Below are 62,745 nucleotides of genomic sequence, written 5' to 3'. Positions count from 1 at the left end.
CCCTCCCAGGACGCCCCTTCAGCCCCGGCGCCCTCATGGATAAAGCGGTGAGCAACGTGATCTCCTCCCTCACCTACGGGCGCCGCTTCGAGTACGACGACCCGCGGCTCCTCAGGTTGCTGGACCGGCTGCGCGCGGGCGTGGAGGAGGACCAGGGCGTCCTGCGCGAGGTGCGCGGCGAGGCGCCGGGGAGCCCCGCGGGGCGAGCGCCGGGGAGCAGGCCTCGCCCTAAACCGGGCCTCCGGGAGGAGGGCGTGGGGAGAGGGGGGTGCGGGAGAGAAGCTCTTCCAAGGCGGAAGGCCTGGAGGTGGGGAAGTCCCAGAGGAGGGAGGGCCTAGGGTCGACGGGGCCGGGAGAAGTCTATGGAATCTTAGCACCTCCGTCACTGGAAGCCACTAGAGCCCATGAGATCGAGATTTTAGATTTATCCTACTGGGCCCCGGGCCAGGAAAAAGGATCAAGGCCGAAGTTAGGAAGGAACCATGTCAGTGGTGGGGACAGTCCGGAGGCCGGAGGCGGAGCGGACACCCTGGAGGCGGTGTCCTGACTAATCAAGAGAACACCTGGGCACAGGAAGGTCCCCGATCTGTGGCCCGCACAGGTCCTGAACTCCTTCCCCGTGCTCCTGCACATCCCCGGGCTGGCTGGCAAGGTCTTCTCAGCACAGAAGGCCTTCATGACCCTGATAGATGAGCTAGTCCAGGAACACAGGACAACCCGGGACCAGACCCAGCCACCCCGAGACCTGACTGACGCCTTCCTGGATGAGGTGGAAAAGGTGAGGTGTCCAGGACGATGGTTGTGGGTTGAGGGCTCCGTGAATCAAGACCCAGGCAGGGGGGGCCCCTGTATCAGCCCGTGATCAGTCATTACTGCTGGCCGCGGGCTGGGAGGCCATTTGGGGGCTCCTTCCCTCTGCCCCAGAGCTCACCCTCTCGGCATGGCCCAGGCCAAGGGGAACCCCAAGAGCAGCTTCAATGACGAGAACCTGAGCATGGTGACATCTGACCTGTTTGCGGCTGGGATGGTGTCCACCTCAACAACGCTGACCTGGGCCCTGCTGCTCATGATCCTGCACCCGGACGTGCAGCGTGAGCCCACGCTGGGGGCCTGGTGGGATGGATGAGGGAGGAGAGGGACAGGCTGGGGCCTCTTGAACATGATTTGCAACCCCCCTGCCCCACCGAAGCCCCGAGCAGAGGCTGGGCTCTGGTCAGAGGTAGGAGATGCCTATTCGTGGGCACAGCCCTCCTCGGGAGTCAGGCAGAGGTTGGAGTCCAGACCCCGGGGTTCTGACCGCTGTGGGGGTGCCTCTCTGTCCAGGACGTGTCCAACAGGAGATAGATGAGGTGATAGGGCAGGCGCGGCAACCAGAGATGGGGGACCAGGCCCACATGCCCTTCACCATGGCCGTGATCCATGAGGTGCAGCGTTTTGGAGACATCGTGCCACTGGGCTTGCCCCACATGACGACCCGAGACATCGAAGTGCAGGGCTTCCTCATCCCCAAGGTAGGCGTGCGAGGCTCCCCAGCGGAAGCTCAGCACCACCTCCGGCCTGGCAGCCCCAGCACAGCTGACATCCCAGGGAGGGGGGCGTCTGGACCCCCCAGTCGGCATTTCCCCAGGCAGTGGGGGTGGGGGCGAGAGCCTCGGCAGGGCCGGCCCTGTCCCTACAGAGCCCCCAGTCCCGTGGGGGAAGACGAACTAAAATCTGCCACAGGGTGTTGGAGGAGCCTGGGGCAGGGACGGTACAGTGTGGGCGCCCGTGGGTCATGAGGCACTCAGCCCGGCCGTGGGCACAGAGAGGTGCCGAGAAGCTTCTCGGGCCACGGGGTTACTTGGAAGAGTCTGGGCGTGTGCCGGGCTGAGTGTGCGCCCATCCGTGTTTGGTGGCGGGGTCTGGGCTAGGGACGCCCGGATCCCACTCAGGCCGGGTTCTCCCGCCAGGGGACAAAGCTTATCACCAACCTGTCGTCGGTGCTGAAGGACAAGGAGGCCTGGAAGAAGCCCTTCCGGTTCGACCCCGAGCACTTCCTGGACGCCGAGGGCAGATTCGTCAAGCAGGAGGCCTTCATGCCCTTCTCCGCAGGTGCCCGGGCTGCCCGACTCGCCGACCCCTCCGGAGGGAGCCCGGGAGGGTGGGGCCCAAGCCCGCGGGCTCACGGCGCACCCCCGGACTCCCGCAGGCCGCCGCGTCTGCCTCGGGGAGCCCCTGGCCCGCATGGAGCTCTTCCTCTTCTTCACCCGCCTCCTGCAGCGCTTCGTCTTCTCGGTGCCCCCCGGGCAGCCCCGGCCCAGCGACCGCGGCACCTTCTCCTTCCTGGTGACCCCCGCCCCCTACCAGCTCTGCGCCGTGCCTCGCTAGAGGGAGGAAGCTCCCCCACTGGCTTCTCAGCAGGGCCCCGCTGTGCCAATAAACCGTTTGGGTGGCTCCATCCTGGCTTCCGAGTCCCCTCCAGGGACCCCTGACCGCCCCGCCCCTCCCCCAGCCGTGATGGGGCCTCAACAGCCTCCCCAGGGCCAGCCCCTGCCCCTGCCCCTGCCTGAGCCATCCTGACCTTGCACGTGATCCCGTTTGAGAGATGGGGATGCTGAGGGCCAGTAGATCACAGCTTACCCCTAGTTACCCACGGGGACCCAATCCTGGCGACTTGGGATAGGGACGATGTCTGTCCTTAGGTCTTGGCTCATGCCAGGCAGATCTAGAATGGGCTGCTGAGAGCCCTCAGCCAGGCCCTGGTGGGGGTGGACAGGGGCTGGGCCACCTACCACCCCACTCCATGGCCCAGCAGCTCTGCCAGCAGCACCAGCTTTTTTTTTTTTTTTTTTAAGATTTATTTATTTTTTGACAGAGATCACAAGTAGGCAGAGCAGGGGGGAAGCAGGTTCCCTGTTGAGCAGAGAGCCCGATGCAGGGCTTGATCCTAGGACCCTGAGATCATGGCCTGAGGTGAAGGCAAAGGCTTAACTCACTGAACCACCCAGGTGCCCCAGCACCAGCTCTTCTGTCCCCTTCATCTACGACGCCCTCAAAGGTGGGGAAACCCAGGGATGGCCATGAAGGGGGATGCCAGGTAAACACCCAGGGCTCAGTCCACTGGTGCCAGAACTTTCCCTGGGAACCCTTTGGCAGTCCAGGAGTGAGCCACCTCCCTAAGCCTTTCAGTCACCCCAAGCTAGGTGAGATGCCTTTCCCAGCTCCTCAGGGACGCCTGCGTCTAGGCACCTGCCAAAAAGTTACCATTCGTGGCCAGGCTGGAGCAGGAGGACGACACTCATCGGGGCTCCAACCTAGGGCACGGCCCTCTGAGTGGCTGAGTCAAGCTAGGCTCTCAGGAGACTTGGCCAGGGGTAGGCAGTGAGACCTGGGGACCCCAGGTACCCTAGGGACAGGGGTCAGCCTCGGACCCACGTGAGAGTGGAATGGCCAGAGGAGGCGGCGGTCACGTGGAGACTTTGGAGGAGGACACCCTGGATTTCAGTCTTGCTCTGCCGGGGTTCTCTGTGGCCCTGGGCGGGTTCCTGCCTGTCCTGGGCTTCTGTTTCCCCCTAACCCAACGGGATGATTGCACCAGATTAACTGCTGAGTCCGGTGGTCCTGCTCTGACTTCCAGGGCCGTGACCCTGTTAGCCTGGACCCTAGCCCCGGCCGAGAGCAGGACTGCTGTCCTCCCGCTGTGCTCACGCCCACAACTGGCCGGTTCTGAACTGAGCGCCTGGGAGGCACCCGCTTAGCCGGTCCTGGGCAGACCCCCTGGTGCCTTCAGGGAACTGTTTGCGGACCAGAGAGGTCAGGGTGTCTCTTTCGCCAGAGAACACCCCTCCGCCCCGTACCCAACAGCACCCCTGACGGGGGCCCCCCAGCACCTTCCGAGTGTGGTCACGCCATGGAGCTCCCCAGCTCTCCACCCTCGGGGAACTTGCTCTGTCCTTTGGCATGGGGCCGGGGGCCTCCCTGCAGGACCAGCAGTTGTGGGGGCAGCTCAGGGGCAGCTCGTCTGGGCAGGGAGTGTGGACCAGGCCTCACTGCGTTTAGACAAAGCCCCTGAAAGGAAGTGGTGGGCCGGCAGAAGCAGCAAATCTCCGGATTTATTGGACACTCGGTCACTCATGGTTCTGTGTCTTTGGGATGTCAGGGGCTGGGAACCAGTCCAGCCAGAGCTTCCACAGGAGCTGCGGGACCCAGCCCCCAGGCCTTTCCTCCTCGCTGTCCTCCTCAGACACTTCTACAAAGCACAAACGGGCATGCCCTGTGGGTCCCTTTGGGGCGGTGTGTCCCCAGGGCCGGGGCGCCCTCTGATGCTGGGGGAACAGGCCAGCGCTGACGGAAGGCCCAGGGCAAGAGGCCTCAGGTTCCTGCCGACCAGGTAGGAAGCAGGAGGCAGCGGAGACCTTCAGGCAGGACAGGGCATCTGGCTACCTGGGCCTCTTCCCTCCCCTCCTGGGTGCAGGGCTGGAGGCCTCAAAGAGGCCGGGCCCCCTGGGAGCTCTGCAGGGTCCCTGGGCAGCCCAGCGGGTCTGCCGTCTTACCCGGAGGGTATGCCACAGTCTCCTGTCCGACATCTCTGCTCACCTGGGAGGAAGGATGGGGCACAGTGGTGGGACGAGACAGGAGCCACATTACATAGACCGGGAGGCCAGGGGAGGCCAGGGGAGGCCAGGGGAGGCGGGTCGAGCCACTCCTGCTGCTGCTCTGCCCCCTACAGCTCCTTCCTCCCTGGGCTGGCAGTTTGGGCACCCATCTCCCTCCCCAACACGGTCCTCCCACCCCCCACCCGCATTCCCCTGCCCCAGCGCCTGGGGCTTCGCAGAAGGGCCCACGCTGGGATGTTCCTGTGGGGACACCAGGCTTCCTCACCTCCCAGCCTAGGGTCCCCACTGCCTCTTGCTCCTCGGCCACCTCCTTGGCCACGGGGCCCAGGCTGGCCGCTTCCTCCTCTGGGGGCCTCACCTCCCCCTCACGCTGAGACCAGAGCTCAGTCTCCTCCGTGGGGGCAGCACTGCTCAGTCCTCCCATTGCCTTGGGGGTCATGGCCTGCAGGGAGGAGGTAGGGGACACGGGCGGAAGGGCCCTCAGAGCGCCTCACCCTCCTGCCCCGTCCTCCGCACCTTCCCAGGGGAGCCCTTCCCTTCTCAGCAAGCTGCAAGTTTTTTTGGGGGGGGCTGCCACCATCCCTGGGACTCCCCCGCCACCAGCAGGGGTGTCTCTGCGTCCCATGGAGCTCTGACAGAAGGGAGCCTCGCCTACCTCAGAGGCTTGCTTCTTCCCGCTCTTGACTCTGCGTCTCTACAGGGGGAGACAGAAGTGACTCACGCCGGGAGAGGCTGGTCCTCCCACTGCACCTGCCCAGGAGGCCCACTCCAGGGGAAGTGGGGTTCGCCGGCCCTGACCTACCTGAGTGGTCACAGGGTAACACTTATCCATCGGCCCCCACACCGGCCTTAAGGTCTCCCCTTCAAGCTGTGTGACAAGGAGAGCAAGGAGGGAGGGAAGCCTGAGGTGACAGGCTAATTCACTGTCGATGCCCACACACACAGACACCAGACACCTAAAAACTACGTGTCCTTAGAAAGCTAAAACTTGGCATTCATGAAACAAGAATAGGCCCTAAAACAGAAACAGCCAAAAAGCCTCTAATTCTTGAAAACAAAAATATCAGAATAATGGGAATGAAAAATCCAATCCAAATGTAGGAGGTAAAGTGGAAAAAAAAATTTTTTTTTCCCAGAAAGAACAGAGAGAAGAGACCAGGAGCTCCCACAGCTAATTCATAGATCTTTCTTTTTATTTTTTTAAAATTATTTATTTATTTATTTGACAGACAGAGATCATAAGCAGGCAGAGGCAGGCAGAGGGGGCGGGGGGGGACCAGGGGGAAGCAGGCTCCCCACTGAGCAGAGCGCCTGATTTGGGGCTCCATCCCAGGACCCTGGTATCATGACCTGAGCCGAAGGCAGAGGCTTAACCCACTGAGCCACCCAGGCGCCCCTCATAGATCTTTCTGCGAGGGAACAGCCAGCAGGTCGAGGGGACGGGGAGATGCCAGGTAAATACATCCCCGTGTCATCAAAACAATTTCCCAAATGTGAGGGACACGGATTTGCAGAAGAGAAGGAGTCAGCAAGCATCCAGGACAATGGATGGCGGAGATGAGCCCCAGATTTTGTCATCAATAAATCTCAGAACACCGAGGACCAGGAACCAAAAAACTTCCAGAAATACAAAGAAAAAAGTCTGTTCTAGGAATTCAACTTTTCTCAGACCTTTCTTTGAAAGTCTTTGAAGCCAGAAGACAATGAGAATCTTCAGAATCTATGAGAAGAATATTTCCAGTCTAGAATCCTATACCTACCCGAACTCTCAGTCAAATACGGATTAAGAACGTTTCAGACACGTGATATCTCAAGACTACCCCCCAGGAAGCAGAGGTTCCCCTAGAGGTTGCGTTCCATCAAAATAAAGGGGTGACAGGGGCTCCCCAGAGCGATGAAAAGGGAGGTCCCAGGACAGCTGAGCAGCGAACCTCCAGGACATCCTGTCAGTGTGGGGACAGCAGGAGGGCGGGCTCCGGGAGATATGGCTCTGCAGAGACCATCAGATAAAGCACCTAATTTGTCTAAATGTACTGCAAGGAGATTGATAGTTTTGGCGGAGAGCCTGGGTAAATTAATTGTAGGTAGAGAGAAAACTGAGGGAAAAAGAGACAAGACCCAAATCATACACCAAGAAGAGTGACCAGGGCACACGAGGTGACTCAGCTTGGAACACCGTTCTCACGGGGGCAAAATGTAAGCCCTCCATGCTGGTCTAATAGAAATGATGACAGACAACCCCGAATGGCCAAAAACCCATGGCGAGTGCTGGGGCAGATGTGGAACCACTGGAAGCTCGCCCTCGGGGCTGGTGACAGAGCAGAATGGGCCGTGACCCCTCTGAAAGTGCTGGGGTCTTACCAAACCAACCGGACACCGACCCCATGACTCACCAGGCTCGCTGCCAGCACAAAGGGAAGGGAAAACCGATGTTGACACAAAACTTATAAATGAATATTGATAGTGGGGTTTTTATTTTTTTTAAGATTTTATTTATTTATTTGACAGAGATCACAAGTAGGCAGAGAGGCAGGCAGAGAGAGAGAGAGAGAGGAGGAAGCAGGCTCCCTGCAGAGCAGAGAGCCCGATGTGGGGCTCGATCCCAGGACCCTGGGATCATGACCTGAGCCGAAGGCAGAGGCTTTAGCCCACTGAGCCACCCAGGTGCCCCATTATAGTGGGGTTTTTAAAAAGATTTTATTTGGGACTCCTGGGTGGCTCAGTTGGTTGGATGACTGCCTTTGGCTCAGGTCATGATCCTGGAGTCCCGGGATCAAGTCCCGCATCAGGCTCCCAGCTCCATGGGGGATCTGCTTCTCCCTCTGACCTTCTCCTCGCTCATGCTCTCTCTCAAATAAATAAATAAAATCTTAAAAAAAAAAAAGATTTTATTTATTTTAGAGAAAGCACGAATGGGGGAGGGCCAAGGGGAGAGAGAATCTTGAAGCAGATTCCCTACTGGGCGCGGAGCCTGATGCAGGGGCTCGATCCCAGGACTCCAAGAGCATTACCTAAGCAGAAACCAAGAGCTGGACACTTAAACGGACTGAGCCACCCATCTATGACCCTTAGAGGCTTTATTTTTGATCATTCCCAACTAGAAACACCCAGATTTCTCTCAGGTGCTGTGCAGACAAACTGCAGCAGCCCTCCTCAGAAGGACACCTGCCCAGCGCAGAGGGGGAATGAACGAGCTGCTGCCTCCCACCTGCCGAGAGAGGCCTCACCTGCCCCAAAGTCAGTGAGAGACCAGACGACAGGCAGATGTCTCCACTTACAGGGCAATCTTGCAAAGGCCAAACTATCAGAACAGAAAACTGTTCGCCGGATGTCGAGGTGGGGGAAGGGCTGACTGCACCGTGAGTCCAGAGGAATTCTTGGAAGGGATGGAACTGCTCTGTTTTTCAGTTGTGGGGGGGTACCCAGGTGCCAATAATGAGCCCACTACAGTGGAGGGGGACTTAAAAGGCAAGATGATAGAAAAATCACCCAAATGGCAACCATGTTATTTAAAAGATTTTAACGACTGAAAATGTTAGAAATTTTATGATCCAAAAGCCCGGCTGTAGCCATACTGGAAGGCTGGAGGGAGGTGATGTGTGTGTTGGAGGGGCAGCACACGGGCAGCTGTTCCGAGAGCTCAGTCCTCCGCTCCCACTGTAGGAACTCACTGGCTGGGACGCCTGGGTGGCTCAGTGGGTTAAGCCTCTGCCTTTGGCTCAGGTCATGATCTCGGGGTTCTGGGATCGAGCCCCGCGTCAGGCTCTCTGCTCAGCGAGGAGCCTGCTTCCCTCTCTCTCTCTCTCTCTCTCTCTCTCTCTGCCTGTCTACTTGTTATCTCTGTCTGTCAAATAAATAAAATCTTTTAAAAAAAGAAAAAAAGGAATTCACTGGCTACTGTTTAAATCTGAAAATTCAAGATAAAGCAGGATGAGCTTTGCTATTTAGAAACAGGAAAAATCAGGGCGCCTGGGTGGCTCAGTTGGTTGGGCGACTGCCTTCAGCTCGGGTCATGATCCCAGAGTCCTGGGATCGAGTCCCACGTCGGGCTCCCTGCTCCTCGGGGAGTCTGCTTCTCCCTCTGACCTTCTCCTCTCTCATGCTCTCTCTCACTGTCTCTCAAATAAATAAATAAAAATCTTAAAAACAACAACAACAAAAAACAGGAAAAATCAAAGGCTCCGGCTGAAAAGGTTGGAGGCCGGGAAGATTCCCACCCTGGGGCGCGGGGATCGTGGGTGGGGCACAAGGCAACCATTTGTTGGTTTCAGGTCTTAAAACTTTGAAGAAGCAAACTGTGTACATGCCTACCTTTGATGACACTGAAACTAAGTGGAAACGTGACCAGTTACTTTAAACAACAACAACAAAGGAAACAAGTGAAGTTGGACTCCGTGGCCTCCAAGGCACCTGCCAACACAGGCCTTCTTAGGGGCTCCCCGCCTCTGAATCATCAGCCCCAAAAGGTGTAGCACATACTTCTCGGTGTTTCTGAGTCACTGACGCCCTTATCTCTATGGGAATCCCCTCTTCCCAACGGCACTGTGCAGAGAGCGGGAGGCCTCCAGAGATCAAGGATGTGGTTCTGGCCTGTCACCTCGGGCAGCCTGGCTCATCACTGTCCCCTGGGGGCCTGCTTCCCGTCTACATGAAGTGTGAGCTGCTGGGCTCCTGTGAGGGTTACAATGACTGAGCACACGGACACGGTATGTAGTCCGGCATGTGGCCCTTGGTGGGCGGCGCGCTGGACTACAAGCAGGGGCTTCTGCACTGGGTTCTTAGCTCTGGGACATGGAGGAGAGTATGAACCCCAAGCAGGCGTCCTGCTCCCCGCCACCCCATTCACATATGAGCACTGAGCCACATTCCAGAGCTACTCACATGAATGAGGGACCATCTCCTCCTTTTGGCTTGTGGATGCCATGGCCAATGCCACAGCCACGGCCAAGGCCATGGCCGCAGAGCCCCGAGGTGACTATACAGCCAGCCCGCGAGGGATGGAGCCTCAGTTTGACACTTTGCCAGAAACACAGCCAATTTCTGCAGAGCCCTCACGTTCACATGCACACACGCACACACGCATGCCTGCACACGCACACAGCTGGTTAACAGTTGAGGTCAAGGAGTGTGACCTCTACTCGGGCTACGGTGAGACCACCCTGGCCTCCACTGCGCTCACCTGTGAGGGCTCCTCAGCCATGTCATGGTCAGGGGCTGTCTTCCCCACAGGCCCCTGAAAATAGTAGTACACCACACCTGCAGTGGTGGAGAAAGACTGAATGAAACATTTAAGAGCAAGACAATCACATGATGATGCCAGGATTTACAATGTGCCAGAAATCGCATCCTTTTAAATTGAACTGGAAACGAAAGACATTAGGTATTGAAGTGTATGAGAGGATATGTGATTTCCCATTACTGGTGTGCAGGCCAGCGTTGAAGGTCACTGCTACAGGACATGAGGCTGTGCGGGTTCTGGTTCATGGGTTTTCTGGGGATGGGGGAGGATGGGTTTTCGAATCGAATGTGGGTTCAAATCCGTTTCACTAGGAAGGTACCGAGGAAGGAAGGGGACAGAGGGCAGCCCTGATTCTGAGCAGCACGGCAGGTCCCTGGGAGCCCGGGGGGTAGGCAGCTGGAGAGTGGGGCGACCTTGAGGTGAGAACCAGCACCCCCTATCCCCCCGCTTTCGCCATGACCTCAGTGCCCAGGCCCTTACCTGCAAGAATGAAGAGGTGTGCTATGTACAGGGGCTTGTAGAGCCTGGAAGGAAAGTGGAGTTGAGGGTAAAGCTGGGGCGCCTCTGCCCTCACTGCAGGGCCGGGTGGGGGGCACCGGGTTCCTCCCACTCCAAACCCCACAGCCAACGCCGCCTGTGCATGTCCTGACACTGCAGGTGAATAAATCCCTCAGCTGTAACCGGGATCCAGGGGGCTTCCCGCCTCCGGGGATGGTGTGGCGGGGACCAGGCTCTGTGCCTCCGCTGAGAGCCAGACTCAGAGCCTGGAGCACATCCCTTCTCCTTTCCTTCCGCATTTGTCCCCTGGGTCCACCTCGCCTTCCCAGCCAGAAAGCAAGAACCCAGCGGTGGCTGGGTACTCAGTGCCCCATCAGCTCTTCCCCACCCCGCCAGGTCCTCCAAGGCCCCCCTGCTCTGGACTGACAGATCCCACAATTCCGATCAGAAACTGTATCCCCATGACTCCCCCAACTCTTCTGGGCACATATGCACGTGCACACTTATACACGCATGTGCACGCACACGCACTGCACACATATACACACGCACACACGCACGGCCGTGCACACATATACACGCACGCACGTGCACACATATACGTGCGTGTGCATACACGCGCACGTGCACACATATACATGCATGCACACACACACGCATGCACATGAACAGGCAGGTCCCAGCTGCCAGGACCAAGCCTTCCACCCCAACCCTGAGTCACAGAGCTACTGGAACAGTCAAGGAAAGGGGAATAGAAAACCCTATTTTCCCTCCCTCTTAGATCCACGTGGGGGTCCCCCACCCTGGTCACTCAAGGCACTGTGGCAGGGCCCATGTAAACTTTACCTCTCTCTCTGGCAGCCCAGTCCAAACACCATTTTCAGTCTAAGAAGAAAAGATGGGTCCACAGTCAGTGCATCGCACAGGCCCGGGATCCCGTGTTCCTTTCCTGGGCAGCTTACAGGGAGTGTGATGGGCCAGACACGATCGGAGAAAGGCCAGGACCTCCACCCGCAGGGCTCAACCAGAGCCAAACTTAGGACAGACTGAGCTAGACCTGGGAGCTTGGGAATGCTCAGGAATTTCTCCCAAGACCTCGGAGTCCCAAACAAAAGCTAGTTTTCAATGCCCTCGGAGCTGGGAAGGTAGTTCTCAGAGATCTGGGTTGAGGAAAGGGACTTGGGTTAGGATGAAGGAAAAAGGTATCACTCTATTTAACATTTGGTGTAAAATGACCCCAGATGTAGGTAGCTACTTATTTCAGAAATGCTGTGTAACGGGAAATATTTGAAAGTGTTCGTTTTTAATCATTATTATTTACTCTTGTAATTTGGGGAGTCCTGGGGGAGACCCCTAGTCTCTCAAAAAGATCCTCTCCGTCTGAAATCCCATTGGCAGGGTCGAACTCCATACAAGTCAAGGGCACAGTAAAGTCAAGGTCTCCAACGTGAGCCAGATCCCAACGTAGCCTGGGAAGCCTCCGCTTCCCAAGGGAGCTCCCTAGTCTCCCCAGGGACAAGTTCAGAATCTCCCTTTAGCCCTGCACCCCCGCCTCCACCTGCTCCACTCTCAGCAGGAAACTCAGGCACCCCTAGACAGGAGTTCCTCCACCCTCTGCCACCAAACCCACCCATTCTCTGCTCCCGCCTCAGGGAGGCAGCTGCCCCTGCTCTCTGGGCCACCCCACTCCGTGCTCCGTGCTTGGTTCCGTCTGATCCTCTCCCTGCCTGGGTGTTTGGGGGCCCATATCTCCCACTGATGCATTCAGCCTTTCCTTCTCTTCAGGCTCCTAATCAGCATTTCACACACAGCTCATCTCTCCCATTAAAAAAAAATGCCTTCTCGGGCGCCTGGGTGGCTCAGTGGGTTAAAGCCTCTGCTTTCAGCTCAGGTCATGATCCCAGGGTCCTGGGATCGAGCCCCGCATTGGGCTCTCTGCTCAGCAGGGAGCCTGCTTCCTCCTCTCTCTCTGCCTGCCTCTCTGCCTGCTTGTGATCTCTGTCAAATAAATGAATAAAATCTTTTTTAAAATTTTTCTAAAAAAAAAAAATGCCTTCTCCCTTGAACCAGATCCCTTCCCCAGCGACCACTGTAATGGCCCCCACCGTCCACCCCAGCCCTCCAGCTGTCTGTCCCGGGTGTCTTCACTCCTCTCGGCCTCCCCTCACCCCACAGCTGCCTCCATCTCTTCCCGGCCCTGCAGACCTCTCCCACCAAGGTCGCCAGTCCGCTCTGCGCCACACCAAACCCTGGGGGCCTTTGCCAGGCTTGGCTCGCTTCCCCTCTCTGCAGGGCCCTGCGCACCTCCCTTCTCCCTACCACCTTCTAGGAGAAACCCGCTGGCAATGTATTCGCCAGGAAGCTTTTTAGTCACTTATAATTTAGTGTGAGCAAAGTTATCAGGCTTTTCCTGAGAGGTGGTCTGGAGGAGGAGAGGAGAGTCAATGGGTCCCATGGGAGAGAAGAAGGGAAGGGGAGTGCCGGGTAGGAAGGGATGTGGCAAAGGGAAGCTGAGAGCTGTAAAGACAATTTTCACCTGCTTGGGAGCCTTGCTGAGGACAGCCTTCGAGCCTGTTTGCCAAAGTTGCCAACCTCGATGATGTCAGCGGTCTGCAGAGCACCCAGTGACCATACCAGTGTCCAGGCAGTGTCCTCCTCGTCTCCCGTCTGGCTCCGGGACTGAGTCTGAGAAGGGCACGGGAGCCCAGCTAGGTCTGGGAGTCCGGGGCCCTGCCCCTCCCTTTTGCAAGGACAGTGGTGTCTGTGTGTGACATCATGTCTCAGGGGGCTTTGTGACAGGACAGCCCCTCCAACTGTGGCCAGAGCAGCTTGCCAGGTGCCTCGGGGCGGCCTGGAAGCCCCACCAGTTGGAGGCAGCCCCTCTGTAGCCATCTCTCTAGTCCCATTCCGGGCCACCTGCGCTGCCCAAGCACCTTCTGTGTGCCAAGCGACGTTCGAAGTCCTGTAGGGATACAAAGACGTAAAGGGGTGTGACTCCAACCCATCACATGGCACAGTGAGGATATTTTCTGAGTCAAAAACAAGAACACAGTCTAACCATTTCTGAGTGCACCCCAGCCCGTGTCTGCTCAGCTTCCATCTGGGGCCAGGAGAAAGGCTGGGGGGCGAGAAAGGCAAACAGGACACAGAGCCTGCCTCTGAGAGGCAGACATCATCTGATTCAAGACAATAACCGACACCCTCCCCAAATTACTATGAATGTAACTAAATAATAATTACAAAACTATGGGGGCACCTGGGCGGCTCCGTCGGTTAGGTGTCTGACTCTTGGTTTCGGTTCAGGTCGTAATCTCGGGGTCTTGAGATCAAGCCCTGAGTCGGGCTCTGCACTCAGCGCAGAGTCTGCTCAAAACTCTCTCTCCCTGTCCCTCTCCATGCCCTTCCCCCAGCTTGCATACGCATTCTCTCTCTCAAAAAATAAAATCTAAAAAAAACAAAACAAAAGTATGGATGCTTAAAACTGAGAAATGCTTAGTTTCATATATACATGAAATAGTTATCAAGACAGACCATATTCTAAACCACAAAACAAGCACGAAAAAATTTAAAATACTAAAGTTATTTCTAGCGGCTGCCTGGCTGGCTCAGTCGGTAGAACATTTGACTCCTGATCTTGAGCTTGTAAATTTGAGCCCCATATTGGGTGTGGAGCCTCCTAAAAAAAAAAGTTTCGGGGCGCCTGGGTGGCTCAGTGGGTTAAAGCCTCTGCCTTCGGCTCAGGTCACGGTCCCAGGGTCCTGGGATCGAGCCCCATATCAGGCTCTCTGCTCAGCGGGGAGCCTGCTTCCTCCTCTCTCTCTGCCTGCCTCTGCCTTCTTGTGATCTCTGTCTGTCGAATAAATAAATACAATCTTTAAAAAAAAAAAAGTTTCAAGTATGTTCTTTGACTACAATGGAATTAAATTAGAAATCAGTAACAGTAAGACCCCTGGAAAATGCCCAAATATTTAGAAACTAAACAACATACATTTAAATAACACACGAGTGAAATGAAAAATCTAAAAGAAAGTTAGAAAGTATTTTTAAGATTTTTTATTTATTTATCTGACAGACAGAGATCACAAGTAGGCAGAGAGAGAGAGAGAGGAGGAAGCAGGCTCCCCGCTGAGCAGAGAGCCTGATGTGGGGCTCGATCCCAGGACCCTGGGATCGTGACCTGAGCCGAAGGCAGAGGCTTTAACCCACTGAGCCACCCAGGTGCCCCAGAAAGTATTTTTAACTGAATGAAAATGAAAAAATATCAGAATGGTGGGGATGCAGTTAAAGCAGTACATAGAAGAAAAATCACAGCACTAGAAACAGCTATATTATAAAATAACAAATGTCTCAAATGAATTACCTCAGTTTCTACTTTAAGGAACTGGGAATGGATGAGCAAATAAAGCCCAAAGTAAGCATAAGAATTAAAATTAAAAAGATTAAAGTGAAAATAATTGAAATAGAAAACAGAAAAATAATAGAAAAAATCAATAAAACCAAAAGCTGGTTTTGTGAGGTCAACAAAATGACTAAATCTGTAAATAGACTAGACCAGAAAAAAATAAGATACAATAGAAAAAAGATAAGATCAATATCGAGAATGATGAAGGTAATAAAGACACAGACCCTATACATTGCAAAATGGTAGTAAGGGAAAATTATGAACACACCATACCAATAAATTGGACAATATAGAGGAAATGGACAAAATCTTTAAAAGACACAAAATACCAAAGTTCATGCAAGAAGAAATATATAACCTGATAACACAATATCTATTAGAGACATTAAATTTACTTAACTTTCCCACAAAGAAAGCTCCAGATGGCTTCATTAGTGAATTCTACCAAATTTTTAAGGAAGAAATAGTACCAATTCTATACACTCTTCCTGGAAAAGAGGAGAGAAAATTTTCCATCATATTGTACAAGGACACCATTATCTGACATCAAAACTGGACAAAGACAACTCAAGAAAACTATAGGATAACATCCCTCATAAACATAGAGGCAAATATTATTAAGAAAATCTTAACTTGAGGGACGCCTGGGTGGCTCAGTTGGTTAAGCAGCTGCCTTCGGCTCAGGTCATGATCCCAGCGTCCTGGGATCGAGTCCCACATTGGGCTCCTTGCTTGGCGGGGAGCCTGCTTGTCCCTCTGCCTCTGCCTGCCACTCTGTCTGCCTGTGCTCGCTCTCGCTTCTCTCTCTATGACAAATAAATAAATAAAATCTTTAGAAAAAAAAAAAAGAAAGAAAATCTTAACTTGAGGGATGCCTGAGTGGCTCAGTCGCTTAAACGTCTGCCTTCAGCTCAGGTGGTTATCTCAGGGTCCTGGGATGGAGTCCTGCGTCAGGCTCCTTGCTCAGCGGGGAGTCTGCTTCTACCTCTCCCTCTGCCTGTCACTCCCCCTGCTTGTGCTTCTCTTTCTCTCTCTCTCTCTGGCAAATAAATAAAATCTAGAAAGAAAGAAAGAAAGAAAGAAAGAAAGAAAGAAAGAAAGAAAGAAAGAAAGAAAGAAAGAAAATAAATCCTAACTTGAGGGGCATCTGGATGGCTCAGTCAGTTGAGTGTCTGCCTTGAGGGGCATCTGGATGGCTCAGTCAGTTGAGTGTCTGCCTTTGGCTTAGGTCATGATCTCCGGGTCCTGGGATCAAACCCCATGTTGGGTTCTCCTTGCCAGCAGGGTGTCTGCTTTTTTGTAAAAAAAAATCTTTAGAAAAATATGTTTGAAAAGAAAATCTTGACTTGAAACTAACATATAAAAAGGATAATACATAATACCAAAGGAGTTTATCCTCGGGAATGCAAGGATGGTTCAACATTCAAAAGCCAATCAACATAATTCACCATATTAACAAACTAAAAAAGAAAAAGCTTATGAATATCTCAATAGATGCTTTAAATTTTTTGATAAAGTCAACATCTGTTCTTGGGGAAAAAAACAAACCTCCCAGCAAACTAGGAGGAGTTGGGAACATCCTCAACCAGATGAAGGACATCGATGAAAAACTTAGTGCTTACAATATACTCAGTGGCAAAATACCGAATGCTTTCCCCCAAGTTCAGGAATAAGGCAAGAATGTCTGCCTTCATCCTTTCTACATGATATACTGCAAGTTTTAGACAATGAAATCAGTCGAAAGGAAGAAGTAATTGCCCCTTTTACCATTAGGAAACCTACCATATTCCTGAAAAGGGCAAAGATATTAACAATAAAGCATAATATTAAACCTATCCCACCCTGACTAATCTAGTCCAATGACCAACCTAACATTTGAAAATCTGACTTATTACTACTTGTCAATTTTTTTTCCTGACATCAAACTGTATACTTTGAGTAACAGATCTCCAGAGTCAGAGTCTTATTACTGCAATGATTCAGCTATATACCAGAAATACATATCTTATATACTACTACTTGTGTCTATTGCATAAAAGACCCGTAACATTTTTCTCCATCAATTTCTGTGGCAAATTGCAAATGAGACAAAAGCCTTTCACTTGCAAATATGTCATAATGTTATTCATGGATTAAACTAATATTTTTCAAATTTGATAATCATAATCATCCATTATAAAAGATCACCCCTCCCTTCAATGAGCTAAAAAATTTAACATACAAAGAAAGAGAGAATAGGAGAGACAGAGAAAGAGAAGTAAAAGTCAGCCAGATTGGAAAGGTATAAGTAAAACTGGCTTTATTTTGCAGAAAACATGATTGTGTATAAAATCCTACAGAATCATACAAAAAGCTACAATAGTTTAGCAAGGTTGAAGGATATAAGATAAATATATAAAAATAAAATATATTTACTGTGAACAGAAAACTGCCTAAAAAATAAACCATATTTAAAGATTTAAAAAAGTTAGGGATGCCTGGGTGGCTCAGTTGGTTAAATGTCAGCCTCCAGCTCAGGTCATGATCCCAGGGTCCTGGGATCAAGTCCCACGTTGGGCTCCCTGCTCAGAGGGGAGCCTGATTCTCCCTCTGCCTGCTGTTCTCCCTGCTTATGCTCTCCCTCTCCCTGACAAATAAATGAATAAAATATTAAAAAATTTTAAAAGTCAATTATATTTCTGTATCATAGCAATGAACAATTGGGAATTGAAATATTTTAAGATATCATTTATAATAGCATCAAAAATATGAAATGTGTAGAAAAAATCTGACAAAAGTTGTGTGCGAGATCTGTACACTAAACACGACAAAACACTGCTGAGATAAATTAAAGAAGACCTACATAAGTGAAGAGATATACCATGGTCATGGATCAGAGGATTCAACATTGTTAAAATGTCAACTCCGCCCTCAAATTGATCTATAAATTCAGTGTAATTGTAATAAAAATTCCAGCAAATTTTTTTAGTTGTTAAAACCAATATGCTGTATCTAAGGTTCATATGGAAATGTGAAGGACCTAAAATAACCAAACAATTTTGAAAAAACAAAGTTGCTCAGCAATCAAGACAATATGAAATTGTTGATGTCAAAAGAGATGAAACATAAGAGTCCAGAGGCAGAGCCTCGGTACTGTCAATCGATTTGAGGCAAAGGTGCAAACGTAATTCACTGGAGGAAAGTCTTTTCAATAAATGGTCCTGGAGAAACTGAGTATTCATAAGGAGAAAAGTGGACTTGGACTCATATTTCATACCATGTGCAAAAAATAACTCAAAATTAATCATAGACCTAAATCTAAAACCAAAAACTATTAAAATTTCTAGAAGAAAACATAGGAGAAAATCTTTGTGACCAAGGATTAAGCAAAGATTTCTCAATATAACACCAAAATCGTGATCCATTATAGAAAAAAAAGCTAATATATTGGACTTCATCAAAATTTATATCTTCTCTTCCAAAGATACTATTAAGAGAACAGAAAGATAAGCCTGAGACTAGGAAAAAAATTTGCAAATTATATATCTAATAAAGAGATCTGTCTAGAGCATACAAAGAACTCTCAAACTCAATAATAAGAAAATGACTGATTTTTTAAAAGATTTTATTTATTTATTTGACAGAGAGAGATCACAAGTAGGCAGAGAGGCAGGCAGAGAGAGAGAGGGGGAAGCAGGCTCCCTGCTGAGCAGAAAGCCCAGTGCGGGGCTCGATCCCAGGACCCTGGGATCATGACCTGAGCCAAAGGCAGAGGCTTTAACCCACTGAGCCACCCACGTGCCCCCAAAACAACTGATTTTTATTTTTATTTTTTTTTTAAAGATTTTATTTTTTATTTGACAGAGAGAGATCACAAGTAGGCAGAGAGGCAGGCAGAGAGAGAGGAAGGGAAGCAGGCTTCCTGCTGAGCAGAGAGCCCGATGTGGGACTTGATCCCAGGACCCTGAGATCATGACCTGAGCTGAAGGCAGCGGCTTAACCCACTGAGCCACCCAGGCGCCCCAACAACTGATTTTTAAAATGGGAAAAAGATGGGGTGCCTGGGTGACTCGGTTGGGTGTCTGCCTTCGGCTCTGGTCATGATCTCAGGGTCCTGGGATGGAGGCCCTGTTGGGCTCCCTGCTCAGCAGCAATTCTGCTTCTCCCTCTGCCCCTCCCCCTGCTCATACTCTCTCTGTCTCTAACTCTGTCTCTCTCAAATAAATAAATAGAATCTTAAATAAAAAACTAAAATAAGGGAAGCCTGGGTGACTCAGTCAGTTGGACGTCTGCCTTTGGCTCAGGTCATGATCCTGGCATCCTGGGATCGAGTCCCATGTCGGGCTCCTTGCTTGGCAGAGGGGGCCTGCTTCTCCCTCTCCCACTCCCCCTGCTTGTGCTTGCTCTCTCGCTGTTTCTCTCTCTGTCAAAAAACAAACAAATAAATAAATAAATCTTAAAAAAAAAAACAACTAAAATAAAATAGGCAAAAGGTTTAAACAGATATTTCACAAAAGAAGATAAACAGATGGTAAATAAGCACATGAAAATACTCTCAATACCACTGGTCACTAGGGAAAGAAAATGCAAATTAAAACCATAAGATAGGGGCGCCTGGGTGGTTCAGTGGGTTAGAGCCTCTGCCTTTGGCTTGGGTCATGGTCCCAGGGTCCTGGAATCGAGCACCGCATCGGGTTCTCCGCTCGACGGGGAGCCTGCTTCCTCCTCTCTCTCTGCCTGCCTCTCTGCCTACTTGTGATCTCTCTCTGTCAAATAAATAAATAAATCTTTAAAAAAAAATAAAACCATAAGATATCCTCCATACCACTAAAGACAGCCTCAAATTAAAGAGACTGACCATTGATGAGAAGTGGAATGACTGAAATCTCAACCACTGCTGATAGGAATGTAAAATGATATGACTAGTTTTTGGAGTTCAGAAGTTTCTTTAAAAATAAAAACATAGGGACACCTGGGTGGCTCAGTGGGCTAAGCCTCTGCCTTCAGCTCAGGTCATGATCCCAAGGTCCTGGGACTGAGCCCGGCATTGGGCTCTCTGCTCAGCAGGGAGCCTGCTTCCCCGCACCCCCACCTCTCTACCTGCCTCTCTGCCTACTTGTGATCTCTCTCTGTCAAATAAATATATAAAATATAAAAAAATAAAAAATAAAAACATACACCTGCCATGTTACCTGCCATCCCATTCTAGGTATTTACCCGAGAAAGTTGTATTCCATACAACGACATGTACACAAATATTCATAACAACTTTATTTGCAATAGCTCCATAGTGGAAACAACCCAAACATCCCTGAACAGGTGAATTAATAAATTTCAGCCTATCCATGTAACGGAATACACTCACCACTACAAGGAATGGACTGCTGATCCCCATCACAATAAGGAGGAATCCTAAAATAGTTTGGGTGAGTGCAAGAAACTGAAAAAGAAGGATACAGACTGTATGATTCCATTTATCTAAAATTTTACAAAATGCAAATATGTTTTCAATACAGAAAGCAGATCAGTGGTTGTCTCGAATGGAGGTACAGAGAGGGAGAGGTGGGATGGAGGGATCACAAAGGCACACGAGGAAGCTTTTACAGGTGACAGATATGCTCACTCTCTTAATTGTGATGATGGTTTCACAAGTATATATTACCAAATACCAATATGCCAATTATATATCAATAAAGTTGGGTTTAAAAAGAGTCAATTTAGGGCCTGAGTGGCTCAGTTAGGTTAACCATCTGCCTTCGGCTCAGGTCATGATCCCAGGGTCTTAGGATCAAGCCCCCTTATCAGTCTCCCTGCTCAGCGGGGAGCCTGCTTCTCCTTCTCCCTCTGCTGCTCCCCCTACTAAGGTGCTCTCTCTTTTTCTCAAATAAAATAAACTCTTTAAAAAAAAAAGAGTAAAGTTAGAGCACCTGGGTGGCTCAGTGGGTTAAGCCACTGCCTTTGGCTCAGGTCATGATCTCAGGGTCCTGCGATCAAGTCCCGCATTGGACTCTCTGCTCAGCAGGGAGACTGGTTCCCTCTCTCTCTGCCTGCCTCTCTGCCTACTTGTGGTCTCTCTCTGTCAAATAAATAAATAAAATCTTAAAAAAAAAAAAAGAGTAAAGTTAAATGAACTGTTCTATTTTTTTCTTCCTCCAGACTTCAAACTCTGTAAACATTCTGTTTTAAATAAAACAGGTACTCACATAATCTTCAAAAGAACCCACTCAACTCCTAACAGAACAAACATAGATATTTCTTTGTAAGTATAAGAAACAGAAAAAAGGACCTGTGAAAAGAAATGGCCAGAAGGAGGAACTCAGCATCATGATTCAGAGCAATCCATGGTCTCCTCTGCAATAGTTACCCTCCAAAACAGAAGAAAGCTAGAAATGTCCTATTTTGTATTCTCAACAATATCCAAGAATACAGTGTATCTTTGAGACTGAAGCAGGCAGGAATAAAAATTTATCCTGATATAGGCCAATAGTTAAATTTGATTTTTACAAAAAGATTTTATTTTTTAAGTAATCTCCACACCCAACATGGGGCTTGAACTCACAAACCCGAGATCAAGAGTTGCATGCTCCATCAGCTGAGCCAGCCAGTTGCCCCTAAATTTTAAAATATCATGGAAACTGTGAATATAGTAGGTTGGATACTACAAAAAAAAAAAAAAAACCCAGAAACAAAAGCAAAAACAAAACAAAACAAAACAACAACTGAATAGATGCATTAAAAGACCATGAAGTTCTCCCAGAATCCAGAGGCAAAAGATAAAGAATAGAAACATTGAGAGAAAAGATGAGAGATATGGAAGACAAACCTAGAAGGTGGAATAGTCCAAACCTAGAAGGTGGAATAGTCAAGTAAGTATAACAGGAGGAAGAGAGTTGAGTTAGAAACAATGAAATAAAAATGTTCCTCAAAGTAAAGGAAAACTTGACTCTTAATCACATGCTTTTAGATTAACCTAATGAAGCAAAAGTAACACTAAGTATACATATTCTGGTAAGATTTTTTAACTTTAAGGATAAAGAAAACATTAAGAGGGCACCTGACTGGCTCAGTAAGTGGAGCAAGTGAGGCTTGATCTCGGGGCTGTGAGTTCAAGCCCCACACTGGGTGTAGAGCTTACTTAAAAATAAAATCTTTATATAAGAGACTCTTAATGTCACAAAACAAACTGAGGGTGGTGGGGGGTAGGGAGATAGGGAGAGGGTGGTGGGGTTATGGAATTGGGGAGGGTATGTGCCATGGTGAGTGCTGTGAAGTGTGTAAACCTGTCAATTCACAGACCTGTACCCCTAGGGCTAATAATACATTATATGTTTATAAATTTTTTAATTTTTAATAAATAAATGAATAAAATTATGTTGTATACACTTGAAAAAAAATTGAGATACCACCTTACACCAGTAAGAATGGCCAAAATCAACAAGACAGTAAACAACAAGTGTTGGAGAGGATGTGGAGACAGGGGAAGCCTCTTACACCGTTGGTGGAAATGTAAGTTGGTACAGCCATGTTGGAAAACAGTATAGAGATTCCTCAAAAAATTAAAATTAGAGCTACCCGATGACCCTGCAATTGCACTACTTGGTATTTACCCCAAAGATACAGATGTAGTGAAAAGAAGGGCCACCTGTACCCCAATGTTCATAGCAGCAATGGCCACGGTCTCCAAACTGGAAAGAACCAAGATGCCCTTCAACAGATGAATGGATAAGGAAGATGTGGTCCGTATACACTATGGAGTATTATGCCTCCATCAGAAAGGATGAACACCCAACTTTTGTATCAACATGGATGGGATCGGAGGGGATTATGCTGAGTGAAATAAGTTAAGCAGAGAGAGTCAATTATCATATGGTTTCACTTTCTTGTGGACAATAGGGAACAACGTGGAGAACATTGGGAGATGGAGACGAAAGTGAGTTGGGGGAAATCGGAGGGAGAGACGAACCATGAGAGACTGTGGACTCTGAGAAACAACTGAGGGTTTTGGAGGGGAGATGGGTGAGCCTGGTGTTGGGTATTAAGGAAGGCACATATTGCATGGAGCACTGGGTGTGGCACATAAGCAATTAATTTTGCAACACTGAAAAAAATAAAATTTAATAAAATAAAATAAATAAAATCTTTTTTTAAAAAAAGGAAAAAAAGAAAAGAAAACATTAAGGCAGAGGGGAAAAAACCGGATTGCCTAAAAAGAATAAAGACTCAGAAGAGTATCAGAATTGCCACAGGCAATACTGTCTGTCAGAGGAGAGTGGGGTAATGTTCTACAGAGTTTTGAGGGGAAATGATTGTGACTCACGAATCTAGGTGAGCTGAGTCAGCCTTCAGTGTCAGGACAATAGGAAGGTTCTCAGTGGCCACTGGGCCCAGACACCAGCCTGCCACCTGCGCACAGCCTCTCGCTCCTACCTCACACCACAGAGGTAAAGAACGTGGATATAAAAATAAATCCATAATGGGACTGGAGGCCAAAGGGGACGCCTGTTACACTTGAAGCTATACGGAGTCCCTCAGAAGTGGAAGGCAGACAGGAGGAGGTTGGCAGAGGACACGCAAGCCCAAAATACAGGCAGACAGCATCACCGTGGAAGGTGCAAGGTCTCTGGGGGTCTCTGACTGCTTGTCAGAGTGCTAGGTCTGGGGAGCAGGACAGAGCCCGATCAGGATGACTGGCTGGGGACTTATGGGACGAAGAAAGGTGAGGGACTTGTCTTCCCCAACCTGTGGCAAGCAGACAAATAGGGACGCATCAAACACCGGGTGAGAGCAACGTGGGTGAGGATTCTTGACCAGAGAAGGGCTCAGAGGCTGGTACCGAACACCCAGCAGGAATGGGGAGCCCCAGCGCCCTAAAGTCTAACCACAAGTACACCCCAACTGGTGATGTGTTTTCATGACCCCCTATAGACAAACAGCACTCCACAATAAATAAAGCATTCAAAGAGTGTATTAAAGTATTTTTTTAAGATTTTATTTATTTGTCAGAGAGCAAAAGAGCGAGAACATGTACACAAGCAGGGGGAGCAGCAGGCAGAGGGAGAAGCAGGTTCCCTGCTGAGCAGGGAGCCCAATGTGGGACTCGATCCCAGGACCCTGGGATCATGACCTGAGCCAAAGGCAACTGCTTAACCCACTGAGCCACCCAGGCATCCCTACTATTTTTTTTTTTTAAGATTTTATTTATTCATTTGAGAGAGAGAGAGAGAGAGAGAGGCAGATAGAGCACAGGCAGGGGGAGAGGCAGAGGGAGAGGAGAAGCAGGCTCCCTGCTGAGCTGGGAGCCAGACATGGGGCTCAGACATGGGGCTCGAAGGCAGATGCTTAACCATCTGAGCCACCCAGGCACCCCCTATCAAAGTATTTTTTAAAAGTATATGTTTGCAACCTTGGAGTAGAAAAGATTTCACGGATAAGATGTGGAGGGTGGGGGCGCCTGCATCGTTTAGTCGGGTTAAGCATCCGGCTTTTGATTTTATTTCCGGCTGTGATCTCAGGGTTGTGAGATCGAGCCCCGCATCAGGCTCCGAGCTCAGCATGAGTCTGCTTGAGATTCTCTCTCTCCCTTTCCATTTGCCCCTCCCCCTCCAAATAAATAAATAAAATGTTTTTTAAAAAATAAATAAGACACATAATTCTTAGACCATACAAATACTTAAACTCCTATATGACCAAGCCATCAACAAAGTTGATGGGGGTATTTGCCGTACATATGGCAAGCGTTAAATATGGACACTACAAAAAGTATGCCCGCAAATCAGCTGGACAATGAAATAGAAAAATGGGCAAAGAATAGGAAGAAACAGAAGCGGCCACATGAAAAGCCGCTCAATTTCATTAGTAATCATGAAAATTAAAGAAAAAAAGGGCTATCATTTTCTCCCCTCAAGTTGGCAAAACTGTAAAACGGATAATATTAAATGTCGAAGCGGGGGCTAGAAACCAGTACTTCCAGTCAGGGAGCGGAGGGCAATTTGACCACGTGTACATAAAAGGCACATAGCTGTTGCCTCCGCAAGTCTACTTCTAGCTACCTGTTCCCGAGAAAAACCCACCCAGGTAGGCTTAGGTGAGGCACAAATGGGGGTGCCCCATGTTTTAACAGCACAGGGTTGGAAGGCCCCCAGATCTCTGACTAGGGGAATAGCTAAAATACAAAATATGATATAGCCACTTTAGAAATGGCTTCCAGAACTAAAATGAATCAGATGGAGAGAAACTGAGAGAACGATCTTGGAGACGATTCGTGAGAAAAAAAAAGTCAGATGCGAAACAACAGGTATGGTAGGGGCCGTGTACACACCGCCTTCCCGAAGCTCAGCCCGCAAATGCAAACGTGCCAGAACAGTGAAATTGCACACTTCCGTCCTCTTATCTAAGGAGCACACTTCTTTGTTGTTCTATATTGTTATATCAGCTTAATAGTCATCTCAGTTCAAGGGGCGGGAAACGAATCCCAAGTCATTCTTGAGGCTTTGTTGCCCCTTAGCCCCTACCCAGAATTTGACCCAGATTCCAGGAGCTTGTGCAGTGAGTGCCAAGGCTTATGAGGACAGGACTATGCCTCCTTCTCCTCCATGTCCTCTGCGTCTGGCTCCGTGGCTGGCCAGGAACACCGGGAATGTCCAGGGAATGCAGGCCACGGTCTCACAGAGGGTACGTGGCAGGGCCCGAAATCCAGATTCCTGCCCCCTACTCCCCACTCCCGAGGACTCTGACTTCGGCCCATGCCCTGTGAGATCTCCCCCAATCTGAAGTGATGAGATTATTTTCAGAGCCAGCTTCACACGGGGCCCTGTGCTCGGATGACCACACCCGGTCCATCTCCCCCTTCCTACTCAGTGTTGTCAGAGGAGACCTAGAGGAGAGGTGGGACTTCTACCTCTGACCCAGGTAGAAAGCAACCTCGCTCCCATGGTGTCTGTGGAAGCCACAAGGGGAGGAGCAGTAAGGAGGTTCCCTGCCCCTTACCAACCAGAGAGGTATGAGAGGGAGATCCGCAGGCAGCCAGAACTACCACTCCTGCTGATCACTGTGAGGGGCCCCCCCTTAGTGTCCGCTAAGGCTGAGTGGAAGCTGGACTCCTTCCCTGACTTGTAGTAACAAGGAAGTTCCTCCATTTCCCTTGCTGGAGTGGTGTCATTTAAAAAAAAAAAAAAGGAAGAAGGAAAGAAAGAAGGAAGGGAAGAGAAGGGAAGAGGGAAGGAAGAAGGGAAGAAAAAAGAAAAGAAAAGAAAAGAAAGAGAAAGAAAGGAAGGAAGGAAGGGAGGGGAGGGAAGGGAAGGAAAAGAAAGGAAAGAGGGAAGAAAGAAGAGAGAGGGAAAAAAAAAGAAAGAGAGAGAAGAAAGAAAGGAAGGAAGAAAGGAAGAGGGAAAGAAGTTTAAATAAAATCCAGGATCTCATACCATAATACCTAAAATGTCCAGGTTTCAAAAAAAAAAAAAAAATCACTGATCATACCAAAAACAAGGAACAGCTTAAACTGAAACAACAGAAAAATAATCACTAGAGGCCAACAGCTAGATGACAAAGGCAGAATTATCTGCAAAGATTCTAAAGCAGCCATCATCAACATGCCTGAAACAAATAAAAGAGTCCTGGGAGAGAAATGGTGGGTAAGGAAGGGTGCCTGGGTGGCTCAGTTGGTTAAGTGTCTGCCTTCAGCTCAGGTCAGGATCCCAGGGTCTTGGGGTCGAATCCCACATCAGGCTCCTTGCTCAGCGGGGAGCCTGCTTCTCCCTGTGCCTGCTGCTCCCCCTACTTGTGCTCTCTCTGATATAAATAAATAAAATCTTTTTTTAAATTTTATTTGAGACACAGAGAGAACGTGAGTGGGAGGAAAGGGGCAGAGGGAGAGGAAGAGTGAGAAGCAGACTCCCCACTGAGCAGGGAGCCCAATATGGGGCTTGATCTCAGGACCCTGGATCCTGACCTAAGCTGAAGGCAGACGCTAAACCAACAGAGCCACCCAAGTGCCCCTCAACTGACTTTTGATAAAGGTGCAAAAGCAATTCAGTGGAGAAAAATTGGCTTTCAACAAATGGTTCTGGAGTAATTTGGACATCCACAGGCCAAAAAAAAAAAAAAAAGAAGAAGAAGAAGAATCTTTATCTAAATCTAACACTTATGCAAAAGTTCATCCAAAATGCATCAGGTACTTAAATGTAGAACATAAAGCTTTTAGGGGAAAAAAAAAATCATAGAAAATCTTCTGAGCCTAGGGCTTGGCAAAGGGTTCTTCGATTTGACACCAAAAGCACAATCCATAAAAGGAAAAAGGTTGATAAATTGGCTTTCATCAAAATTAAATGTTTTTGGTCTGTGAAACACCCTGTTGGAAAGAGAAAAAGACAAGGGGCACCTGGGTGGCTCAGTGAGTTAAGTGTCTGCCTTCAGCTCAGGTCATGATCTCAGGGTCCTGGGATCGAGCCCTGCATTGGGCTCTCTGCTCGGCGGGGAGCCTGCTTCCTCCCCTCTCTCTGCCTGCCTCTCTGCCTACTTTTGATCTCTGTCTGTCAAATAAATAAATAAAATCTGGGGCGCCTGGGTGGCTCAGTGGGTTAAGCTGCTGCCTTTGGCTCAGGTCATGATCTCGAGGTCCTGGGATCGAGTCCCGCATTGGGCTCTCTGCTCGGCGGGGAGCCTGCTTCCCTCTCTCTCTCTCTCTGCCTGCCTCTCCGTCTGCATGTGATCTCTCTCTGTCAAATAAATAAAATCTTAAAATAAATAAATAAATAAATAAATAAATAAAATCTTTAAACAAAAAAAGAAAGAAAGAGGAAAAGACAAGCTGCAGAGTGGGAGGAAATATTTGCAAACCGCACATCGGACAAAGGACTAGTATCCAGAATATATAAAGAACTCTTAAAAGTCAACAGGTAAACAAACAATCTGATTAGAAAATGGACAAAAGACATTTCAGTAGAGAGAGTATAAGACGGGAAATGAGCATTTAAAAATGGGAAATGAGCATAGGATGTTCAATATCACTACCCATAAGGGGAATGCGAATTAAAACAGCAGTGAGGTATTTCCTACACCGCGCTCAGAACGGCTGAAAGACAGAAGTTGCCGCATCGCTGCAGACCAGGCTGTGGAGAACTGGACACTTGCACAGCGCTAATGGGCAAGTGAAATGGTTTAGTCACTCTGGAAAACAATTTAGTAGTTTCTGAAACAACAGTGTAGGCAGCAAACGCATGACCCAGCAGTTGTGCTCCTGGGTGTTTACACCACAGAAACGAAGACACAGAGTAAAATAAAGGCTATACACACACGTTTGTAGCAGTTCCATTGATCTAAGCCTAAGATCGGAAACAACGCAGATGTCCTCTACGGGGTGGTGGTTAAACCACGGGATATCCGTATCACAGAATAGTACCCAGAAATGAAAAGGAATAAAATTTTGATACACATAACAACCTGGGTGAATCTTAAAAGTATTATGCTGATTAGAAAACAAAAAGCCTATTCAAAAGGTTACATACTGTATGATCCCATTAGCATAACATTCTTGAAATGACAAAATGGAGTCCCTTTATCAGGGACTCAGAAGGGGGCGGGGGAAGGGAAACACGAGGGGTCCTTGCAATGGGAATATTGTTTCTTGATTGTATCGATGTCAATATCCTGGTTGTTCTATTACACTATCCTTTTACAATATGCTACCACTGGGAAAAACTGAGTAAAGGCCATACCCGGGCTTCTGTTTTATTTCTTAAACATATGAGTCTACAATTATCTTAAAAGTTTAATTTAAAATGTTTGGTGTAAAACAGGGAAAATGATAAAAGCCGCTTTTCCTTCCTTCTAGGGACCGGAAAGAAAAAGCCAAGCAGGAGGCAGTGTGTGGCTGTGTTTCTGAACCCCGAATCAGCTCCTGGTTTTGCTCCCTCTGGGGACTCCATGGTCCCCTCTGCCACTGGAACTCAACAGACCCTCTGCTCTTATCTCTGACCCTAGGTAGCCTCAAGGAAAAAGAACACAAACAGATGTTGACTGTTTTAGATGGAAAAACTTTAAATGAACACAATAGTGGGGTGGGAGGAGGGAGGGAGTGGAAGAGAAACACTGGACAAGAGATTCGGGGATCTCGTTGTCACTCCACCATCAACTGAACACGTCTCTGAAATGCCCAGGGCTTCCATTCAGCCCAATTTAACATTTACTGGGTACCAAGGACAGTAGCAGGAGGGGCTGGGAGTAGTGGTTAGCCTTTAGCCGACATCTATAACACCGTTCCCCCAGTAAAGTAACATTCTTTGTTACAGAATATCGACATTTTCTTAATTTGGGGTGTAATGTACAATGTAAGTAAAAATTGGGGTCTCAGATGCTAACACAGGATCAAGAAAACACCCTGGACGTGCTGCACACCCACCCCTCCCCCAAGAGACTGCTGCTTCACTCTTTTTCACCAGGATCTGCTCTGTGTAACATGTTATAGGGATTGAGGCTAAAGGAAGTTAACGGGATTCTCACAATCTGATGAGCAGACACTTAGCAAACATCCGTGTGCACCAAACATCTTCTAGGCATTTCACGTTACATACTTTATCTCATTTAATCCTCATAACCCTGCGTGGTAGCCATTGTTATCCCCATTTTACAGATGTGGAAACCAAAGACCGTGGGGAAAAGGTAACTCCACATACAGCTTATAACTAGTATCAGGAACAGACAATAAATTCTTTTCACTGTATACTACATTGCTTCTAATTCTATAGAGGATATTTATTTCCTGTGCTGGGCTATACTTTGCCGACTTTCTAAAATCGTTGTTCTTAACAAAGACAAATAGGTTTTTTTTTTTTTCTTTTTTAAGGCGATGGGAGCAAGAAGACATTATTAAAATACACTGGACCTCACGCATTTGAAAAATCATCAGAGGTCGTCTTTCCCAACAGCTTGACGGAGAGGTAACTTACATAAAATTTATCCTTCATTCATTTTAAGTGCGCAATTCAATGGACTTTGGTCTGTTTACAAAGTTGTACGCTACGCCACAGACTTCAGAGCATCTCCCGCTGCCTAAACAGAAACACAAATGATAAATTCTTGAACACTACATCTGAGATTAAAGATGTACTGTGTATTGGCTATTTTAAGTAAATAAACCCAGAAACCCAGAAACCTCATGCGTCACTCCACATTCCCACCCAGCCCGCTCACCTGTTTGCCTTTTCTGAACCCTTCATATAAATGAAATTATACAATTTGTGTTTTGTTTCTAGCTTTTTTCATTTAGCATAATGTTTTCAAGGTTCTCCATAGCTGAAGAGTATTCCATTGCATGGATATCCCACATTTTTATCCACTTTTTTTTTTTTTAAACTCCATCAGGTGATGGACTTTTGGGTTGTTTCTACTTTTTTGGTTACTATGAACAATGCTGGTATGAACATTTGCATATGGAAAAATGTTTTCATTTCTTCTGAGTAGATACCTAGGACTGGAGTTTTTTGTTTTTGTTTTGTTTTAAGATTTTATTTATTTATTTGACAGAGAGAGAGAGATCACAAGTAGGCAGAGAGGCAGGCAGAGAGAGGGAGAAGCAGGCTCCCTTATGAGCAGAGAGCCCGATTCGGGGCTCGATCCCAGGACCCCGACTGAGATCATGACCTGAGCTGAAGGCAGAGGCTCAACCCACTGAGACACTCAGGAGCCCCAGGACTGGAGTTTCTAAGAAACTGCCAGGCTGTTTTCTGAAGTGGCTGCATCGTTTTACATTCCCACCAGCCGTGTATGAGAGTTCCAATTTCTCCACATCCTCACCAGCACTGACTATTATCTTTTTATTCTAGGATTCTATGGGTAAGAAATGGTGTCTTGTTACGGTTTTGATTTTATCATTTACCTAAAGACTAACCATGTTGAGTGTCTTTTCATGTGTTTATTGGTCACTATGTACCTTTTTTGGAGAAATAGCTATTCAAATCCCTTGCCCACTTAAAAAAAAATAGACTTTATTTTTTAGAGCAGTTTTAGATTCACAGCATAATTGAGTGGAATGTACAGAGATTTCCCCTATATGCTTACCCCCCAACCCTAGCCCCCTCTCTATTATCAACATCCCCCCCCATCCCACCAGTGGTGCATTTATCACAATTGATGAGCCTCCGTGGACACACCACTGTCATCCAAAGCTCACAGTTTACAGCAGGGTTCACTCTATGGGTTTGGACAAATGTATAAAGACAGCTATCAACCACAGAGTATCACACAGAGGGGCGCCTGGGTGGCTCAGTGGGTTGAGCCTCTGCCTGCAGCTCAGGTCCTGATCTCAGGGTCCTGGGATCGAGCCCCACATCGGACTCTCTGATCAGCAGGGAGCCTGCTTCTCCCTCTCTCTCTGCCTGCTGCTCTGCCTACTTGTGATCTCTGTCAAATAAATAAATAAAATCTTTAAAAAAAAAAAAAAAGAGTATCACACAGAATCTCTCCTATCCATTCCTTGCTCCCTCCCCCCAGCCCATAACAACCAATGATCTTTTTATTGTCTCCACAATTTCGTCTTTTACTGTTACGCCATAGAGCTGGAATTATACCGCATACAGCCTTTTCAGGTGGGCTTTTTTCACTTAGTAATATCCATTTAACTTTCCTCCATGTCTTTTTAAAAAATATTTATTTATTTATTTATTTATTGGGAGGGCAGGGGGAAGGAGGGAGAGTCTCGAGCTGACTCCATACTAAGCATGGAGCCCAGCTCGGGACTCCATCCCAGGACCTGAGACCAAAATTGGAGCCGAAACCAAGAGTGCACTGCCCAGCCCACTGTGCCACCCAGGTGCCCCTCTCCATGTCTTTTCATGGCTCGATAGCTTATTTCTTCCTAATGCTGAAGAATATTCCATTGTGTGGATGTACAAAAGTTCATCTATCCATTAACCTCCCGAAGGACATCTTGGATGCTTCCAAATTTTGGCAACTATGAATGAAGCTGTTATAAATATCCCTGTGCAGATTTTTGGATGGACAAAAGTTTTCAGCTCATTCGGGTGAAGACCGAGGAGTGCGATTGCTGGATCGCATGATAAGACTATGTTTAGTTTTGTAAGAAACTGCGAAACTGACTTCCAAAGTGGCTGTCTGATTCTTTATTTTCACCAGCAATGACAGAGTTCCTGCCATTGAGTTTGTCACTTTGGCTCTTTTTTTTGTTTGTTTTTAAACTAGGCTTCATGCCCAACATGGGACTTGGACTCATGACTCTGAGATCAAGAGTCAGATGCTCTACTGACTCAGCCAGCCAGAGCCCCATCTTTGCTTATTTTTAAATTGGGCTATTTGCCTTTTTATTACTGAGCTGTAAGAGTCTTATATATATTCTAGATACAAATACATTATGGAATAAATGATTTGCAAATATCTTCTCCCAGTTTGTGGGTTTTTCGGTGGCTTTTTTTTTCAATGAAAAGGAATATTAAACGCTACATTCATGATAGCGGTTACTCCTGGAGGAGGCAGGAGCATGGATGGGGTTAGAATTAGACAGGTAGATGTGATGATGTAGGTGCTGTGAGAGGTAGAGCACAGATTCCGGGGACAGCTACCTGGGTCTCAAGCCAGCCCTGTCCAGTAACTTCCTCTCTCTGTGTCTGTTTTCTCATCTGTAAAATGGGTTTAAAGGTGCTGATCCCACAGGTGTGTTGTGATGCATGAACAAGTTAATGTGCCTGGAGAACTCAAACCAGTGGCTATCAGGAGCACAGTCTGCTTATATAAACCTTAACTCTATCACCACTTTTTGGGGTTGTGGTTGAGGCTTCAAGGTTTCCATTTTATTATCATGCTTTGAACTCGTATATGGTGCAAGCTTCCTTTGAATGCGTAACTCACTTAAAAGCAGATACATGTTAAAAGGCAATACAAGGGCGCCTGGGTGGCTCAGTGGGTTAAGCCGCTGCCTTCGGCTCAGGTCATGATCTCAGGGTCCTGGGATCGAGTCCCGCATCGGGTTCTCTGCTTGGCAGAGATCCTGCTTCCCTCTCTCTCTCTGCCTGCCTCTCCATCTACTTGTGATCTCTCTCTGTCAAATAAATAAATAAAATCTTTAAAAAAATAAATAAATAAAAGGCAATACAAGAACAAAAATCGGATTTTCTTTTACCCTTTAAAACGGGAAAGCCTGGGATAGTTGCAGGGCCCTATTCCGTGCTGGCTGGGGTCTCAGAGCTGAGCTCAGCCCCTGCTCCTGCCCCTCCCCCAGCACCCTCACAAGGTGCACGTGACCTTGACCCCACACCCCCTGTTTCCTGGGGTGCTAACAGAAGCTCTCTGATCCATGAGATTAAAGAAGACCAGGTAAAATGGTCTAGTGTGCGGCCTGCCATGCGTTAGCTGTTATTTCTCCCTTAGCGCCTCCGGACCTCCCGGGATGGCCAGATGACAACCTTAGTAGAAAAATGCCACAACGGAGGGGACACCCAGGACGGTCGATGCAAGCCTGCCTCCGGCTCCACGTTTCTGGGCCGCTTCTCACGGAGATGCACAGGTTAGGATGAAAAGGTTCTTGTCTGAAACGGGACTGATGATAGAGCCTACCTTCCCGGGACGTGGAGAAGCGCCAGGAGGGCAACGGCCAGGAAAGCGCTTTGGCGGCTACACAGCGCTTCGGAAGAGTTGGTTTATTGGGGGGTGGGGTGCGGGGGGGGATGATGCTGCAGAAAAACCGCACAGGGGCCAGGCCGGCGCCAAGGAAGCCCAGGCGCCCTGGGGGGGCTTCCGCTGCCCCTGGGGACCCGTGGCCCCGGGCCGGGGAAAGCGATCCGCGAAGCTCTGCGAGACCCGCGCGCCCACAGTCACAACCAAAGGAGCGCGGAGAGCTGGTGGCCGGCGGGACGCTGGGGGACGCCAAGGCCGCGACTTCGCGGCCAGCCTGAAGCTCGAGCGTCTCCTGGCGGCGCGGTTGGGCCACCGTTAGGACCGCCAACAGCTGAGGGGGGGGGGGTCTCCGGGTCTGGGCATGCGCATCCCCCAGCGTCCTCCCAGCCAGTCAGAGTCCCACAGTTATCCTCCCGCCTACCCGTGCCGCTTGGGGGCGTGGCTTTCAGTTTTAGCCAATGACAAAAGACTTTAGTCCTTCGGCCGCCCCCACAGAAGGTGGTTTCTTTAGCAAGATGGCGGCGAGCGGCCTCCGGCGGGCTGCGGCTACGGTGCCCACTTCAGTGAAGCCCATTTTTAGTCGGGACATGAACGAAGCCAAGCGGAGGGTGCGCGAGTTGTACCGCGCCTGGTATCGAGAGGTGCCGAACACTGGTGAGAGGCCGCGGCGCAAGCGGGGCTCCGGATGCAGCCGCCCAAGGTCGCAGCCGTCCTGGCCTCCCGTTTCTCCCGGGACGAGCTGAGGTCACCGACCTGGGCACAGGCAACTCCGGGTGCTTCAGGGGAGGAGGGTCACCCAAGCATTGGTGGACCCGACCCGGCGGCGGCGCTGGACTCAAAAGCAGCAGTGCCCTGCGTCCGAACCGCGCTTCTAGGCGCTCTGGGCGCGTTGGCCCTTTCGTCCCCGTAATTCTTACCGAATCCGTGGGAGGGACTGTGGGTGACAGGCTCCTTTTATAGGTGAGGCATGTGAGGCACCTAGAGGCGAAGTGATGCCCCCGAGGCCCAGAACCAGCCTTGGTGGATCTGGAACCCAAAGTCAGCCGTAGAGTTGCTGAATGTATTTACAGGTGCCCATTAGGGTTAGTGGTCATCTGTCTCCCGCACAACCTCCCCCCCCCCCCCGGAAAAACAGACCACCAGAGAAGGGAAGTGACTTTCCCAAGGTTATCCGGTTAAGTCAGTGGTGCCTTTTCCAGTCCAAGTGAGGTGGTTTCCCACAGTTTCCCGAGCTTGCTCCCTAGCTCTGCCTGCCTCTAGCACTTCTTAGGAACTCCCCGCCCCCCATGACCTGCCCCCTCCTGCCTCGCTGTCCCCTGCCTTCACTTAGATGCCCCAGAACCAGTCTGTTCACTGGAAGGATTGAAATACGAGGTCCCTGGATGCAGAGATTCTGTTTTCTTATCTCGGCATTCCCCCTCGGCACTGCCCAATGTCCCTGATGAGAAAAGATCCGGGGAAATAAACTGTCCAGGACGGTAGGAATGTCAGGGGCTGTCGATATTTTGTTGTTTTGTTGATTGATGGAGTGTGTTTTAGTGTGGACCGTCACTGCTGGTCTGAAAGGGAAGGTGTTCGTAAGTGAGCTCCCCTCTGGGCTGTCCCTTCCCTACGTGTGTGAGAGAACCAATAGAGTCTGGTAGTTACACAGACTTGCCCCCAGACCTTGCTCCTTACTAGCTGTGTGACCTTGAGCAAATTATTTCATCTTGCTGTGCCTCAGTTTCCTCATCTGTAAAACGAGCCTCATGGTGATACCTTCTTCAGAGAGTAGCCCTTATTAAAAAGCTAATATATTTAAAGTGCTGGGGGGAAGCCCTGTCACTTAGGTACTCATTGAATGGTGGCCGCTACTGTTGTTTTTATTATTACGATTATTATTATTACTGTTACTTACAGCAGGAGCATTTGTGCAAAAAGCATTTGTGAGAACTGTCTGCTCCAGTGTCCCTGTCCTGAACCTGACTTTCTGAGAGGTTGCTGATGACGGAACTTACACCCCAGGATACAAGGGAGGGAGAAACTTAAGTGAACTGGTGGTTCGGGGACCAACCGCAGATGTAAATGCTTTCAGGGGGCAGGTGAATAATAGGTACAGGGAAGTGAGAGCAGCCAGTGTCTGCACGTGTGTGTGTGTGGGGGGGGATGTATTCAGTTGCAGATGTTTGAAAACAGAATGTTTGCCTAGCAGAATCCTATGAGTGCCTAGAACCCTTTCTTGTTGCAGAGAGAAGTAAGAGGTGGGAACAAGACCCAGATGCAGGAAGAATCGTTTGTGATGGATTTAAAAAAAAAAAAAAATTGATGGCTGAGTTGAGGACAGACCCAGTTATCCACAGTCAGCGTCCGGAAGTTTTTAAACTATCCCCTCAAATACTGTTTGAGAAGATTATTCCAGAGTCGGAAGGGTCCTGAAAAGGGTTGGGGGGAAGGTGGGGAGGGGCACAGGGGTGGTACCTCCTTTATGGGGAGGATTGGTGGTCTGTAGCTGGTGGTCCGTAGGTGGTTTGTTGCTCAGGCCTGTGTCTACACTGGTGTTAGCCTATCCATGATTGGGACTCCAGCTGAGGAACCAAACCAAGAATTGGAATAAGTAATAGTATTTCTAATAACTAACATTTACTGACTTGCATACATATGGCCTAGCACTGTGCTAAATGCTTCACATTGCCCTATTTTTGAGGGTGGGTTCTAATTGTTTCCTTGTCTTACAGATAAGAAAATGGAGGCACCTAAGTGTGTCTTCTCATCACACTATTAGTGAGGAGAGGAGCCAGACTGCAGACCCTGGCTACCCACCTTTGACACTGGCTCTTTGCTCCTGCTGAGTTTTCCCTGAATCTCTCAGGACCCAGTTACGCCACACACCTGAGCGGCGCTTTGCTTGGCTGGTGGTGCCCTTATATGGGAGCACAGAGACAGAACTACCTTCCTTCAGACCCCTCTACTGCAGAAGTATTAACTGAGGCTTGCTGGTTACAAAACAGGAGGTTTTCTGTAGAAACTATTTAATTTCCATTTCACTGGGATCTCTTGTACAATAGGGCTGCTACTGGATGCCCAGAGATACAAAAGTGAATAAAATAGCCCTCCCCTCAGGGGCCTTCTGGTCTAGTCAGGAAGACAGGCATATATCCAGGCCATTAAGACTTAGAATAGATGTATTTTAAGATGTAAAATAGAAGCAAGTGCTGAAATGTTTAACAACTAACATTTATAGTAGCTTTGCTGTTTACAAGATATTGTCACCGATTTTTGCCATGTTCCCATAAAGGAATTAGGTCTGAGGTTCTTTTCTTTCCTATTTTTTAGCTGAGGAAGCAGGCTGAGGAGGTTGTATTCAAGTCAAGGTCATAGTTCATAATGGTGGGGAGACTTTACCCAGCTGGTTTGACCCCTGACCCCGTGCTCTTCTCCAGCACACCGAGCCGCCTTCCCATCTCAGGATCTCGAAGTACCTGGTATGAATGCTTCCTAAGTGAGCGGAGCAGACAGCTGAGGATATCAGTGTCCTCCCTCTTGATGTGTCAGAGCCTTCCTGACTCAGGAAAACCTTGACAGTAATTTTGGATAAACACACAGAGGCTGTGGAAAAGGCACCTTCATCCAAGAGGGGCACTTTGATACCTTCCTTAGTCCTCTTAGATTTTTTCAAAACCGCAATTTCAATATTCAGAATTCAAAGAATAAGCCAAGAAGCTGAGTTGAGGGAGAGCAGTTGGAATTAATTTATACCAGAGCCTCTCAGCACACTTGTGCCGGATAATCGTTGTGGCGGTGGTCCTGTGCATTGTAGGATTTTTTTTTTTTTTTTAAAGATTTCATTTATTTATTTGACAGAGAGAGATCACAAGTAGACGGAGAGGCAGGCAGAGAGAGAGAGAGAGGGAAGCAGGCTTCTTGCTGAGCAGAGAGCCCGATGCGGGACTCGATCCCAGGACCCTGAGATCATGATCTGAGCCGAAGGCAGCGGCTCAACCCACTGAGCCACCCAGGCGCCCCGCATTGTAGGATTTTTAACAACATTCCTGGTCTCTACCCACTAGATGCCAGTAGAACTCTTTTCCTAGTGAGACAACCCAGAATGCCTCCAGACATGGCCGTCTGTGCTGGTGGGCAGGATCGTTGCTGGTTTTAGCAGCAAGCACCGAGTTAAAGCACAGAATGATTGGGCAGGTCATCGCTTAGGCTGTTGCTGTTTGCCTTCCCACAGCCTTTCTCTGGTGGAGGGCCGTGGTCAAAGGGTTGGGATGGGAAGAGGGAGATCAGGACAAAGCTATGGAATTTCTCTCCAGAGACAAGGGTTGTTAAGCTGCGAAGGATGGGCATTCAGGGACCTGTGAACTGACATTGTAAGCCAAACTGCATTTGTGCTTGTGAACATCTTCCTAAGGAAGAAGACTTACACACCCACCGTCATGGTGTGTAGTTCAGGAGATGATAAGGAACGGGAGCAGATGGGCACCAGCTCCCCTGGTATAGAGGGACCTTGTTTTTTTAAGCTCCCAAGGTTGGGCAGAGATCTAATATAAAAATGCAGGAAGGGTAAACACTGATAGCAGGGGAAGAGTCCTCATACTCATTTCCTTTAAAAAACACCAGATTGTAAAATCAAAATAAACAACCTGGATTCCAGGCCCACATTTGCCAGGGACCAATCGTATGACTTCAGGCAAGTACCCACGGTGCCATAGGCCTCACTACCCCCAAATGGGAGGATTCTGAATTCCAGGATCCCTGTTAGTTTGCATTTGTTTTTGTGTCTCTTTGTTTTACTGTCCCTCTCTTTGCTCTTCTCTAAAATTCTACTATGAGAGGCACTTGGCACCTGGTCGCTTAGGTACGGTCTCCAGGTTGTGGGATCAAGCCTCCTGGAGTCAAGCTGTACTGGGCTTCCTGCTCAGCAGGGAGTCTGCTTCCCCTCTTCCTCTGCCCCTCCCCCTGCTCTCTTTCTAAAATAAAAAATAAAATTCCTACTATAATACACACTGGTGGGAACCCAGATTTATAGCATTTACCAATTTTCTGGGAGCTGGTACTCCCGCCATGGTTGATTTTAAGCTACCAAAGTGAAGTCAGTGAAGGCAGATTGGGAAGAGAGACTCCCCAAGAGCCTTCTCCAGCACGCCACTGGATCCCGAGTTCTTTCCAGTGAGTGATTTCCTGTCCTCTGTTAACACTTCCCTGTAAAGCTGCCTGCGGTTTCTGCAGGTGCTTTTTCCCTGCTGGGATCAGCATGGCAAGGTATAAATACCTCAGCAGAAGCTTTATTTTCCTGTTGCTGGCTCTAAATTGAGTATAGTTAAAGACTGAAACTTGATTGTCGATTCATTCACTCACTCCACAGCTCTCGTGGTGTTCAGAGCTGGTTCTGATTCTGTAGACGAGAGTGGACATGTCACAGGAATGGCCACAACACCAGGCGTCCTCACCAAACGAACACACAACCACATGCTCATTCTAGCCTCTGAGCCTTATTTATGCTTAATGTGCCCCCCTCCCTAGTCCTGCCCACCACACAAGGCGCTGTTCGTGCCCTCATCGTCCGCGAAGCCACTGAAGGCTGACTGCCAGAGGGTGAGAAGACAAATGACCGAAACCTAGTTTTCAAAGGACACAATGCGCCTCAGCTGAAGTCTCGGGTCCCTAAGGCTGTGCCACTCCTTGAGGCATTGACTTAGCCAGGGATGCGGAGTATCGTGATTTTATGTTTGCATTCACGGATGGCTGTCCCTCGGATCAGAATTTGAGAGACGAGTAGGAGTTAACTTCGAAGACTTGCTCCCTCCTTCCCCCGAGGAACCTGATGTGGTAGTAATTGCTGGCCGGACCGAAGCCGTCCCTGCACACACAGCAGGCTCCCCGCGGCCTGAGCCGTGTGCCGCGCAAACCCACACCCCGTCATCTTTTGCCGATTGTTCTGAGAATAAAGCTAACCTTTTTGAGAGCTTATTCCATGCGGGGCACTGTTCTAAGCATCTTATCTCCTGGAATCCTCCCAACCGCTCTGGAGTTCTCTGTGCTATCCTCCTCCTCTCCCTCAGAAACAAATACGCTCAGGCACACAGAAGTTTACGTCCGCAGGACCACACGGGTGCTGTGACCGAGCTGGGATCTTGAACTGTGCTCTGCTGTGCTCTACTGCCGTCTCCGATGCGGCAGTCTGGTCTCCGCAAGTAAACTTTAAGCTCCTTCAGAGCACGAGTACTTCCTCTACAGCCTCAGGCACCTCGCTTAGGGTCAGGCTAATGATGTCTGCTGATGAAATGAATGGGCAGCCTGGATGTGTTCACTGACTCCGTGTTTGTAAAAAAGGTTTTCACCATGTAATTTCTTCCCTGAATCATGTTTCCTCTCTAGTGCACTTGTTCCAACTCGACATCACTGTGAAGCAAGGACGGGATAAAGTCCGAGAAATGTTCATGAAGAATGCCCACGTCACAGACCCCAGGGTGGTAGATCTTCTGGTCATTAAGGTAAGTGACCCTCCCTGACAGGCTTAAGAGCAGCTGGCTTGTCCGGAGCTGCTCAGTTTTGTCTCCCAAGTTTAAAAAGCAACTACCAGGTCAGTAGCTTTTGCTTAGTGTTTCAAAGAAACAGATGAACTTAGAGGTGGTTATCACCTGATTAAACAGAAGATTGCTCAAGAAAAGTCCCATCAGGGCTTGCATTTTTATTTTTATTCATTATTTTTTGAAGATTTTATTATTTGTGGGGGTGCCTGGGTGGCTTCAGTGGGTTAAGCCTCTGCCTTCGGCTCAGGTCATGATCTCAGGGTCCTGGGATCGAGTCCCGCATCGGGCTCTCTGCTCAGCGGGGAGCCTGCTTCCTCCTCTCTCTCTACCTGCCTTTCCTGCCTACTTGTGATCTCTCTGTGTCAAATAAATAAATAAATTCTTCTTAAAAAGAAGGTTTTATTATTTGAGAGACAGAGCACGAGTCAGGGAGAGGGGTCGAGGGAGAGGGAGAAGCAGACTCCCCACAAGTGTGGAGCCCAAAACAGGGCCTGATCCCAGGACCCTGAGATCATGACCTGAGCTGAAGGCAGCTGCTTAACCGACTAAGCCACCCAGATGCTCTAGGGCTTGTATTTTGGAAAAAAACATAAAGAGGAAGGTTTGAAACTCTTCCTAAAACCCCGTTTCTGAAGTTACTGCTTCACCAGGCTGCTGCTAGAAGAGGCAGGCTGGTTAGCGGAGTCCTGTGTGAATGGGGTCAAATCCCAGGCCTGATTGTGTCCTTTCTGGTCATCAGTGCGAACTTTAGCAAGGACCAGTACGTACCACAGGACGAGTATTTAGCAGAAACCCAAATTCAGCCAGTCAGGTCAGGCAGTCAGGGCAGGGGCCTGTTGACCTGGAAGTCTCCCCTCCTGGAATCAGTTCGCTACAGAGTATTTGAAAGGCCGCAGAGGTCAGTTAGCCCAACCACCTCATTTTCTAGATGCGGAAACTGGTCCTGACAGAGGATGTTCCTTGCCCAAGGTGACTCAGTAAGTCTGTGCCAGAGCAGAGAACAGAATCCTGGCCTTCCGCGTCGTGTTCCTTCCCCTCAGCCGCTCTGACCGAACTCCTCTCCCCCACGTGTGCAGGGCAAGATGGAACTGGAGGAAACGATCAACGTGTGGAAGCAGCGGACACACGTCATGCGGTTCTTCCATGAAACAGAAGCGCCGAGGCCAAAGGATTTCCTGTCCAAGTTCTATGTTGGCCACGACCCGTGAAGTCACTCAGGGGAAAGGTGCATGTTGATATTTAAATATTTTAGAGCACAAATAAACTCAGTATGTGATGGTCACTTCCTAATAGAATTCCACTGGTGAGCCAGTGGGGAGTCCCTCTCCTGCAGTCTGTCTTTTTGCCTGAACCAGTGGGGTCTTCGTGTACACACCACCTGTTCCCTTTCCTGAAGTGTGGTGTTTCCTCCAAATTAGATTCTCTTTCTCAGAGCCTCGCATGTCCGTAAAAGGAAGGATGAGGCCATCTGCTCAGAAACTAGCCTCCTGGCTGTCAGGCTGGATGACTTTGTTAAGGGGGTGGGGGTGGGGGCTCAGAGGGAGAGGGATGCCCCACACAGAGTCCCACTCGGGGCTCAATCTCACGACCGAGATCACAGCCTGGGCGGAAATCAAGAGTCGGATGCCGAACCAGCTGAGCCACCCAGGTGCCCCCAACTAGCCATGTTTCTACAGCCCCTAGGATTGCTCAGTGTCACGGCGCAGGTTATCCAGAATGAGCCAGCTTCTGCTGTTGGGAGAGATCAGAGCAAAACTGGGAGGCGAGAAGTCAGGCACCCAGGCCGGGGGCTGCTCTCCCCTGGGTTCTGACGGGTCCCGCCGGTCTCCGTGCAACAAACGGCCGTCCTGAGAGTGAAATGAACTTCCTGCCCCATCGGGCCCTCGGCTAGGAACACTGTCCAGTGCACACGGGGCAGAAGTATTTCTACTGTTCTTTCAAACTGGGTTATAGCTCCAGTGACAGAATAAATAACGCACGTTAAAGAGCTCATCTCTGCTCTCGATGCTTCTTCCCCGGCCAGACTAAGTGCTGGAGAGAGGGGTTCGGCAGGTAGTCTCCCTGAGCGCTCCCAGATTCTTCCGCACCACCAACCCCTTTACTATCTTTTCATGCAAGGAAGCCAAGTGTTGAAAGATTCATTCTAATAACGATGTTTCGCAAAGAGTTGTAAACAGTCACAGCTTATGACTGGCCTGTGACATGACAACTCGCCAGCGTTCCTCAACACGAAAAAGCTCAAGGCTTTAGTTATCCTGTGCATCTTTACTGAGGGTAAAGTTTCTGTTCGGCTTTTGTACATAGTGAAAATAGGTCCCAGTTGCCTGTAATGACCTTTGTGGATCCGGGGGCGGGGTGGGGGGCCTGGAAATCTCGCGCAGTAAATCAAAGGCCTGTTACCATCCAGCTGCCAGAGAAAGGATTGCGGGGACAAGAAACTGCAGCTGGGGTCACTCATGCAAGGACAGTTCAGCCACCACTCAGTCATACCGAGCTGATGTTTAGCGTGTTTATTCATAAGCTGATTGTGCTCAGTGGACAGCACATGTGTGGGAATGTCCCAGGGCCTGGGGATCTGAGCTGTGGTCACAGACGATGCAGGAGGCTTCACTGGAATTGGGAGGCTGAGGGCTTTCCCTGCGCCCTTCGGACAGGGCAGGAGGAGAGGCTGTGAGCATCACCACACCATAATTAAGTTAGGGCTGTCTCCTTTCTGTACTTCCTCCATGTCCTGTAAGAAAGCAAAGCAGCAGTGAACTGGGCACAGAGCAGCCTTCTGGCCACACACCAAAAAGCATTCCAGAGAGGTTCTACCAAACAAGGCAGGAGCAAGACAGTTTGTTTCTTCACTCACATATTTAATGAACATTCATCAGAGACCAGGTACTGGGGACCCATAGGTATAAAAAACACACTTCCAGGAGCATTTGGCTGGCTCAGTTGGTGGAAGGTGTACTCTTGATCTTGGGATCGTGAGTTCAGGCCCGACACTGGGTGTAGAGCTTACTTAAAAAAAAAAAAAAAAAGTGTTCCTTGCCAGCAAGAAACTCTTAGTCTAGTAGAATTTGGGGGTGTGCCTGTGTGCTTAAGCATGTAATACTGTCATAAGACATACTGGTCAGTCAGAGGGCACAGCAGTCCCTCCCTTTTTCTTTTTTTTTTTTTTGAAGACATTTTTCTTTAAGATTTATTTGGCAGACAGAGATCACAAGTAGGCAGAGAGGCAGGCAGAGAGAGGAGGAAGCAGGCTCCCTGCTGAGCAGAGAGCCTGATGCGGGGCTTGATCCAAGGACCCTAGGGTCATGACCTGAGCCAAAGGCAGAGGCTTTAACACACTGAGCCACCCAGGCGCCTCACAGCAGTCACTTTCAAAGGAGTAATGAGGGAAGACTTCATCAACGACAATGAAGAATTGGTTCAATTCAAGAAATAGGGGCGTCTGGGTGGCTCAGTGGTTAGGCATCTGTCTTTGGCTCGGGTCATGATCTTCAGGTCCTGGGACTGAGCCCTGCATCAGGCTCCCTGCTCAGCAGGGAGTTTGCTTCTCCTTCTCCTTGTGCTGTCTGTCTCTCTCAATAAAAAAAAAAAAAAATCTTAAAGAGTAGTGCGAAATAGTCTTCCAACTGGAAGGAAGAGTGAGCCTCTGGGAGCAGGAAAGCATGTGGGTAATTCAAGAAACAGTGAATATTGAGGAGAGGTGAGTGGTTGGGAATATGGAAAACGAGGCTTGAATAACAGGTGTGACCAGGTCACGGCACACCTGACTTTCAGACTATGGAGCCAGAACTGTCCTTAGCTACAAAAGAAGGGCAGCCAAGCAGCACATATTCAAGCATGGGAGCCAACACCAGAGAGCTGAATGGAACAGGCAGAGTGTGGTAACCTTGCTGACCACGGTCAAGACCTGCAGTTTCTAAATTTCAGTGCGGAGAATGAAGCTGTTTGGGGTGCATGTGTAAGGCATTAAATTGTTAAGAAACTTGTGGGTTGAGAGAACAAAGGTATATAAAAGAAAGACTGGTTGGGATCAACCCAGTTGGAGGAGATCCTAGTTAATTTTCTTTTTTAAAGATTTTACTTATTTGAGAGCACAAGCAGCGGGGAGAGGACGAGGGAGAAGCAGACTCCCCGTTGAGCAAGGAGCCCAACATAGGGCTCAATCCTGGGACCCTGAGATCATGACCGGAGCCTAAGGCAGATGCTTGACCAACTGAACCATCCAGGTGCCCTATCCCATTCCAGTGAATTTTTAAATCAGTAAGCTCTCCTCAACACAGAGCAAAGGCAAAATAAAAACAGCGAAGTCAATCAATTTATTAAAGGTCTGCACTTCTGCTTCAAGGGACCAGAAACTGCTACCAGCGCAAACTGCATCAGAGTTCAGATGCCCCACCCCCTTCCTGTTCCTGGTCCACGTAGGAGAAAAGGAAGTCTTACCTGTTAGTCATCGTCGTCGTCATCCTCTGGGACAAAAATGTCGTGCTCCTCAAGTAGAGCAGCAAAGTTCTTGCTAATGAGCGTCCCCACGTAGAGAAAGGGGATCACGATGGAGAACACACGGAGAAGGCCGAAGGACATCTGCAGAGGGTCAGAGCGGTGGCTGTGAGCTCCAGAGCCCACTCTGTGGGACCACAGAAGGCTTGGCCCCTAAGGGACACTCCTGTGAACCCCAGACCCATAATACACAACTACTTGATTTTGGAAACATGCAGAACAAGAAAAAAAGAAAAAGAGAGAAGGTTATTTTATGGCCATCAATGTGGCTACCAGAAAGAAGAGTACAAGGCATTCATTCTAGACATCTAAAAATTAGTTGTGCATGTACAGTGGAAGGATACTTTGTACAGTTCTTTAACAGATTCCCCAGTTTAATTTCACATTAAATCTCAAAAACAACCATGTTTTGAAAAATGAGCATGTCTTTACCATAAAAGACTAGCTGTGTAGATGGACTAGGGGAGTTTCCGTGGAATTTCAACATATCCTCTCATATTTTCTTATGGAGTTTCAGGTTTTTTCTCCAGCTGTGCCTTTTTATAAGGCAGCTCTTCCCCAATATGGACCCTGCTTCCTGCCACAAAACAGTCCTGAACTCACCTGTCTGTGCAAGCTAGTACTGGCCATACTAACTGTAGGAGAATTTCTGTTTTCTAACTCCCACACCACCCTGGAGTCAAAAAGCAAATTTGTTTGATGTAAGGGGCTGTTTCCATTTTACTTAGAAGAAAAAAAAAGTACTCGGGCAGACGACAGCATTCAGCGGTGGGAAAAACAGGACCTGGTTGGGGGGTGGGGTTGTACCAGCCAGAAACCTGGATTCCAGGACCCAACTCGCTGCTAGCTTTGGAGCCTCAGGGCTTCACTGCTTTGGCCCGACTTCATTCGTGGAAACAGTGATCGTAATAACTCCCTGCACACCTCTCAGAACAGCAAATCACGTGAATTAAGTACTAAGTCAAAACATAAAAACAGAAGTTCTGTCCCACGTACCCTTTATCTAAAAGCCCTTTCACAACTCTTTATTCCATCCCATCAACTGCGAGGTGGACAAGAACGGAGTGGTTACGTGACTTGTCTACACCGGACACACACAGCCGAGTCTTGTGGCCTGGAGAACTAGGGCACCACGCTCCCTGCTAGCTCACCACGACGAGCTAGTGGAGGGTGCAGTCCTTCTCCGCTCTCGCCCCCCATCCTCTGTCTCGGTGCGCCCAACTCAACACCGGGATCTGACCCATTTCCTCCCACCTGTCAAAATTAGCAGCGCATCATCGCTAAACTTTGTCCTTGATCCGTCTTCCGGTCTAAGGCGGTCGTATGATTGGCCTTTGCTCCTATCAGTCAGTGTCGACCCGCGCACACTCCCCATAATGATTGGCCGCGGCCCCTTCGCCCCGCCTCCAGGCAGACACTCACTTTCACCGGTTTGGGCAAAATGGCGCCGCTGCGAGTAACGATGACTGACCTCGACGGTACCAGGCTCCGACCTGCGCCACCTCCTCCGGCGGAGACATCACCACCATCTTTCCTCAAGCTCGGCCCGCTCCGGAAAGCTCCGGATCGCAAGGATGCCAATGCTAGCCAGCGAACCCCTCCGGACGCCATCTCCCAGCTCCGCCCCTAGCCCGGCACCCGGACCCCACGCCCCGCCGCTGTGACGCCCTCCGGGAGAGCACCGCCCCAACCCTCGCGAGGCTTTTGGGATCAGACGCGAGACCCAGCCTAGTTCCTGTTGCCGTGCGAAAGAGGCGTTTGTCACGCGCCCGACGTGGTGACGTCACGAGGAGGGGCCAACGCCCCGTAGCCGCCTAGTTCCCGGCCTGGCGGGCCGGCTCGTCCTGCGAGCGGTCGTGGTGGAACGTTTTCTCTTCGCCATTGTTCGCTCGCTCTGCCGCGCCGGGGCTGGGCAGAGCAGGTGACGGTTGGGAAGGGAAGTCACTTTCATCGACCCTCAGTCGTATTTTCCTTTTTAACATTTAAAAAACACGATTCATACCCGTTAGTTGTACTCCCCGGATGATTCTGGAATTCTGTTTCTTGCCAAGGTGCACGCTGCAGAGAGGCAAGTGGAAATACATCGGAAGGGGAAGTGCGAGCTTTCGCACGACCTGGGCAAGTGACTGTTGAAATAAACTCGAGGAACCGAAGTGAGTAATAAAAACTAAGTGTTTTACTCGATAAAAAACACTGTGACCGTAAGAACGATAACAAAAGCCTGTAGTGTCTGTGTATAAAACAAGGCGCAGTGGGCCGGGGGCTCCTCCAGCCCCTCTTCTGGGAACAAGCCCGCAGGAACGGGTTCCGGACCCTGGTGGCCTCCCGGCGTCCTGGTCTTGGGCTGAGCGGAAGCCTCTAGACATACTGGGGCCCCGGGCAGTGTACCCAAGGCCCTAGTAAAGGCTCAAGAGGCTAAGAAGGGGCCGATTGCGCGCAGGCAGAGGGGGATGTCTTGACCGCCTCGGGATCTCCCATCCAGCCGCTGCGACCACACCCTGGGGCTCAGGCGGGTCTGGCTGCTGGCTCTCTCCACTCAGTCACTTTGCCTCCCTCAACAATTGAGAAAACACTTGGCACCGAGCTGCTGAGAGTAGCAAAGACAGGGTCTTGGCAGATGCGCACTGACTGACCAGCGGGAGTGTCAATGAGTTCCCAGGCCAGGTTCAGATCGGGAGTGGCTCTTAGCACAGGAGGAAAGAGTTTATCACAGGGTGCTTGCTGGGAATCCTGCGTCCAAGCTTCTAGAATGACCCGGACTGAGAACCAAAATAACAGCCTGGCTTCCCCAGGGAGCCCCATGTGCCTCCCCACTCCTTTAGCTTCCCACCTGGCAGCTCCCAGAGCCAGCTGCTCAGGGCAGAACACAGGAAGGATTTCTGCCACCAGTCCTAGCTGGGGCCATGACCAGCACCATCTCTAGACAGGTCAGCCAGGGAGAGAAGCTGATGGCCCCAACACTTTCTGAGCAGAATCAATCCCCTTTTTCTGGCTGAAGGCCCTCTCCCTCCAAAGGGCCGCACCCAAACTGCAGAGGGGGAGCCGTCCTGTGCCCCACCTCTCAGGAAGCACCGGCCCCAGAAACCCCTATGGCAATAAACCTACTTTCCCTGATCATGTCAGCTCCCCAAGCCAACACTTGAGCCAACTTCTGGTATTTAAATGTACACAAGGCTCCCTGTGTAGGAGGTTGTGGTTGTAGAGTCTGGTGTGTAGGTAGCATTCTATAGCCACATAATATTCCCCATTTCCACCATTTGACTAGTGTCCCCTGCCAGAGCGGCAGTCCAGCAGAGCGGCAGGAGACTTGGTCAGGCTCCATGGCTACCAAGTAAGCCCCCTTCCTCTCTGGGCCTCAGGAAGTAAAGGTGTTGGAAGGAAGGATTCCTCAGTCCCGTCCAGGCACGAGGGTAGATCTGGAACCTGGAGAAGGACTGAAAAGCAGGAAGGAAAGAACCCTCTCAAAAAAAAAGCAACTTGAAACCAAATAAACACTGAATCCTGACCAGCAGGATAAAGGCAGAACCCCCAAGGGCTGAGGCTCAGGGCCCATCCTGTTTCTTCCGAGCTGGCCGGCTCCCCCAGACCCTCCGCAGCCACCTCTGCCTCAGCTCCATGATCTCCTGGCCGTACCAGTTGTGCAGGGTAGAAAAGTAGGAGGTCTCAGGGAATGCGGGGCTCTGCCTCCCGTCCAGGTAGAGGCTGGCCGGGCCCTGCCACTCGGCCAAGCCCTGCCCCGCTGGCTTGCTGCTCCTTTCTTCAACCAAGTCCACGGAGCTGCAATCCTTGGAGGGGGAGTAACCGTTTTCCAGGCCTGGAGACCGGCGGTCAGGGGCCTGGGGCTTACAGTGGCTGCCAGTGGCCTTCCAGGATGAGTGGCGATGCAAGGCCAGGCTGTGGCGGGCCTCACGCAGCTGGCTCTCCAGCTCGCGCACCACCAGGCGCATGTAGCTAAAGCTGGCCCTGGACAGGGCCTTCACCCAGGCCTCCTGCGCCGCGGGCCCATCGGCCGCCAGCAGGTGTGGGCGCACACCAGGGGCGTCGAAGCAGACGGCGAAGGCGAACTCCTCGGACACGGGAGCCTCAGCCAGCTCCACCGTGCATCCCTCTAGCACCACCAGGCTCAGCGGGGCCCGGCTCTCACGACTCTCAAAGGAGAACAGCAGGTTGCCTTTGAGGACAAACCAGCACCTCCGGCCGGTGCCACTGGGGGTCGGTGCAGTCCCTGGCCCGCCCCAGGTGCGCAGAAAGCCCGTATGGTCCGCCGGGGAGTCGCTCAACGCGTAGTGGGCCACGCTCCTCTCATTCAGCTTCATGGCTCCCATAAGAACTGTGAGGGGAGATGGGTGGCCACAGGTCAGAGCGGAAGGCAGCCTCTCTGCCCCTGCTGGGAAAAGAACGCTGGCTCTGGAGGACCCCTGGGCCCCTGCCCTGTGGCTTCTACTCACTTGCTGTATACCCTGAGGCTCTCAGGGTCCCCATCTGTGAAATGGGCTTGTGTCCCTGCCTTTTCTCGCAAAGGGTGGTTGTGAGGGGCATGCAAAACACTGGACAGCAGAGGACTCAGAAGGATAATGTGACTGTCCCAGACCGGGAGGTAAGGAGGGGTTTGAAACAGCTTTTTAAACTCCAAAGAAAAAAGCATCAGCTGAGCTGAAATGGACCCTGAACCCATAGAAATCAATGCTTGAACCATCCCTTAATGCAGGGGTCCCTTAGCTCCAACCCTGAAGCCAAACCTCCAAGGTTTCTGCGACCCTCCTGGGCCCTCGCCAGCCTCTCCTTGGTTAATGGCAGTTATCCTTCAGTTAAGAATCTGTGGCCTTCGGGGCCAGATGAAGGCAGGGTGGGGCAAGCCAGGCCCCATTCCTCCACTGGCAGGGGTGGGGGTTTGGGGGGAGGCTTACATGGGGACCTGCTCAGTATATGAGTGGTACAAACACAGGGTGTGGCTGGGTAGGACCAACCCCAACCCCAACCCCAGCCCAATCCCTCCTGAATGCGGGTGCCCCACAGATCCTAAGGGGCACCCAATCCAACTGTCCTCCTGACTCATGAAAAATGGATGCCCAGAGCAGCAAAGATGAACTGCCCAAGCCCGCATGACCAGTGAGAAGCAGAGCTTGGTCTCCTGATTCCCTCATGCCTTCCAGGGGCGAGTCTCCGCAGGGACCCACTTAACCAGCAGAGCTCACAGCAAGAGGGCGGGGGCCTCGCGTCCAGCCTCTCGGCTTAACCCTTTGACTATGTTGTTCCTAGGGCACCTGCAAAACAATTGTCAAACCCCATCACAGCATCCTAAAGGATGAGAACTCCTACTCAGTCTTAGAGGCCCAGTAAAACCACCACCTCCTCCAGGAAGCCTCCCCTGACCCCTGATAATCTCCCTACCTTCCCACCCACCCAGACCAGGCACCTGAGAGCAACTAACCATCACTTTGCAGAGCTCAGTCCCCTACACCCAAAGTCAAGGTCAGAGTTAAGTGTCCTCAGCTTCCTGCTTTGCCCTTTAGCAGTCTCAGGGTTTATCTGCGGGCTGAGGTCACCTGATCTGTGAGGCCTGCCCTGATCACTGTTTCTAAAGTGCTCCTGAGCACAAGCTGACCCAACCAGTAGCCCCCCACTTCTGCTTTCTTTTCCTTCCCCCCACAATGATCTTGTTTACCGCAGTCTCCCCAGCCCCAGAAGGTCTAGCGCAGGACTGACTCGTCTGGGCGGGACTCGGCTTGGCTGCCCGCGTAGCCTCCCATAAAAAGCCCATCAAGACGAGGACTTCCGAAAGTACCGAAATAACCAAGAAGACAGCAGTGGACAAAGCAATCCGTCCCTCCTGGAGCCTGCATTCCAGCGGGGAGACATTGTAAACAAAGATAAGTAATAAATGAATGGGAAATTAAGTAAGAAGTCACGTTAAGGACCAGTCCCGATAAGGCTTGGGGAGAGAAACAGGCCGGGCCTTCGGGGCGGGGCCATGCCAGTGGCGGGTCGCGGGAGGCGGGGGCTCACTGAGGTCCTCCCGGCACCGCACCGGGGCGCGGAAAGGGGACCCCGGGGCCCGCGGGGCAGTGCTCCGGCTCCCGCCGCGAGCCTGGGTGCGGGACGCGGACCGCGCAGCCCGCGAGGGGCCGGTACACCCGTGTCTCCTGATTCTTTTTGTTAGAGGAGCTGGGCGGGCTGGGGCCTGGGACCCAGCGGCCCGGGGCCACCGGGTTGCCCCGGACCCGCCACCGCCCGAAAACCGCGGTGGCCCCCGCGGGAGCCCCCGGCCGAGCGCCGCAGAGCCGCGGCGGCCGCCTCAGTCTCCCGGTCCGCGCAGTGGGGCTGCCCCGCCACGTCTCCGCGGCCCACGCCTTCCCGGGGCCGCCGCCTCCAGAGCCCGCCGGGCCCGCTCACCTCCGTGCCGCCGGGCGCGACGCCGCTCGGGAGGGCGTCCCGCGGGGTGGGCTGCGTCCGGGACCGGAACGTGGCTGCGGGCGCCGGGAGACCCCTTCCGGGCGGCTCGAGTTACCCCCCGCGCCCCTCCCCTCCCGCGGCTCACCCGGCGGTCCTCGAAGCCGCCCCTGATCCACGCGGGGTGCGGGGGGAACTGAGGCCCCAGAGCCCCGGACAGAGCTGGTCAGCGGCGGGCGACCTCGAACCCAGAGCCCCACCGCAGGCAGTCCGCGGGCGTCGGACCCAGCCCACTGCCGGGAGAACTCGGAGCCCTTCTCTCCCCATCTCCAGCCCCCTCATCCCGCCCGGCCCACTTTCCCCACAGAGCCAAGCCTGGGACGGCTTCGGCCCGGCGCCTCCTCTGGGCGGGCTCCTATGCAGCCCGCGAGGTCCGGGCGAGCTTCCTGGCGACTCCACCCGCCCCCTGAAATTCTCGAATCTCTGTTTCTGGGGCTTATCCATTTCTGCTTCCGTCACTGCCAGCGGCCTGCCGCCCACCCGCGGCCCCCAGGCTCTGCCTGGGGTCGGTCTCTTGGTGGACTGTAGTGAAGGTCTCAGGAGCGCTCAGCCACACGCCAGAGGCTGGAAGCCAGCGAGGTCGGCGTATCTGCCCATGAACTTGGTGGTTCCGGGCTCGGAGCTCAAGCCTTTACACTTTCCTGCAGCCTAGAGTATGTTCTTCTTGTCCCTACCCCTCGTCTCTAACGTCTCAGGGCTCCTTCACATCAATTAGGTCTCTGCTCAGATGTCCCCTCCCTGACCAGGCGATGGAAAGTATCCTACCCTCAAGTCTCTTATCACATCCCTGAGTTGTATTGTCACTAGCCACGATAGAAACTCCTCTGTATTCATGCTTTCGTTTCTTGTTATCTGTCTCTTCTACTAAATTTAATTCATTTAATAATAGAAACCATAATAAATGTGTTAGACGGGAATACGGGGTACGGAAAATATAGGAGGGCCAGGGAACTTGGGAACTGCTAAAGTAGAGATCACAATTTCAAATGGGAAGGTCAAGGTAGGCCTCATTGAGAAGGTGGCCTTTGAGATACACTGGAAGGAAATTAAGGAGCCAGTCATGCCAAAATCTGGAGGAAGAGCGTTCCAGGCAGGGGGAACAGCTAGTGCAAGGACTCGGAGACCTGTTGTGTGTTTGAGGAACTGTAAGGAGGACAGTGTGGCCAGGAGTCAGGGAGGAGGGGGAGAGCAGTGGGAGAGGGGGTCAGAACGTGTGGGTGGGGCTTTGTAAATCTGTGAGTCTCTAGACTGGGATGAACGGCCATCACAGGGTGGAGCAAAGCATGATCGTGTTATATTTTATTTTCTATTTATTTTTTTAGAGAGAGAGAGAGAGCACTCAAGCAAGCAGAGGGAGAAGGAGAGAGAGAATCTCAAGCAGACTCAGCAGGAGGCCAACCCTGGGCTCTATCTCACAGCTCTCAGATCATGACCTGAGCGGAAGTCAAGAGTGGGAGGCTTTAACCTACTGAGCCGCTCGGGTGCCCCGACTGAGCTCGTGTTTTGTGGGAGTACTCTGGCTGCTGTGGACAGAGTGAGTGCAGGTGGAAGCCGACGGGTTGACGAGGATGCTGCAACTAATGATCCAGGCAAGATGTGATGGTTGCCGGGAGAGTAATGAGAGGTGGGTTTGGAAGGCAGAGGGCAACAGGGTTTGCCAAAAGACTGGATATGGGGAGTGAGGGAGAGGGGTGGCAAAGAGGACTCAAAGGTTTTGGCTTGAGCATATGGAAGGTGAGTTGCCATTACCCGAGAAATGTTCCGTTTGGGGTGTTCGGTTTGGGGCCGGTTATGTTTGAGATGCCCAGTGACCATCCAAGTGAAGGTGCCGAGAATAAAGTGTTTGGCACCTACCTAGTAGTCGCTCAGTAAATATTTGATGAATGAAAGAGAAGAAATATGCAGAATGCGTGCCTGGGTCAGTACAACCGGTGGCTGGCCCGGAGTGTCAGGTAGGGGAGGAGAGCCTCCTGGCTTTGCAAAAAACAGTGCCCTACTCCTGATTTGCTTTCCCCACTCATCTTTCTCGTAAAGGCCTTTTCATCTTCGACTACCGTTTTTGAGTGGCTTACTTTGGGTCGTGCTTCATGGCATCTCCTCACTTCCTTTTAATAACGCAGATATTCACGCCATACTATTTATTAAACGTGTACACTGCGCCGGGCACTATGCTTGCCTTCAGGGACCCCGCAGAGGTGAAACGACTACCTTCTGCGGGAGCCGAGGTAGCCAGGTCGGCCAGTCCTTCACCGCGGGCGTCCGCCGGGGATGGGCTCAGAGCCCGAGCTCGAGGGGGGCGGGGCTTGGGGAGGCTCGGGGGAGGGCTTATTGGGCTCACAGCGGGCGGGACGCGACGTTGCTAGGGGGATTCTGATAGGTTCCGCCGGGGAAGGCGTGCCGCCGCCAGGCTCCGCCCCCTCTGGAACGCAGCAGGCAAATCGGGTTACAGCAGCAGTCGGCTGCCCCAGAGGCAGAAGCGGGAGGCCTTCTGGGGTCGTCTGCGGGGTGAGTTCCGTGAGCGGGGCGCTCGGGGGGGAGGGTCCCCGCTCTGGGGCTGCTGGGCTGCGGTCCTTGGGGGCGGGGGGGCACCCCAGACCCGGTGGGAGTCCGAAGCCTGGTCCCAGCCCGACGCCTCGGGTCTTCCCGGGCGTCCCAGAGGGGATCGCTGTCTTTTTGTGGCCCCGGCCCGGCGGAGGGCCGCCCGTGGGCACTCGGGGTTCCCAGCACTACAGAGAGGGCGGGGTCTATCGTCTGACACGCCTTGGTTAGTATTTCTGAGGCATCCCCAAGCTCGGGGAAGTGATGGCCGGGGGCCGGGGGTGTTGGGCAATGAGGGCGACTTCGGGACGGAGTGGGGGGATCCACGCCCAAGGCTGAGGGCGGCAGAGCTAGCGAGGCAGTAGTGACCCCAGTGCTTTCCTAACGTTTCTTAGCTTCCGAAGTCCAACATATAAAGCTGGTAAAAGCAGAGCAGATCTGGTCAGGTTCCGAGACGCTGAGTCCAGAGCAATGTTGCTGAAGACAGGTACCTAGCTCGTGGGGGTGGTTTGGGGGAGGGTAGGTGACCCGTTGGGGGTAGGGGCTACCTGGAGGAAGTTCCAGCCCTCTGGTTTCAGGGCCTCCTTCCCTGATGTGGGTATGTGGGGAGACATGTTCCTCTCGTTTTTGGAACTGGACCAGAAAGGAGATGCTCCCCACCCAAGAATCAGTTACCCTCCAAAGAAGCCTCTTCCTTTCCAGTCCTCTCTCCCTCAAAGTGCAGAAGTCCTATTTTATGTGTTATCAACATGGCAGAGAAGAGCCCTGTAAAGTCAGTTACAGTAACTTCATCTTACAGATAAGGAAACAGGCCCGAGGGGGCAAGGGTTCACCCGGGTGAGCTGGCTAGGTGCAGGTCCAACCTGGCTGGCCCCTTAAGCCCTTATGAGGCCTCTTGAGGGGGGGTTCTGTGGTGGAGAGCAAAGACCTATGGATGGGGGTCAGGAAACCTGGAGTCTGACTACGGGGTTCTGTCAAGTTCTGTGTAAATGGGGGGAGCTGGTCAGGGTATGGAAAGGATACAACCTCAGATGCGAGTTTTTACAAATTCCAGCAACAACAGCTGTGGCAACAGCAAGTGGGGACTCAGGCCCGGAACACACCACCCTGCCCCAGGCACCGTGAGCCCCCCTCACTGTGACTGCTGGAGCCAGCAGTTGCAGGAAGAGCTAGTTCTACCTTATTGATTCCCCTAAGGGGAAGGCCAGCGGCTTCTGCAGAGCTGAACAGCCAGGCCGGACAGGATATGAATGGAGTGGCGTGAGGCCTGGGGCTACTATGGGAGCCGCTGACAGTCGTCTTTCTGACCCCCCTGCAGTGGTCTTGCTGGCCCTGGTGGCCCATGTGCTGGTGCTAGAGAATGGGCTCCTGCGGAAGCCACCCATGGGCTGGCTGGCCTGGGAACGCTTTCGCTGCAACACCAACTGCAACGAGGACCCAAAGAACTGCATCAGGTGAGGAAGGCCCACCACCGCACAAGCCTCGCCCAAGACCCAGCAGAGTGGGGCAGAGAGGGGAGGGTCAGCTAGAAAGGAGGGCAGGGCCAGAGAGCCCCATCCCAGAGAGAATGCAGCCAGAGGTGACTTCTGGGATATCTGACAGCCTGTGACCTGCTTGGGGCCCATGTAGGGACTGTCAGCCCTGATGGGTCAGGGACATCGTGGTGGACCCAGCCCCTGAGGTCACTGAAAGGAGATAATTGTGAAAGCTGGCTCAGTCACGCAAGCCTGGGGGCCAAGCCACTCCTTTTGTTCCACCCTGATTGTGGTTCTCACAGCCTGGATTCACATTCAGATTATCTGGGAAGTCTGAAAAGCTCTGAATTAGGGGGTGGGGGGTGACCGAGCTGCTCCCCACCCTGCCTCTCACCAGTGAGCGGCTCTTCATGGAGATGGCCGACCACCTGGCACAGGACGGATGGCGGGACCTAGGCTACACATACCTCAACATTGACGACTGCTGGATTGGTGGGCGTGACGCTAAAGGCAACCTGGTGCCCGACCCCAAGCGCTTCCCCAACGGCATTGCCTTCCTGGCTGACTATGTGAGCCCCACCCCCGCCCTGCCCTAGAGCTGGGGGTCCAGACCCCTCGCGGCCCCACTGCCACCACTTCACTTAGGGTTCAGTTCTGCAGCCCCTGCTTGAAAAATCTGTCTGGTGGGGGAAGCAGATAAATGAACAGCTCGCTTGGGCCCACTGCGGTGGGCTAAGAGCCAGGAAAGGCATCTTACCCAGCCTGGGATTTCAGAAAGATTCCCCAGAGGAGGCGGTTCCTGAGCTGATACAAGTGAAGTGGCATTCGGGGCAGAGGGGCGGCAGAAGCCAGGCCTAGAAGCCAGAAACTGCCCATGGGAGGTGTGTGTTGGAGGGAGGAAGAGGACTGTGGTTGGCAGAGGCCAGGCCAGCACACTGAGACCCTTTCCTTTGGGCAGTGGGGAGCCATTGATAGTTTTATAATGAGGCCTGGTCAGATGTGCCTGTGAAGTGGCTCCCCGCCTGAGCCCACAGTGTCCTCAACCCCCCACAGGCTCACTCCCTAGGCCTGAAGCTGGGCATCTACGAGGACATGGGCAACTTCACCTGTATGGGCTACCCAGGCACCACACTGGACAAGGTGGTTCAGGACGCTCAAACCTTTGCCGCGTGGAAGGTGGACATGCTGAAGTTGGATGGCTGCTTTTCGACCCCCAAGGAACGGGCCGAGGGTGGGTCCAAGAGCTGGCGGGGGCTGGGGGGGGAGCAGGGGCTGGGGGGGCGGCCATGGAAAGCTCCCAGGTGCCCACCTGGCTGAGCTTGAGCTCGAGTGTCCCTGTGGCCCCTAGGGGGTAGCATTTCCCAATTCCCTGCACCCAGAGGCTGGGGAGATTCCTGCCTCCCAGGCTTCCTACAGAGGGCTTGGTACTATGCCCCACCAAGGAAGTGAGACTCAAAAGAGGAAGTGCCTCTCTTTTGAGTCTGTTTCCTCACATTTGGTGGGAGGTTTGGGCTGAGGCCTCGGATTTTCTCCTGAGCCTCCTCAGTCCTAAAGTGTGGGGGTTGGGCTTCCCCAGGGTACCCCAAGATGGCAGCTGCCCTGAATGCCACAGGCCGCCCCATCGCCTTCTCCTGCAGTTGGCCAGCCTACGAAGGGGGCCTTCCCCCAAAGGTGAGCCTTTCTGTTCCCCTGCCTGGCAGCCTGCCCCACAGCCAAGCCTCCTCACCCCTATGCAGTCAGGGCTGCTCTCATCACAGCTGCCCACGTGCTGATTTGTGGGTCTAGGAGAGGATTGTAAGTGCCCCGGGGGGGGCTCAGCCAGCCCTGGGTCTAGAGAAGAGGAGACACTTGTGAGGTGGACTGAAGGGAGGGGCGTCCAAGGCATAGGAACCGCAGGTCATGGGCAGACACATGTCACCCAGCACGTGGGCAGGATCCTGGTGGTACTGAGTGTCCCAGGAGGTCCAGAAGGCTGGTGAGGCCAGGCGGGTGCTGCTGAGCCTCCCCAGGGGCCCTTCAGCACCTAGGACCCTGGAAAGGGTGGGATCAGACCGGCTTACCGGAGGGAGAGCGCCGGCAGGTGGTGGGACTCACTGAGAGAATACAAGGGTTGGTGGGGGTTATGGGTACACCAGCCTGGGCCCATACCCTGGGCTTGGCCCAGTTGGCACGAGAGGTCAGGGAGGCCTTCCTCATGCTGATCTGGCTCAGGGCCTGTTCTCTGCCCCCATTCCCATCCCCCACCCTCCGTGTCTCCTGCTGAGGCTCCTCAGCCCCTGTGCCAGCCTCCAGCCAGCAGGGCCTGACTGTGGTGCCGGACTCCGCCTTCCCCCAACATCCAGGTGAACTACACTCTGCTGGCAGAAATCTGCAACCTCTGGCGCAACTATGACGACATCCAGGACTCCTGGAGTAGCGTGCTCTCCATCCTGGACTGGTTCGTGGACAACCAGGACATCCTGCAGCCGGTGGCAGGCCCTGGGCACTGGAACGACCCAGACATGGTACCGGCATGGAGGGGGAATGGCCACGACAGACCCGTTCCCCACTGCCCTGTGCTGTCTTCCTAGATGCTCACTGCCAGGTTCTAGATCAGTGTCTCTAAAACATGTCCTTGAACCAGCTGCGGTAGACTCACTATGGGAGCTTGTTCTCTTCTCTTCCCAGGGCCCCACCCCCACCTTTTGGATCAGAATGTTCGAAGAGGGCCTCGCAATGCCCATTGTTAACCATCTTCCCAGGCAGTTCTGATGTTTCTTGAAACCTGAGAACTCGGTCTGTAGTGCGGCTTGTGGGATTGTATCCCGCTGGGGGTGAGGGTCACGAAGAGTCCACGCGCTCTGGCCACTCCCTCCCTAGACCGCCCTGCCCTGTGCCCTGGTATGGCCTGCAGAGCCTCGACAGGCAGAGGTGCCCCCTCGTGCCTACCTCAGAGCCCCATGACCGAAATTGTCTTGCAGTTTATCTTACGACTTTATAGCTGTCTCTTCATTTAGCCAACAAGCACTTACTACCGGTGATGATTATAATAATTACATTATTGTATATACTATTATAACGTAGGCCAGACAGACGCCTGGAGAAACAGATTGGCCTGCTTTGGAGTTCTGGTTCCTGCTCAGCCTTAGGAAAGTGACTTAATTTTTCCTGTGCTTCAGTTTTGTCAGTTGGAAAATGAGAAGAGTAGCTACCTCATATAGGGCTGTTCTGAGTGTTGAAACGAAGGATTCTTTAAAAGCTCGGCACAGTTTGGCGCACACCCAGTGGGGGTTCAGTTGGTATCACTAAGTACCCAAGCATGTTGCTTGCGTTAGCCATTATTGTTTGTGTCCAGTCTGTGGGCTGGTTGCCCTGGGGTCAGGAAGGCCCCTTGGTCCTGTCGCCTGTGGCTAGGGCAGGTGGATGGCTAGGAAAGGGAGCAGGGACTCTGTCCAGGTCTGGTTACCTACGGCTGCCACTCCGACTGTATTTCTTGACTTTGGTGTTCCAGTGTCTAAAACGCATTCGGCAACGGGATCCCACTGGAGCATCTGAACAACCTGTGTTGTGGCCAGGACATACGCTTACCCTGTATTCTTGGTGAAATAAAAAGTTGAGGCTCACAGGGAGAGTGCTTGGCTCACCCCAAGGCCACGCGGCTGAGAAGTGGTGTTCACAGGCTGTCCTCCCCATCTCCTCTTGCCTTGGCTACGCGTTTAGGATTGGGCCCTGTGCCCACTTCCCTGGAGAGGACAGAGCTGACCGCTCCTCTCTTCTCTGACCCCAGCTGCTCATAGGGAACTTTGGCCTCAGCTTTGAGCAAGCCCGGGCCCAGATGGCACTATGGACGGTGCTGGCAGCACCCCTCTTCATGTCCACAGACCTGCGTACCATCTCAGCCCAGAACATGGACATTCTGCAGAATCCACTCATGATCAAAATCAACCAGGATCCCTTGGGCATCCAGGGACGCAGGATTCGCAAGGTACTGGGGTGTGGGGGGAGGGAAGGGGAGGCCGAGGGACTGGGCTCCCCTGAGAACAAGGCTGCAAGCCGGAGGTCACAGAGGGCTGGGCCTCTGAAATCTGTTCAGCCCTCCTTCCTGGTTGCATTCAGTCAAGGATTCTACCGGGAGCTGCTCCAGCCATCCGCCCCTTCCCCTCAGTGTCCCTTTGCCTGAGTGAGAGCAAAGCCAGAGCTCATGGGATCTGGGGAAGGGACACATCATCCCACAAGTGCACACAGGACAGTGGGGTCCCTCGATTTGGCAGTATAAGACTTCTGCACACGTCGGTGATGTCTGGCAGAGAACTAGGGCTTCCCTCCAGAGCTTGGGAATTGTTTGAGCCAAGGAATGAACCACTACTAGTACGAAACTAGCACTGGCTGTTTACTGAGAACCTACTGTGCACTGGGCGTTCTGGTACCTTTTCTCAGAAGGCGAATACTCAATACTCTTTCCCCATTTTACAAATGAGGAAACTGAGACTTGAGGAGTCTGAGTAACACAAGGCCACAGAATTGGTAGATGGTACGGTAGGACTTAACTCCCAACAGTTGAGCCTCAAAGCTTGTGCCGTTTGCGCAGATCTCCCCTCTCTGGTTAAAAGAAATCCATACAACTTATAGAAGTCACGTACAGAGTCGGTGATGCCCAAAGAAGGTAACTTAATTCCTCCTGGAGGGGCTTATGGTGGAACCAGGCCCAGGGACCTTCTGGAAGATGGGGCTTCACCCTCCTGGCTACTCAGGCCAGAGTTCGTCGTCCTTCCTGGACAGTGGCCTCCGCTCCAGTGCCAGCAGCTGCCCATGTCTATCCCACCCCGACCCTGCCTCTCCGAGACAGGACCTCATACAGCATTTGTCTCTGTGTCCTAGCATGGAGCCTGGCACACAGTTGAGTCAGGCAAGAGTAAGTTGGGGTGCTGGAGGGCCCGGGTATCCCCCCAAACTTCTGCATGACATGAAAGTGTGGGCTAGGGAGACCCAGAGCTCAAAGGAAGGCTGGGGAGGGGATTTCAGGGCCTGCCTGAGCAGGGAGGCCAGCCGGTAGCCACCTTGTGTGCCTAGGAGAAATCCCGCATTGAAGTGTTCATGAGGCCCCTGGCCAACGCGGCCAGCGCCTTAGTCTTCTTCAGCCGCCGGACGGATATGCCGTATCACTACCACTCCTCCCTTGCCCAGCTCAATTTCAACAGCTCCCACACGTATGAGGTGAGTACCCTGCTACCCGCAGGGCTGCAGGTTTCCCTGGGAGGGCCTTGCCGGGGTGCTGCTGCCTTGTACAGGGCCTCCCCTAGGCCTTGGACCCTGGGGCCTCTGGCAGGAACCTGAGGGGCAGCTGCAGGTGTGCAGGGCTGTGGCTGTACCCTTCTCTGCACTGGTGTTTTCAGGCTCTGCAAACAGAGCTGCTCTGTATAATTAAGGCCTGTGTCCTGAAGCTACACACGTCCCCTTATTGGTCTGTCCTTGCCAGCACGTTCCTCCGGTTGTCCGTGGGCTGGGGCTTTCGCCACTGCCTGTGTTTGGGCAACTGCTGACTTTGCCAACGGAGAAGTGATGGGAGGTGCCGTGCTCCCCCTTCTCTGGGGCACCCCGGAAGCCCACCACAGGCCAAAGTCCAGACTTTCCTGCCTTCGGAGGGGGGCTCTGTGCAGCTGTTCTTATAGTGGTTTTGCTGATGTCTCCTCCCACTGCAGGCCCAGAACGTCTACACGGGTGATGTGATCAGTGGCCTCCACTCTAAAACCAACTTCACAGTGATCATCAACCCCTCAGGGGTGGTGATGTGGTACCTGTATCCCATCAGGAAGCTGGGGACGTCCCAGCACTGAGGAGCTGAGACATGGGACAGGCTGTGGTGGCGTCGCTGAGCCCAGACTATGGAGCCTCCACATGCCGAGGCCAGCAGGCAGGGTTCTCTGATACCCAGGCCCGCTCGGGGACTTGGCCCCATCAGACCCAAAGTGCAATCTCAGGGCCAGGTTCCATGCCCTGCCCAAGTGTGAACCTTCTTGGAAACTTGTCTTGGGGCGATTTCCCATGGCCTTCCTGGCTTCCATCTTGTGTACGCGGCCCCACAGATGTTACTGAGCAACTCAGCCAGCCTCCTGAGCCCCCCCAAGCAGGGGGACTGATAACCCTCTGACCTTTTTGTTCACTCTGAAATCAGGAATTTTTTTGGAAATTTGTAAATTTGGAATTTTTCTTACGATTAGGAGTGGAGATCTGACCTCTTGTCAGGAACTCCCATGAATTGTGTGATTGGTTTTCCTGCGTGGATGAGGCCTTATAGGCTGACCCCACCAAAGTAACCTTGGTTCCGTCAGGTTACCAATAAAGCTGTTCTTTAACTGAGTAGTTGCAGTATGGACCTGGGGCCACGGGCACCTTCAGTGAGGCGGGGGGCAGTACACAGGCTGCTGGTTTCAGATCTCACCCCACATGGAAGGTGTGTGGCATCTTCTGGCTCCTCGTTTTCCAAAGTGACCTGCAGACTGTACTTCTTAGACCTTCCAGACTTGCCTCTCCCCGGCCAAAACTTAAGGAGTAAAACTAGCAAATGGCCAGAGCTCCACATCACTCACCATTAGGGAAATGCAAATAAAAACCAGAAGATACCACTTCATACCTAAAAGGATAGCTAGAATAAAAAAGTCAAAATTGTTGATAAAGACATGGGGAAATTAGAACCCCCATATGCTATTGGTAGAAATGTAAAACTGATACAGCTTTTGGGGAAAAGGATCTAATAATTTCTCAAATGATTAAATATAGGGTTATTATATGACCTAGAAATTCCACATCTAAGTATCTATCCAAAAGAAATGAAAACATATGTCCACATGAAACCCTGCACACAGATGTTTATAGCAGCATTACTTATAGCAGCTAATAGGTGGAAACCACCCAAATGTCCACCAGCTCCTGAGTGAATAAATAAAATACGGTTAACCATACAATGTAATATTAGCCACAAAATGGAGTCAAGTACTGACTCGAGCCACGACACAGATGAACCTTGAAAACTACGCTCAGGGAAAGAAGCTGGTCACAAAAGACCACATATTACATGATTCCATTCCTTTTAAAGTCCAGGATTGGGTCATGTGCAGAGACAGAAAGTAGATTAGTGGTTGCTTAGGGCCAGGTGGGGAGGATGGTGGGATAAGGGATAACAACTAAAGGGTACAAGTCTTCTTTCTGGGGTGATGAAAAAGTTCTTGACTACAGTAATGGTTGCACGTATCTGTGAATATACTACAACCCATTGAATTGCACACATTAAATGAATGAACTGTGGTTATGTGATTTATATCTCAGTAAAGCCATTAAAAAAAACCTCACACCAGGGCTCCTGGCTGGCTCAGTTGATAAAGTGTGCGACTCTTGATCTCGGGGTTGTAAGTTTGAGCCCCATGTTGGCTGGAGAGATTATTTTATTTTATTTTTATTTTTTTTTTTAAGATTTTATTTATTTATTTGACAGAGAGAGATCACAACTAGACGGAGAGGCAGGCAGAGAGAGAGAGAGAGAGAGAGGGAAGCAGGCTCCCCGCCGAGCAGAGAGCCTGATGCGGGACTCGATCCCAGGACCCTGAGATCATGACCTGAGCCGAAGGCAGCGGCTCAACCCACTGAGCCACCCAGGCGCCCCTGGAGAGATTATTTTAAAATAAAAATTTTGAAACAACAAAAACAGCAAAACTCACACCCATATTCATTGCAGTATTAAGCACACTAGTCAAGACATGTAACCCAAAAGTCCACTGATGGATGAATGGACAAAGGAATAAAGTATACACACATATTATTCAGCCTTAAAAAAGAAGGACATTATGTCACATGCTACAACTTGGACCTTGAGGATATACTGAGTGAAGTAAGTGTGCCACAAAAAGACAGATACTGTGTGATTCCCCTACGTGAGGTATTTAAAATAGTAAATCTTGTAGAAACA

At 51.1% G+C, this 62,745-nt stretch overlaps 6 protein-coding genes and 1 long non-coding RNA gene across 22 annotated transcripts in view; 3 read left to right on the top strand and 4 right to left on the bottom strand.

Moving 5' to 3' along the window:
* The window catches only part of LOC125106071 (cytochrome P450 2D15), a 4,357-nt gene extending 1,920 nt beyond the window's left edge, over positions 1–2,437 (top strand). The window contains exons 4-9 of the mRNA XM_047739593.1: positions 10–170; positions 602–778; positions 950–1,091; positions 1,324–1,511; positions 1,950–2,091; positions 2,189–2,437. Of these exons, the coding sequence (XP_047595549.1) occupies positions 10–170; positions 602–778; positions 950–1,091; positions 1,324–1,511; positions 1,950–2,091; positions 2,189–2,367 (989 nt within the window). The 3' untranslated portion in view covers positions 2,368–2,437. The remainder of the gene's footprint in view (positions 1–9; positions 171–601; positions 779–949; positions 1,092–1,323; positions 1,512–1,949; positions 2,092–2,188) is intronic.
* A 503-nt stretch (positions 2,438–2,940) lies between these two features.
* LOC125106072 (uncharacterized) lies at positions 2,941–13,426 on the bottom strand. Of its 4 annotated transcripts, XM_047739597.1 has the most exons (10): positions 13,391–13,417; positions 12,869–13,294; positions 11,179–11,217; positions 10,315–10,358; positions 9,775–9,851; positions 5,398–5,463; positions 5,251–5,289; positions 4,861–5,037; positions 4,533–4,575; positions 2,941–4,228 (listed from the first exon to the last, which is right to left on the bottom strand). In XM_047739597.1, the coding sequence occupies exons 2-10, from the start codon at positions 13,222–13,224 to the stop codon at positions 4,107–4,109; spliced, it is 963 nt and encodes a 320-aa protein (XP_047595553.1). In that variant the 5' UTR covers positions 13,225–13,294; positions 13,391–13,417; the 3' UTR covers positions 2,941–4,106. The 4 variants fall into 4 exon arrangements, with proteins under 4 accessions (XP_047595553.1, XP_047595551.1, XP_047595554.1 ...); XM_047739595.1 differs by having other exon boundaries at positions 4,533–5,037; positions 13,391–13,426; XM_047739598.1 differs by lacking the exon at positions 13,391–13,417 and having other exon boundaries at positions 4,533–5,037; positions 12,925–13,010.
* A 20,378-nt stretch (positions 13,427–33,804) lies between these two features.
* NDUFA6 (NADH:ubiquinone oxidoreductase subunit A6) lies at positions 33,805–41,131 on the top strand. The gene is made up of 3 exons (XM_047740325.1): positions 33,805–33,988; positions 39,695–39,810; positions 40,926–41,131. Exons 1-3 carry the CDS (start codon positions 33,850–33,852, stop codon positions 41,055–41,057), a joined length of 387 nt encoding a protein of 128 aa, XP_047596281.1. The 5' UTR covers positions 33,805–33,849; the 3' UTR covers positions 41,058–41,131.
* On the bottom strand, positions 34,880–39,695 carry LOC125106377 (uncharacterized). The gene is made up of 3 exons (XR_007129313.1): positions 39,230–39,695; positions 37,914–37,920; positions 34,880–34,893 (listed from the first exon to the last, which is right to left on the bottom strand). It is a non-coding gene; the product is annotated as an uncharacterized LOC125106377 (long non-coding RNA).
* Positions 41,132–42,344: 1,213 nt separating the features above from the next.
* SMDT1 (single-pass membrane protein with aspartate rich tail 1) lies at positions 42,345–46,069 on the bottom strand. Its single transcript, XM_047740326.1, has 3 exons — positions 45,766–46,069; positions 44,287–44,427; positions 42,345–42,580 (listed from the first exon to the last, which is right to left on the bottom strand). The coding sequence occupies exons 1-2, from the start codon at positions 45,952–45,954 to the stop codon at positions 44,290–44,292; spliced, it is 327 nt and encodes a 108-aa protein (XP_047596282.1). The 5' UTR covers positions 45,955–46,069; the 3' UTR covers positions 42,345–42,580; positions 44,287–44,289.
* Positions 46,070–46,437: 368 nt separating this feature from the next.
* PHETA2 (PH domain containing endocytic trafficking adaptor 2) lies at positions 46,438–52,668 on the bottom strand. 8 transcript variants are annotated; one of them, XM_047740321.1, is made up of 3 exons: positions 52,543–52,668; positions 49,526–49,607; positions 46,438–48,673 (listed from the first exon to the last, which is right to left on the bottom strand). In XM_047740321.1, exon 3 carries the CDS (start codon positions 48,666–48,668, stop codon positions 47,886–47,888), a length of 783 nt encoding a protein of 260 aa, XP_047596277.1. In that variant the 5' UTR covers positions 48,669–48,673; positions 49,526–49,607; positions 52,543–52,668; the 3' UTR covers positions 46,438–47,885. The 8 variants fall into 8 exon arrangements, with proteins under 8 accessions (XP_047596277.1, XP_047596276.1, XP_047596275.1 ...); XM_047740320.1 differs by lacking the exon at positions 52,543–52,668 and adding an exon at positions 50,882–51,060; XM_047740319.1 differs by lacking the exon at positions 52,543–52,668 and adding an exon at positions 50,050–50,169.
* On the top strand, positions 50,111–61,143 carry NAGA (alpha-N-acetylgalactosaminidase). Of its 6 annotated transcripts, XM_047740310.1 has the most exons (11): positions 51,107–51,446; positions 52,116–52,417; positions 53,171–53,298; positions 54,650–54,785; positions 55,204–55,375; positions 55,860–56,037; positions 56,383–56,477; positions 57,149–57,310; positions 58,573–58,770; positions 59,856–59,999; positions 60,485–61,143. In XM_047740310.1, the coding sequence occupies exons 2-11, from the start codon at positions 52,362–52,364 to the stop codon at positions 60,617–60,619; spliced, it is 1,404 nt and encodes a 467-aa protein (XP_047596266.1). In that variant the 5' UTR covers positions 51,107–51,446; positions 52,116–52,361; the 3' UTR covers positions 60,620–61,143. The 6 variants fall into 6 exon arrangements, with proteins under 6 accessions (XP_047596271.1, XP_047596267.1, XP_047596270.1 ...); XM_047740315.1 differs by lacking the exons at positions 51,107–51,446; positions 53,171–53,298 and adding an exon at positions 50,111–50,240 and having other exon boundaries at positions 52,120–52,382; XM_047740311.1 differs by lacking the exons at positions 51,107–51,446; positions 53,171–53,298 and adding an exon at positions 50,111–50,240 and having other exon boundaries at positions 52,120–52,417.
* Positions 61,144–62,745: the final 1,602 nt, after the last annotated feature.

This window comes from Lutra lutra, chromosome 8, assembly GCF_902655055.1.
Source record: "Lutra lutra chromosome 8, mLutLut1.2, whole genome shotgun sequence".
Classification (NCBI taxonomy): Eukaryota; Metazoa; Chordata; class Mammalia; order Carnivora; family Mustelidae; genus Lutra; species Lutra lutra.
The sequence above is the reverse complement of the archived record's forward strand: the minus strand, read 5'-3'. Positions and strand labels throughout refer to the sequence as shown.

Excerpts from the sequence above, each read along its gene's own strand:
- NDUFA6 (XM_047740325.1), top strand. The coding sequence starts at position 33,850 with ATGGCGGCGAGCGGCCTCCGGCGGGCTGCGGCTACGGTGCCCACTTCA. Across the intron at positions 33,989-39,694 it reads TCGAGAGGTGCCGAACACTG|TGCACTTGTTCCAACTCGAC; the intron begins GTGAGAGGCCGC and ends TTTCCTCTCTAG. Across the intron at positions 39,811-40,925 it reads TAGATCTTCTGGTCATTAAG|GGCAAGATGGAACTGGAGGA; the intron begins GTAAGTGACCCT and ends CCACGTGTGCAG.
- NAGA (XM_047740310.1), top strand. The coding sequence starts at position 52,362 with ATGCTGCAACTAATGATCCAGGCAAGATGTGATGGTTGCCGGGAGAGT. Across the intron at positions 53,299-54,649 it reads CTTCTGGGGTCGTCTGCGGG|TGGTCTTGCTGGCCCTGGTG; the intron begins GTGAGTTCCGTG and ends ACCCCCCTGCAG. Across the intron at positions 60,000-60,484 it reads ACAGCTCCCACACGTATGAG|GCCCAGAACGTCTACACGGG; the intron begins GTGAGTACCCTG and ends CTCCCACTGCAG.
- SMDT1 (XM_047740326.1), bottom strand. The coding sequence starts at position 45,954 with ATGGCGTCCGGAGGGGTTCGCTGGCTAGCATTGGCATCCTTGCGATCC. Across the intron at positions 44,428-45,765 it reads TTTTGCCCAAACCGGTGAAA|ATGTCCTTCGGCCTTCTCCG; the intron begins GTGAGTGTCTGC and ends GACCCTCTGCAG.
- LOC125106072 (XM_047739595.1), bottom strand. The coding sequence starts at position 13,224 with ATGGCTACAGAGGGGCTGCCTCCAACTGGTGGGGCTTCCAGGCCGCCC. Across the intron at positions 10,359-11,178 it reads CTGGGCTGCCAGAGAGAGAG|GCTCTACAAGCCCCTGTACA; the intron begins GTAAAGTTTACA and ends CTTTCCTTCCAG. Across the intron at positions 5,290-5,397 it reads GTTACCCTGTGACCACTCAG|AGACGCAGAGTCAAGAGCGG; the intron begins GTAGGTCAGGGC and ends CTCCCCCTGTAG.
- PHETA2 (XM_047740316.1), bottom strand. The coding sequence starts at position 48,882 with ATGCCCCTCACAACCACCCTTTGCGAGAAAAGGCAGGGACACAAGCCC. Across the intron at positions 48,674-48,791 it reads AGCCTCAGGGTATACAGCAA|TTCTTATGGGAGCCATGAAG; the intron begins GTGAGTAGAAGC and ends CTCCCCTCACAG.